The 72,089-nt window shown below is 39.0% G+C and overlaps 3 protein-coding genes and 1 pseudogene across 3 annotated transcripts; 1 reads left to right on the plus strand and 3 right to left on the minus strand.

Annotated features, from left to right (window-relative positions):
• Window positions 1–333: 333 nt before the first annotated feature.
• LOC118806729 lies at window positions 334–4,815 on the minus strand (annotated as a pseudogene).
• A 5,496-nt stretch (window positions 4,816–10,311) lies between these two features.
• LOC118806728 (carboxypeptidase A1-like) lies at window positions 10,312–14,973 on the minus strand. Its single transcript, XM_036568258.1, has 11 exons — window positions 14,845–14,973; window positions 13,792–13,873; window positions 13,477–13,611; window positions 13,258–13,359; window positions 12,952–13,053; window positions 12,738–12,836; window positions 12,510–12,620; window positions 12,293–12,383; window positions 11,976–12,175; window positions 11,781–11,865; window positions 10,312–10,683 (listed from the first exon to the last, which is right to left on the minus strand). Exons 1-11 carry the CDS (start codon window positions 14,907–14,909, stop codon window positions 10,496–10,498), a joined length of 1,260 nt encoding a protein of 419 aa, XP_036424151.1. The 5' UTR covers window positions 14,910–14,973; the 3' UTR covers window positions 10,312–10,495.
• Window positions 14,974–18,829: 3,856 nt separating this feature from the next.
• On the minus strand, window positions 18,830–25,555 carry LOC118806730 (carboxypeptidase A1-like). The gene is made up of 11 exons (XM_036568259.1): window positions 25,408–25,555; window positions 24,546–24,627; window positions 24,292–24,426; window positions 24,046–24,147; window positions 22,676–22,777; window positions 22,440–22,538; window positions 22,218–22,328; window positions 21,019–21,109; window positions 20,721–20,920; window positions 20,525–20,609; window positions 18,830–19,130 (listed from the first exon to the last, which is right to left on the minus strand). Exons 1-11 carry the CDS (start codon window positions 25,470–25,472, stop codon window positions 18,943–18,945), a joined length of 1,260 nt encoding a protein of 419 aa, XP_036424152.1. The 5' UTR covers window positions 25,473–25,555; the 3' UTR covers window positions 18,830–18,942.
• A 4,601-nt stretch (window positions 25,556–30,156) lies between these two features.
• Window positions 30,157–44,582, plus strand: tes (testis derived transcript (3 LIM domains)). Its single transcript, XM_036568261.1, is given in 8 exon segments — window positions 30,157–30,363; window positions 33,606–33,691; window positions 35,766–36,104; window positions 36,106–36,244; window positions 38,020–38,412; window positions 40,635–40,850; window positions 41,841–41,999; window positions 43,714–44,582. Coding segments are annotated over 8 exon segments (1,551 nt in total). The 5' UTR covers window positions 30,157–30,336; the 3' UTR covers window positions 43,906–44,582.
• The last annotated feature ends 27,507 nt before the right edge of the window (window positions 44,583–72,089 follow it).

Raw genomic sequence — 72,089 nt, forward strand, 5'->3', positions numbered from 1 at the left:
ACTTATTTAAAATGTAATACTTTACATTACATTCTTCCTTTTTACAGCTGGGGCCACAAAAAAACTGACATTGCGTTGACACAAGGTGTAGTAATGTTTAAGTGTAATTCAAGCATAAGACATAGATATGCTGGACAAGATCAGTAAAGTTGTACCACCACTGACAAAATTTACGTCCTCAGTTAATGTCCTCTTGAGAAACAACAGAGAATCTTATTGTCTCAATATTGCTTACTTTGCTTGTTTATTTATTTATTTTTATTTATTCATTCATTCATTTGAAGATTCATCAGAAGATTGATTCCTGAAGCATCATTTAACCCAACTGTTGGTTCAGTAGGGGTGGTTCTTGGTGTGCTCCATGATGACTATGAGGGCCAGCCACGTCTCTTTCAGCAGTGGGGACAATCTGATCAGGAGGCAGAAAGAATTTGTAGGGACTGGACTGCAAAGGTCTCAGCTCAAAGGTGTAGGAGTACTTGATGCCCTGGTCATAGCTCCAGTCAATGGAGCCACCACTAGCTTGGTCTGAGAGATAGAAATGAGAATTTGATTAGAGGGAAAATTTTAGTATTGGTAGAACAGAATCAGCTGGTAATCAACATGAAACAGGTTGATTTCATTAGTGACATAATTATCTTCATATGTTTGGCAGCTGTATTGTTTGGATTTCCTGCTCTGCTAAAATGAAATCAACCCTGATATTTGGGGTTTGGAGAGTTTATTCCAGAATTATTTTAAGGGACCTGCAGCTGCTACTCAAATATGATAAACCCTAAAAACAATAAATAGGGTGCATCGAACACTTCCAAATTTTGATATTTGCACTTTGTAGGTGTACAGAGTGAGAACTTCTATATGTTATGCTATACAGACTGTACATGTTTTCGTTTATCAATATTCTCACAATACCCAGCTTGCATTGTACAAATACATCACATAACCATTGGGAATCCCTACCTGTCCTGACTGTTAGCCTAGCCACTAAGCTATAGGCTAACAAAACAAACATGCTAGCATTAGTGTACGTCAATCTTCAAACAAAATTGTGAAGAAGTCAGCAATTCTATCTTTATTCGGTGGAAAATGAGTGCCAGAGATGTTTTTACCCTTAAAGTCAGAGACTGAGGTAAGTTATTTCGATAACCTCATAGCTACCTTATTAACTCTAGCTTTTAGCTTGTTGTTTCATCTTGGGAGTAGATGGATTAAGTTCTAGCTCTGTTCTACTTACAAGCGACGTTGATGATGCTGCCATATGTGTACTTCGTGCCATACAGACTCTTCAAGGCAGCAACAGCCTCCCCTGCAAGTTTATGCTGCAAGAACATAAAAGGAAAGTTTATCATGTAACACAAAGCACTGAAAGACCTGAACTACTAAGTGTCAGGTGTAGATAGGAAAGGAAATTCTATTTTTCAGGTCTCACCAGTTCTGCCTGGTCCCTGCAAGGAGTCTTGGTGTAGCCATAGGGGTACAGCAAAAACTGAGAGTAGCTGTGGATGGACACAAAGGCTTTGATCTTGCCATGAGACTTAACAAAGTCCACAATGGCCTTTACCTCAGATTCTGAATGGGCATAGGCTCCACGGTAGGTAGCATCACATGGGTCTTTACTGGAACCAGGGCCTGGAGATCAAAGTGCTTCGATCTTTAGCTTGATGTATTATTGTACATAAACTACAGAAAAGTCAGTATAACTTTGTATACAGTACCTCCAAAGTTAGCATCCCAGTTCCTGTTGGGGTCAACTCCAACACACCTGGATCCAGGATTGGGCTTCCTTGTCTTTGCGCCACATGCGGTCCTAAACACATGGCAGATTAGAAGAACCATCATTTATTTGGTTACTGTGATGGACTGTAACCGTGTAACAGATCTTACACGTAGGTTAATGTTTTTCTGAACATGTGAGGGCTCACAGTGGTGTGGGTGAACTGGAATCCATCAGGGTTGGCGACGATCTCCAGGAAAATGTCAAACTTATTAAGGATGGCAGTGAGAGCAGCATCACGGTTATAGGAAGCCGCAATCTGCACAATGAGACAGACATGTGTTACAGCTAAATGATACACATACTTTCAAATGAGTTTTGATTCACCTCAGGATCTTATTTATATGAGTTAAAACCTTCTTGGCAAACCAGGTTCCACAGGCCTGGGTGACCCATTCTCTGGAGTGGATGCCAGTGTCAATCCAGATACCAGGGCGGTTAGGACCAGTGCTAAACTATGTGAGAGAGCAAACAAAACATAACTTAGAAGAAATGGATAAATTTGCTAACAACAAAAGTAGTTCCTTGTTGTACACCTCATTCTTTCCCCATCTGTTCACTGTGTCGTCTAAAATTATTTATTTTAATGAAACATTATAAACAGTTATTAGCAGTAGTGACTTACCTTCAGAACATTCAAGGGACGGCGCTCGTAGCTTCGACCAATCACAATTTTGCTAACTAATTTAGGGTTCTCCTTCACCAGCATGTCGATGAAGCTGTTAATCTGAAAGTTAGAGCTCCGTGGTTAAAGATGCAAATCTGATGGCCAGTCAGAGGTCAAACATCAGTGAACGTGAATTTACATAAAACATGTTCATGGATCAATATCCCTTTCCTGTTCCTGCAACACTTCTGATCATGTCATCAGTGTGTGCTAGATACTCCTCCCTGAGCCACTTGAAAATTAATAAAATCAAGTAAAATTGTTCACTAAGTCTATCCAGGATCAACATGAAGATAAAAGTCCTGTAATATGAAAATCTAGTCTGGATCATCATGAATATGATTCACCTGAATCAACATAAATCAACATAAGTAAATCTATTCAGGGTCAACATGAAGATAATGGTCCTGAATAGATTTACTAATGTTGATTCAGGACCATTATCTTCATGTAGATCATAAATTATTAGTAAATCTATTCAAAATCAACAGGAAGATGGTGGTCCTGCATCAACATTAGTAAATTATTAAAAATCAACAGGAAGTTGATGGTTCTGGGTCACAATGTGCCAATCTATTCAGGATTATTGTGAAAATGAGGGTCCTGGATCAACATTGGTAACTCTATCTAGGGTCAATATAGACATGATGATCCTAGATCAACGTTTATAAATCTATCCAGGATCAATATAAAGACAAAGGTCCCCAGCCAGCATTGCCAAATCTGTTCAGAATTAATGGTTCTAGATAAACATTAATACATCTGTCCAGGATCAACAATGTAGATGATAGTCTTGAAACATTAGTAGGTCTATTCCGGATCAACATGAAGATGATGTAGATCAACATTAGTAAATTTGTCCTGGATCAACATGAAGATGAAGATATTAGAATGGATATTAGAAAATCTCTTCAGAGTCAATATCATGATGATAGTTCTGGATCAAAATTTACAGAGCACTTAAGGATGAGGGTCTACTCTGACTACTTTAATGATGACCCTTAACACTGCTACTCCTAAGACTATTCATAGTCGTTATTGAATTGATGACATCACATGGTTTTGACTGATTAAAAGAAATCTTATTCCAGGAACAGTTAGGGGAATATTGACCAGGAGCAGGTCTGATCTGAAGAAATCACAGTCATCATCTACAAGTTGTTTAAGCCATACCACATGAGAAAACCTATGCATTTTTGGACTGTGATCACATTAAATTGTCATCACATGACTTTAAAATCTCTTGAAATAATTAAGCTGATGGAGACAAATATAGGCTATAAACACACCCCTGTGTAACAAAGGCCAGGACATTAAAGAAGAATAGTTCTGACCTCATCCAGGGTGTGGTAGTTGGCGTAGTCAAAGTCATCAGTGGATTTGGGCTTATGAGCACGAGAGCGCATCATCTCCTGCTGTTCCTTATCCACAAGGTCCTGGTGGAAAAAACTATTTTATTAGCAAATTTAAAGTTACTAGAAGTTTAAATTGACTTCTACTCTATATGTTAACGCATTTAGGCATTTAGAAATCATAAACTTTATAATTTGTGACTTTTCAAAATTTGAACTTTTTTTCAAATGATTACCAGAAACTACAACAACAAAAATAATAATAACAACAATGATAATAATAATAATAATAATAATAATAATAATAAAACACAAAACTTCCCAACCTGATTTCATAATGGATCTTGTTGTTCTTCAGGAAGCTCTTGACCTTGTGAAGACTGGTTGAGGGAACATGAACATCAACAGGCAGAGACTCGTGAACGGGCTCCCTCCAGAAGTCCAGCTGCACACAGGTGGACAGACACATGCAGCACATTGATATTTTACATGCAAACGCTAATGATATATAAACTACCTACAACATTCAGGAAGAATTTTACCTCAAGATATTCATGATCAGTCAGGTTCTTCAGCAGAGAGATCTGAACATCATTGACTGCAGTGATCCGCAGGACCTGGTGTCTATTAATGTCAAGTTCAGTAATTCATGAACTTTCCTTACCGGTGATTAAAACACATAATGTTTATCATCACTGATCAAGAATAATTTTACAGAAGAAGCAAAAATGTTCTTAAATTTGATTGTATCTTTTATTCTATTATACTAAGAATTTATTCTTTGACTATTTCTATTAATCCATTAATCACAAAGTTTTGACATGGTGTAAACAGCAGCTGGAACATTCAAACTCTATAAACAAAAAAAGGTTTGGTTCCAACAATGATGAAATATATATAAGCTTATTTTGAACACATACCCTTCAAAAGTCTTCCTGCCAAAGACGGCCGAAAACAGAGATGCCAAAACCAACAGCTTTCTCATTTTGCCTCCAGTAGCAGAGCTGCTCTGTGACTTTGGCCTTAGATACTGTTTCTACACTGATGGGGTCGTCTGAGTTGCTGCACAGAACTGACAACAGAACAGTTCCTACTTTTCTTCATGAAACAACTGACAAACAAACACAGTTACACTATAACAGTCCCCTAAACACACAAAAAAGACGAAGTTTGTTACATTCAAGAGCTGCACAGATTACTTTTCTGCAGTACTTTCACATACTTATTATAAATGTTTAATATTTAATATGTTAGCTCTATTTAATCTTCAAAACTTTTATATATCAAATTACAGCACATGCATAACAGAGCAAATATCATTGTGTAACTATTAATGTTTCATCAGCTTACATACAGTGCTCTAAAGAAGTCTTTTGACACTCTCTGAATACCACTAATGTCTTGTTTATGTATTTTGTACCAAAATTAATGTGTCATTTATTCATTCATATTCATCAAAGAGGTCATAACAACCAGCCATGAGAACCGAATCTCTGAAACTTCAGAAGATCCTATAATTAACTGAAAGCTAAGACAAGTAAAAGTACTGAAACATTAGTGTCTCTTTCCTTTATGCAGATCAGTATTTAATATTTTGTTTAGGTCAACATTTTGTTGCATGTCTTTTCTTTTTGATAACAGCTTCAAATCTTCTAGGAATGGAGTGAATGAGGTTGGACGTCTGACGCTCCGTCAGGCTTGCTGGATGTTGCTTTTGGATGGTCAGAGTGAGGCAGGTTTTGAGCACGTCCTGTCTCTCTCTACCACGTCAGCACATTTCTATTTTTGATTTTGGAGTTTTCAGCATATCTTTAATATTTCTTAGTGACAATTTTTACAATTGTTTTTGTCAGATTAATACAACACAATATTCACATTTTCTTAGTTTTCTAACTTTCTCTGTTTTTCAGTGTTAATGAAGTTTAGAGTCAGGATGGTGCGTCAGAGAGCTCTGGTTTGAACGGGTGCCTGTGGATTAGTGTTCCAGCATTTGTTTTAAAGTAAAATAGGGGGTTTAGGTGAATGATTTCTAGCTCACTATTGCTCAGTCAGACTGAAAGTATTGATTGATAAGTCATGGTAAATAATATAAAACAAATAAAAGAGTTTTATCATCCCAAAAAACAAATGATGATAGATGGGTCCAACTTTTTGAGCGCAGTAGATCCATATTATAATGCAAAAGCTATTGTTTTTGATCATATGATTTGTTTTTGTTTTATAAATTTAATTTACAAATATCCCAAGTGATGTAACTGTATTCTTGTGTTTGTTTTTTTATTATTTTTATAGACATCATGAATACATGAAATACATGTGTGATCATTATTGTAATTATCAGTGACCTTACTGATAAAGTCTGAGGTGCATTGAAGTAAACACCTAATACTGCCTTGAGAACAATTAACATTGAGAACATTAATACAAGATACTCATATTTGTCTGTCACAGGTAACAGAAGAAGTCTACTACACCACTACACTGAAATAAAGGTTCTGTTCAGGTACATTTTTTGTTCATCAAGGTACAAACAATGTAAATGTCCCCTCAAAGGTACCACAGTGGTTTTAAGGTGTAGTTGTGTACATTAAATATGTTTTTCCCAGGTGAAAAGTACGGATTTATACCTTTTCATAACCTAATGTTTTAAAACAGAACAATAAAATAAAACGTCTGGAGACGAGACGGGGTGTGTGGAGTCAGTACAACTTAGAAAATATAATTATAATGGATTATGGTACAGTTATGTTCCCTGACCAAAGGTACTGAGATGTACCCCTGTGGCTTCCACCCCAGTGACAAGAGGAGTTCTGCCCCAGTGACTGTTTTGTACTTTTATTTATGAGAAGTGTTCCATTGTTAGAACCTGCCCCACTGTCTGTATGGGATATGACAGTAAGTGGGACAGACTGTGATAGTAAAAGAAAATAAGAGCGTAGACTAATTGGGAGAATAATTTATTTAGGCACATTTGTCATTTTTAATATTAGCAGCCTTATTGTTTATTCTTTGTTAAATCTCTCTGCATTATCAATCCTCTCTTTCCTCATCAGTCATGATGCCAGTTTTTTTAGTGTGTACATTTAAAATATGCATACATTTTGCATTTCAAATGGAGATTTATTAAGTACGGGGAGATTCACTTGAAAGAGGCCCCGAATATTCTGTCGTAACTCCCGTTAGGATGAAGCAATCTGAACCAAAAAAATACTCTACAAACCTTGACGTTTGTGTAATCGATTGCATTACATATGATGCTGGAAGTGATCGTTTTTTGCCAGACACATGAAGGGGTACGGGGGGTATGCACCCAGAAGTTGCAAACAGAGGTTAAACGTTGCGACGGCTGTACAACACCTACCTTATCGCTCTAACTCAGGGGCGTCCCAGCTTGTTCAAAGCTTCATATACTGAGGGGCACATTGCACATTGTTTCATTCAGATTGCTTCGTCCTAGCGAGAGTTATTACAGAAATTAGCTGATCCAGCTCAGCACAAGTGGAGAAGCAGGAGTAGCTGATTGGCCTTATTTTTCCTCTCATTTTCACACAGAGAGTGGAGCATTTTGTGTAATTGTTTCACTTTGTTTTGCCATTGTCCATTTTTTTTAACACTTGTGTGTGATATCTTGTGGTATCTGGCTAAACCCAGTCAATGCACGTGTTTTTTGTGTTCAGTAGCTTTAGTCACATTAGACTTTAAAGAGATTTAGTTTGAAAAGCTTCAGTCACTGTTAACTGTGAACATACTCTGAACATTTTATTTCATAATAACTGTACTGATATAACAAGGTTGACTGAAGGTGTCCTGAAACAAATATGATCATATGTTTTGAAAAAAGCCAATCTATTGATGTAACATGGTGTGATGTAAGATCCCTTGTTGAATAACAATTGTTGCTGTAGTTAAAGAAGATATACTGCTGAAGCAAAATGAGGATCTCAAAACCACCACAGTTCGCTGGAACACTGTAGCAATCGTTTGTCATTTAACAAATCATGACAGGCATTTATGCAACCATATGTGATAGTTCTTCACAATTGATTTCATTTGTCTCGAAGAACTGGCAGGACCCTGCTGCCTGATGCACTGTAAATAAACCTGATCAAAAGACTATCAGTGCACTCATATTAGTTGTCGTGTAATCAGAGTACTTTCATTTCATTGAGAGAGCTCCACAAAGATTACCCAGGCTTTGTGAGACTTGCAAAATGTAGAGGTTACATTTCATAACCCACTGCAGTACATGAGAACACCTCAACAGAGCATAAACAACATTCTATTGTGGAGGTTGACTCAAAGATCAGTGTGAAGCAAGGCACTTGCTAGTCCAGCAACTGATTATTTCAGAATACCTCTATGGCTGCCTGTGTGCACTTTAACACTCTAAAATCCACTGATCACGCAGTGATCTACAACCCTACCAGTCTGTCAGCTACAATCGCAACTCAATAACTTGCTCACTGATGAAGTTCTCAGTGCAGTAAAATGCCTGAAACAGCAGTGCAGGCTCAGCTGGGATTCCTACTTAGACTCTGAAAAATCATGTTGCGAAAAGATTTCCACCAAATTATTTGGACTTTCTGGTACAGATAACTGTTTGCTCAGAAGGTTCTCACAAGATTAGAAAGGTTCTTATATATCACTATCTATAAGATAAAAGGGAGAAGAAGTCTACTTTGGTGAGCCCAATGAAATTTTGCTGTTTGAAAAGTCATCGTCTAAGCCAACACATCATGCCCCCCTTGAGACGCAATGTAGGTTTGTCATGAACAGTGACATTTCCAGCAGGATCTTAGCATAAAACTGGGGAAGTCCAGAGAGTGAAATAAAGATCTTTGTTGTTCTTACCAAGGCCTGGCAAAAAATGTACACAACTTTAATGTGATTTAAGTGAATTGGAAGAAGTTCTGGGGATGTATTTATGGAAAAGATTTGGGTGACTATTGACTTCTAGTGTTTGTTAGCTACACTGATAAACTCACAGCTCCAGTTTAAAACTAAAGAAGAAAAATATGGACATCAAACATGTCGTGGCTGATCAACTTTGTCTTTGGTAACTAGACAGGTGTGTAAATTTGATTTATTGGCAAGCTATAACTTTAAAAAGTGTTATCAAAATATACCAGTGTGGTTCTTCAGTCTGATTACACTGCATCTTGACCATATACAGGCGCATGTACTCGTTGATGTCTTACAATCTCTCTCAGCTTCTCCCTGTGCAAGTCAGGATGTTTACAGGGTTGTGTATAGGCTCCGATTAATCTTAACATAGCCTGGCAGAAAGTATGCTACTTTCTTAGCAGTCCCTCGGCAATGCAGGTGGGCTCTAACTTCTATTCTGACTTGATGGCAGTCTGTTTAATTTTCCTACTAATGTTCCAACATGCTTGGAAAACAAGCATTTAAAACCTTTACAAAACTTTACAAAAGCAGTCTGCAAGGCAGTTTCTTGTCTCCACTTTATGGTGCTGAAGCATAAACTCCAAACCACAGGCACCTCCATTAGCCATCACATGTGTCCAGGGCTTCAACAGTGTCATACAGGTGGACAAAACAGACACAAAAATAGTCAGCAATTAGGTAACTTTTGTGTTGGGTTACCCATGTTTATCCCTTCCTCCTAATCAGGTCCTTTATGGCAGCGGTTCTCAATTCTGGACCTGGAGGCCCACTGCTCTGTAGATGTTAGTGCTTTCTCTACCTTAACACACCCACTTTAACACAATAATGGGATATTAATGAATTGATTAGATGGATCAGGTGTGTTGGGGGCTGGGAAAACACTAAAAACTGCAGGGCAGTGGGCCTCCAGGACCAGGGTTAAGAAACACTGCTTCATGGGTAACTCTAATAGAGACCTAGAGGGGAAAATTAATAAAAGGCCCTAAAGCTTAGGTACCTTGAGTATAGTGCTACAGACGGCTTTAGAGCTCACTGTGTGACTCAGGTGCTAAGCCAGTGCATGCATCAATGCATCATCTCCTTCCACAGACTAAGCCTTTACCATGACTACACTATGATAGATCATGTGAAACAGGCTTTACAACTACACATAATCGACTAAAGCAGTGGTCACCATCCCTGGAGATCTACCTTCTACGGAGTACAACAATCTGCCATTCATGCTCCAGATGATTAACTGTATAAGTCATTGATTGGATGGATCACATGCATTAGTGTAGGTGGAACAGGATTGGGAACCATTGCTATATAGCACTGGTTTCCAATCCTCCCCCCACCTACAGCAGTGATCACCAACGCTGTTCCTGGAGATACCTTCCTAGGGTAGTAACAATGACAATCTACCACACTTGCTACAGCTAATTAACATCTTCAGAAGTCCTTGATTGGCTGGATTCAGAAAAAACAGAGAACAGAAAAAGTGTTCCTGGACCAGGGTTGTGCACCTGTGATAGCCATTTTGCGCCCCCCCCCAACCCCCCACCCCCACTCTTCAAAACTGCCACCATCAAGTGTCTTGGATTACATCTGTGCAACATAAAATATAAGGCAAGATTGTTTCAGCAGTTTATTTTTCTCTTTTTACAAGATTAGATGGATTATGGCTCTTGTGTGGGCCCAAAGCTATTATATTTGCAAAAGTCTGATTAGTTGACCCTGGCTGCTGGACTACTTTAAGAAAGAGATGTCCCCGTTTCCTTGTTAAATGACCCATCAACCGTCAACCGAACTGTTGGTTCAGTAGGAGTTGTTCTTGGTATGGTCCATGATGACCATGAGGGACAGCCACGTCTCCTGAGCAGTGGGGATGATCTGATTGGCAGGCAGGAGGAAACCGTAGCGACCGGTATCTCTCAGCTCAAAGGTGAAGGAGTACTTGACGCCCTGGTTATAAGTCCAGTCAATGGTGCCGCCACTAGCTTGGTCTGAGAGATATAATTGACAATTTAATTAGAGGGGGAATTCTGGCATTGGTAGAACAGAATCAGCTGAAAGTCGAGACAGAACAAGTTGCTTTCATTAGTGACATAATTATCTTTGTATGCTTGGCAGCTGAATTGTTGGACATGCTGTACTGTTAAAATGAAATCAACCCTAATATTTCGGGGTTATAGGGGGACCTGCAGATGCTACCCAGATATGATAAGCCTAACACAATAAATATGTTGTGTCAAACAGTTTTAAGATATAGACTGACAATTTTGATATTTGCACTCTGTAGATGTTGTGTACAGAGTGAGAAGTCTGTAAAGCAGGCCTGGATCCCAGATCAACCAGATCCATTTCCATTAAGTAACACTGTGAGTTTTCGGTCTTTTAAGGAATTACTGATCTGTATTGAACCGATTGGCATTTAAAGTGGCTTTTGTGTTATTCAGTATGCTGTAGTGCAGGAATAGATCCTCAGTATCACTGGTTTTACAGAATTCATTGTTTTATTTGATGCTTTACAGACTGTACATGTTTTTCGTTCATCAACCGTCTCTCACTACTCAGCTTGCATTGTGCAAATACATCATACAACCATTGAGAATCCTTACCAGCCCTGACTGTTAGCCTAGCCACTGAGCCATAGGCTAATAAAACAAGCTAGCATTAGCATAACTCTCATTTCAGTCTTTGTAAAGAAATCAGCAATTCTACCTTTAGTCAGCAGAAAAAGGATAAAAATTATTTTTTCACCCTTTAAAGCCAGAGACAAGACGGCAAACTAAGGTAAGGTACTTCGACAACTAGGTAGCTACCTTAAGCTAACTCTAGCTTTAACTTGTCCTCCGCATGTGATGAGTCATTTCTGTTGTTTAAATAATCTATTCTCTTCATTGTAATGATGACCTAAAGACTACAGTTCTATGGCTGCAATACAAGATTAGACTTTGTATGAGTAACTCCCTTCCGTCTGCATCCCCCAGCTTAAAAAATAAAACATAAAAACAGCCCACCCCTCAAAAATCCACCTCAAAGTAATTGTAGTTTCTTACATGAGATCAGATGGATTAAGCTCTAGCTTTGTTGTACTTACAAATGACGTTGATGATGCTGCCATATTCGTACTTAGTGCCATACAGACTCGTCAAGGCAGCAACTGCCCTCTGTGCAACTTCATGCTGCAAGAACATAAAAGGAAGGTTTATCATGTAATATAAAGCACTGAACGGCCTGAGCTACTAAGTGTCACGCGTGGAGAAGAAAGGGGGTTCTATTTTTCAGGTCTCACCAGCTCTGCCTGGTCCTTGCAAGGAGTCTTGGTGTAGCCATAGGGGTAGAGCAACATCTGAGAGTAGCTGTGGATGGACACAAAGGCTTTCAGGTTGCCATGAGACTTAACAAAGTCCACAATGGCCTTGACTTCAGGCTCTGAGTGAGCATAAGGTCCACGGTAGGTCTCAGAGCAAGGGCTGCTACTGGAGCCAGCACCTGGAGGTGATAGATGGCAATGCCTCTTTGTGATGACCTTCTGCTGGATCTCTTTGATGCATATGGCAACATTTCAAAGCAACAAGTTAGCTTCATGCGCAAGTATATATACTGTACCTCCAAAGCCAGCATCCCAGTTTCTGTTGGGGTCAACTCCTACACAAAGGGATCCAGAGATGGGCTTTCTTGTCTTGCGCCACATGCGGTTCTAAACACATGACAAATTCTAATCATACAGCAGTCATTGGTTTACTGGGAAGTGATTCATTATAACCATATAAATTATTGTAGATATACATGGTTTCACATGTTTCTAAATGGTTGGAGGGCTCACAGAGGTGTGGGTGAACTGAAATCCATCGGGGTTGGTGACAATCTCCAGGAAAATGTCAAAACTGTCAAGGATGGCGGTAAGAGCAGCATCACGTCCATAGTCAGTTACAATCTACACATAGAAACAATAAATGTATGTTAGAGCCAAATGGTACATGCATGGGTTTCACTTCTGTTCAGGATCGCATTAGTACAAGTTTGTTCTGTCAAGGAAGGAGGAAAATTTAACCTTCTTGGCAAACCAGGTTCCACTGGCCTGGGTGACCCATTCTCTGGAGTGGATGCCAGTGTCGATCCAGATACCAGGGCGGTTAGCACCAGTGCTAAACTGTGAGAGAGCAAACAAAGAGTAGTTCAGCCAAAATTGCGGATTAATTCCACCTCTTTCTGTTTTCCGTTGGTTTCAGTGTACAGTCTAAAATCATTTATGAAATGCACCTTACCTTCAGAACGTTTAGGGGACGGCCCTCATAGCTCTGGCCAATCACAATTTTGCTAACCAAATTAGGGTTCTCCTGCACGAGCGCATCAATGAAGCTGTTGATCTGAAAATCAGGGCAGTAAAGGTCAGGCAAAAGTCAAACTATGACTCATATATATTGTCTTGCATGAGAAGACATTTTTAGGTGTATTGCAATGATCCTACCTCCATCACTGTCATATGACCTTAAAATAGCTTAAAATAAGATTTGAACTAACCACACCCATGTGCAACCAAAGCCCAGACACCAAAATAATGCAGTTCTAACCTCACTCAGGGTGTGGTAGCTGGCGTAGTTGAAGTCATCAGTGGATCTGGGCTGAAGAGCACGAGAGCTCATCATCTCCTGCTGTTCTGTATCCAGAAGATCCTTGGTGTACAAGGAAGCGATTGTCAAGCAAAGTGAAAACAGCATTGACAACAATAAACCACACTCAAACAGTTTATTTAGATTCATTTCCAGGTAAAGTCTTGTAATAGTATCTACCTGAAGATCCTCAATCATGATATCATAGTGGATCTCATTATATGCCAGGAAGGACCTGACAGGCTGCAGACTGTGGAATGGAACACGAACATCTACAGGCAGAGACTCATCAATGGGCTCCCTCCAGAAGTCCAGCTGCAAACACAAGAGGACAAATACACAAAGGACATTGTAATCTTTGGTATTCATATGGAAACGTGGTTCTGTATATGCAAGGAAGTTCCATGTATCAGCTGACTAGTATACAATCAGGCTTATCAAATGCACCATGTTTAATTGAATTTGTAAAGTTCATGCCATATGATTCAGTATTACCTCAAGGTGCTCCAGCTGTGAGAGTTCCTTTAGGAGAACAATCTCAGCCTCATTTTTTGCAGTGATTCGAAGGACCTGGTGTCTGTCAGAGCATAACATCAGTCATAGGTATTATAAATCAATCAAGCAATGTTTTATCTGTATTTGTTTTTATTGTTCAGCTTACTTTCACAGAGAATCCCTAGTATTTTTAGATTACCAAATTTGTTATAACTTTAGGATAGTGGTCTAAGAGATATCGCAATGATTATTGTGTCAATGATTTATATAATAAATGATCACAAAACTCTCTTTAAACTTGTTTTAAGGACAGTGTTATATGTAAAATTATCATGATCACTACTGAAAATGAGCAAACACCAGTTTAACATGGACTAATATTTTACGTTTTTGTGGATACCCATTTGTTCTCCTCCAGCTTCTTCATTGCCAATTCCCACCTGCTTGGTCTCCCCCATCATGCAATGCTAGCTGGGAAGTTGAGGGCTAGCACATTTCCTCTGAGATACTTCAAGCGCCAATGAAAAGATTCAGTGGCGCTCAACACGCTTGGAGGAGAACATTAACTGCTAATTCTGTTATGTCAGCTAACATATGCCTGTGTTGGCTAGCATTGGGGTGAGTGATGGTGTAAAAGAAGGTCTATCCTGCCCACCCAGAGAGAGCAAGGACAATTATGCTCTGTTGGACTCCCAGTCACGGATGGCTGTTGAATCACTGTGGATGGACCTCACAATCCTCTGACAATAAAGCCGATGCTAGAGGGTTGCACCACTCACAAGCCCAATTTCATGCTTTTAATGACACATTTGTGTAGATTCCACTTTTACATGAGGAATCTCCTGTGAGAATCTGCCCAGTGTACGTTGAGAAGTTAAGTTCTTCAAAGACCTTATCAAAACACTGAAACATCATAACCATATCACATCAAAACTCTAAAACCATAGTAAAGCCCTGAAGTATTAAAACTCCAACTCACTCTTTGAGCTCACAGAAAGTACTGACCTCAAAGTGCCTCAAAGACTGAAATGTACTATGTGTGTGGAAGCTTACCCTACAAAGGTTTCCTTGGCAAAAACAGCCACAGACAGAGCGAGCAAGACCAAAAGACGCTTCATCTTTGCTTCCTGCAGTAGAACCGTTCAAAGTGACCATGGCCTTTTATAATTCAGCACAAGGTTATGTGACCTTGAGGCCGCCACATGATACTGCTGCTTCGTTTCCCATACCTTGAGTCATATTTACCAAAAGTTTCAGAGTAAGAATACTGATCCAGGATCAGGTCCCTCTTATCTGTGTGATTGTATTGATTAGGATTTTAAAGGGCAAAAACTGGTCCTAGATCATTCGTTCTTCTAGGATAAGCCCTTGTGTCTATAACTGGAACAAGACTGGAATGGGAACACAGCAGCTGCATCCCCTGACTTGACCGTTTATCCTAATGACTTATTATGTATTTTATAGTCCTCTACTGCACAAATTCAAAGTCTGATCCAGTTATGTTTTGAAAAGCAGTCCTTTCTTATAGGTCACTCTAAATCAGAGGTGGGGAACAGTGGGTCAGATGAAAAGGCCTTGCAGAGTTTGGTGTTTTTCCTGCTGTAAAATACTAAATATAGTTGCCTTCACGTCTTCCTCAGAAGCTCCTACTTATGGTTTCAGTGGTTTTAAGTACGACATGATGTGCGTTTAAGCGCTTTTGGTCAGAAACAAAATGGAGAAACTGGAGAAAAAAGAGAGGAAGTTATCTTGCAATATAGGAACTAAATGAAAGCGTGGCACACTCAATGCATTTTTATCCAGTAAAAAGCATTAAAGCACATAGCATATGCTTATATCCCAGTCATTTTACGTGTGAAAGAGACTAAAATGACTTTATTCTATATTTGATTTGAAAGTTGAGTGCACATGAAAGCTACCACAATTTCATAATTGCTAGAGGGAAACTCATATTTTTCAATGAGTCATGACTTTCTAAGTCAACAAAAAAGTAACGGTAGCTGCCGATCATTGTATTGTAAACTGTGTAGTTTAGTTATTCAGCAGCCAAACATGAGCACCGTATGCTAAAATCTTATTATCTACACTCAAAAAAAAAAGATATCTTTTGCTCTAACTTGGATCTAATTTTGTATTTCTGCCTAATTTATTTGATCAATAAAATTTTATCTATCTATCTATCTATCTATATATATATATATATATATATATATATATATATATATATATATATATGTATATATATACATATATATATATATATATATATGTGTGTGTGTTGCCTTCCGTCCAATGACAGCTGGGATAGGCTCCAGCACCCCGCCGCGACCCAGAAGGATAAGCGGTTTAGATGATGTATGTATGTATGCATGTATGTATGTGTGTGTGAATGTGTGTTTGTGTGTGTGTGTGTGTGTGTGTGTGTGTGTGCGTGTGTGTGTGTGTGTGTGTGTGTGTATCTATGAGCATATGAAATGCTTCTAACTGGATAAAAACATTAATCATCTAATGTTCAACCTCTGCTCTTTATTTTGTTGCAGTAATGCAAAAGAAACTTACTTGCTTTGATGACAGAAAAACGAATGTAAACAAAAAAGCATCATTCCAGCACTTTCTGACCAAAACCACTTGAAATCATCTCATACTTATGACCTGAAGTCATAAGCAGGAACTTCTGAGGAGGGCTTAAAGGCAACCTTACCTGGTGTATTAGAGGGAAAACACCAACTTGTGCAACACTCTGACCCTCCATTACCCACCCCTGACTTAGAAGTTACTGATAAAAATGAGTAAACTCATCGACCACGTGGGAACTGGAAAGCGTGGAAAGAAACTCTGACTTCTCATGTTGTTCTTTCATGGCATTGTTGCAACATGGCAGCCAGTAAAACAAGAAATACTTGCAAGTTTTAAGCCCTTGAGCTTATTCTATTTGTATATGATGTTGATACACTTTCATGCCTACATTTACATTTTTAAGCAAATGTAAATGCTTTTACAAACTTTTTCATTCGCACACAGCAGCCTAACAGATGTTAGCTTAGTGTGAGAGGCCATTTGCTTTTAACCCTTAAAATCCCAGGCTTGTTATATAATAAGACTTATTATTCAGTAATTACAGGGACTTCAGTCCAAACTGGCTGAGCTATTCTTAGGTTATAGTAGTGTGTAATAAAACTTACCAAATTGGCCATGTAAGGGGTTAAATGGAAAGTACAAGATTTAAGTTAAGTACATTTCAAGCTCCTAGTTGGGAAGCAGCATTAAAGAATGTGAGTTTCCTACTAGTAAATGCAAAATATTGCAAGATTTCTGACAGGACGTGAAGGCAGCATAAATCCAGCAATTAACTGATCAGTTGAATCAGGTGTGTTTGAGCAGGAAAATCATCAAACTGTGCAGAAATTTGATAATCCAGGACCAGAGTTCCCCACCCTGGTTCTAGATTGTTTTATTGGCTGTTCCCTGAAGCTGGAGCAGACTGACCCTTAGTGCTGTCTGAATACACAGATAACAGAGAGGACACCTGAGGGCAGTTAGCACTATAAGTGTGTTACAGGACAAAGCTCAATAGATCGGAAACTGAAGGAATGTTCATGGAAACAGAGACTGTAAAAACAAGAAAATGACTGAATTTATAAAAAAACGAGGAAAAACTAGAAAAGCTCAGCTAAAAGGAAAAACAGCTCAAGGCTTTCTAGATAAATTGTAAAAACCATAGGAAATAAAGGATGGATCCTCTTTTTTTAACCTTTTAATGGCAACCTTAAGTTGATTTCATTAACTCTTATTTTACTAAAGCGTTTCATCAAAGGATTTATCATGTTTCTACAAAGGAAATGAATATTTATGTTAAAGGAAATCTCTCATGTGGAAGGAGCTCTTTTTGGCTGAGAGTTTCCTCTGCGTGTGTATGTATGTAGGAACATGTGTTGAGACTGAAACCAGTGAAAGTGGTTTAGTGCTGTGAGAACAAAAAACAAGCTAAAAATGATATGAAACTCATTTTTTTGTGGACTTCATGCCACAGATGGTGACCTGTGTTTTATTAGAAGTGTGGGCCAAAGTCAAGGTTGTCCATATTCTCCAGTATTTATTTTTTTAGTTATAGCAAATTAATGGTGACTTTCACTGAACACAGACTTCACTGACAGCTATTCCAATCTGCTTGTGCCACCTCCTGGATACAAAAGGGAGTGCAGGCAGAAGATAAAGGCCCTTCTACACTTTTTCAGAAAGAGAGTCAGTAAAGACAAACATGAGGTCAGAGGCAGGTTGCAGGTCATGACATCTATTTGTAGCTCATTTGTTTAAAAAATGAATACAAAATAAGTGTAAACAATATAGATTAGTGTTTAGGTGTGCATAATTATTGTAGGGTGTCATTATATGGGCTAAATGAAGAGTCTGTTTCTTTTTCTTAAGTACTTTCCCCATTTTTCTTTCAATATATGTAACCTTTAAAGTTTTTGTTCTGTTTGATGTAGGTCATTAACCCCTTACAGTGCACATTTCTGTAACCTAACAATATCTTTGCCAGTTTGCATTGAAGTCCCTGTTACTGAATAATAATCCTTATTATGTAATAAGCCTGAGATTTTAAGGGGTTAACCAGGTCTACAAAACAGACCTATGGTGGTGGTGGTGGTGGGGGGGGGGTTCTCTTTCAAATATAGGCACCACTTTTGCTGAGCTATATAGATTGTATGCTTCAATGTATAAAGAAGTAAAAGCAATCTTTAATACAAAACTCAAGGCTTTTGAAATAACTGACCTACTACTTTCACTGAATATCATTTAAAGTGTGGTACTAATGGCATTAAATCCTTCCTTTTACTGGCTGAGACCGTTTGAAAATATATACTATGTCACTGTAATATTGCAGTGGCAAAATGGGTGCTAATGTTTAAGTGTAATTCAAGCATAAAACAACAGTAATACTTAACAAGATCAGTAAAGTTGTAATACCACTAACTGTAACACCACTGACAACGTTTATGCCCTCAGTGAATGTCCTCTTGAGAAACAACAGAGAATCTCATTGTCTCAACATTGTTTACTTTGCTTATTTGTTTATTAATTAATTTATTTATTAGAAGATTAATTGGAAGATCAGCTTCTGAAGCATCACCATTTGCCCCAACTGTTGGTTCAGTAGGGGTTGTTCTTGGTATGCTCCATGATGGTCATGAGGGCCAACCACGTCTCCTCAGCGGTGGGGACGATCTGATCAGCAGGCAGGATGAAGCCATAGTAACCAGTATCTCTCAGCTCAAAGGTGTAGGAGTACTTGATGCCCTGGTCATAGGTCCAGTCAATGGTGATTCCACTGGCTTGATCTGAGGGACACAAGGGTAACAGTATGTTTAGTATTAAGGCCTAATCTGCCACAGTCGACCCTGCTACATTACACTGCCATAACCCTGCCACAAACATGTCATTGCAGATGCCATAAACAGGCAGCTGTCATATGCTGTCATGAGTTATAAAATCATTTCAAAATCTGTCATGACAATTATGGATAATGGTCACACAGCACTGGTATGTTACTGGAACAAAATCTGTCATGACAACGCATGACAGCATATGACATCTTGGCATCTTATGGCATAGTCATAGCAACGTTATGTAGCATTACTGAAATGTAGCGTTACTGAAAATCAGTGAATAAAAAAGAGAATGTAATCAGCTTTTTTATGCACTATTGCTACGTGCAAAAATGTTCTCTCAAGGAATCCCACTCCACGTACTAGCTTCTAAAATTAACTGAAATGTTTACATTAGACTAACTATCTGGACGGCCGTATATGTATACGGTCATATGCAAAAGTTTAAACGCTCCTGGTGTAATTACATGTTTTGTTGATTTTCTAAGTGAAAATAAGTTAACACAGTCTCTACAGAGAACACACCTAAATATGACATTGTTCTGCAAATTTTAGTGCACAATTTCTATTTATTTGCTGAGTTTATCATATTAGAAAAGAGAAAACGTTTGCACAGGCATGTTTTATATATTTTTCAACATGCTTAATTCAGCAAATAAACCGCATTAAAACAAGCAGAAGTGTGTTTGAAATCATTTTGTTTCATTTTGGAATGAAACAATTGTATTTTGCACATAAACAATTACATGTCCATGTTTTTGTCTAAGCTTGCTTACATGTTAGATAAAATACAATTGGTTATATATTATTTGAATGAAATTATTTTGAACATTTTAAGATTTTAGAGTTATAAATAATAAATATATCATGTTTCAAGTTGTGAAAGATCTGTTTGAAAGTGGTTATCCTGACAACTTAGACCAAAAAACTTGCTTGCCCAACTGGAGAAGAGCTAAGAGACATTCCTACTGGACAATCCTCAGCTTTTGGCTTAAGTTATTTAGCTTCCCAAGAAATCCTGCTTTGTGCAATACCACCCCGCCCGCCACCCCAGTGTCAATGAGTGAGGCTAAACCATATATATTGCACATTTGTGTATATGTAAATGGACTGTTTTTGTGGCATTATAAAAACAGTGCATTCAAAACAGGCAGTTTTTGCAGCTTCTATACATGGACCGTATGGACTGTGGAGTTAAAGGTACATTTTGAAACTTTGACAGTGCTCACATACTACAACTCTTATATTGAAAAAAATGGCAAAAATGAGATTTTCCATTTTTTATGGTTACTTAAGTGGTAGGGCCTTATATGACACTGGCCAAACAACTGTATTATTGTACTTACAGATGGTTTCATAGGTGCTGCCATATGTGTAGCTAGTGCCATAAAGATTCTCCAAGTCAGTGATGGCCTTCCTTGCAAGTTCATTCTGTGAAAACATAGTAAGAAGAATTTTCAAGGAGCATAAAGGACTGATAGACCTGAAGAAAGTACACAAAATACAACACATGGAGGAGAAATTGCATTTTTTCTGTCTCACCAGCTCCTCATAGTCTGGACAGGGAATGCTGGTGTCTCCATAGGGGAACAGCAACATCTGAGAGTAGCTGTGGATGGAGATAAAGGCCTTGAGGTTACCATGGGACTTCACAAAGTCCACAATGGCCTTGACCTCAGACTCTGAGTTAACATATGGTCCACGGTAGGTCTCAGAGCAAGGGTCACTACTGGAGCCATCACCTAGGAAACATATCAAAGCATTTAGCCATGATTTACTACATCGTTACCATGTAGATTCAGGAGACTTCATTTTAAAAGTTATTGAGAATATATCGTACCTCCGAAGCCAGTGCCCCAGTTTCTGTTGGGGTCAACTCCAACACAGTCAGAATCAGAATTAGGCTTCCTAGTCTTGCGCCACATGCGGTTCTAAACACATGAATGAATAAAAAATCATACATACAGTTTTATGCAAAAAAAATAGCTAAAATTTTACTTTTTGCTGATTTTTGAGTGAAAAGAATAAAATAATTCTTCGAAGCTTGTCTTAAAAGCACATGAACACACAAGCAGCTGGGTGATCTGAAAATGAAGCTAGTCAATGCCTACAAATTTTACTAAGAAATGATCTGCAAGATAAAAAAAACTTTCAAATAGAACTGCTTGTATGCTGTGCTGAAAGGCCATATGACAGCAAAGGACCTGCAGGAAGGTTCAGCTGAGACAGGAGTCGTGGTGAACCATTCTACTGTGCAGCATTGCTGATCAGAAAAAAAAAACAAAACAAAACAAAAAAAAACTTTCATTTAAAGTCAACGTCTGAAGTATTCAAAACTGATGAAAGACTGATGAAGTAAAAATCGAACATTTGACCAAAGGTATGTTTAGAGTTAAAAAAGGAGCAGCATTTGATGAAAAGAACACCTTGCCAACTGTTAAGTTTGAGGATGTATCTATTGTGCTTTGGGGTTGTGTGACAGCCAGTGGCACAAGAAACATTGCACTAGTAGATAGAAGAATTGATTCTACTAAATATCAGCAAATTATAGAAGCAAATGTGAGGCTGAGGCTTTTGCAATACATCTCACAGCTCCCTGACTTGCACATCATTGAAAATCTGTTGGTAGATCATGCTGTGCATGCAAGACGGACCAAGAATATTGCAGAACTGAAAGCGTTCTACAAGAGTGAGTGAGTGAAAATTCCTAAAACAGGAAAAGAAAAACTCCTAGCTACTAAAAAGGGTGTTACTAAGTGCTAACTTAATGGGGCTGCCCAAACAATTACTACTTTTTCTTTTTTTTTCAAGTTAATCAAATGTAAAGTAACTATGTGTTAACAGGAAGAAAAAATGGTTTTCTTGTTTTTTTTTTTCTTTTCCCATCAAAAATCACAAAATGTGTAACTTGGCAATAGGTGTCCGAACTTTGGCACAGAACTGTATATATCAAGCATATCACGACATTTACTATAAACAGTTGCCGTACAGTTGCACAAATGTTCTAAAGATGTGGTTTTAAAGTGTTTCAAGACTCACAGTTGTGTGTGTGTAATCATATCCATCGGGGTTGGTGACAATCTCCAGGAAAATGTCATACTTGTCCAGGATGGCGGTAAGAGCATCATCACGTCCATAGTCAGTTGCAATCTACACAAAGGAAACACAGTTATACTGTTAGAGTTGTTATGAAACTTGCAACTGTGTGTATTTAAGGCTTTCTCAAGATACAAGATGGTGTATTAAAGTTCTGAACTGAACCTTCTTGGCAAACCAGGTTCCGCTGGCCTGAGTGATCCATTCTCTGGAGTGGATGCCAGTGTCAATCCAGATACCAGGGCGGTTAGGACCAGTGCTAAACTATGTGAGAGAAAAAGAAAACTAATGGATAAATATGTTCATTCTCAGTGGTAGTGGTACAGTGTGAAACATGATGTATCCACATCTACTTTTTAAAAAAAAATATTATTTAAAGTTTGTTGACAACTGCGACTTACATGCAGAACATTCAGGAGACGTTTCTCGTAGCTGTGGCCAATCTCAATTTTGCGAATTAGTTTAGGGTTCTCCTTTACCAGCATGTCAATGAAGCTGTTGATCTAAAAATCAGAGCAGTGAAGGTCAAGCAATGGTCGAATGACTGTGACTCATATACTTTGTCTTACAGGAATAAACTCAGACAATTTTAGGTGGAATGCCAGGGTGTAGCTAGAACGTTTATAGTGGGGTGCCCCGGATAGAGGGGTGGCAAACTGCTTGGAAGAAATGAAATGAAAATTATTTAATAACTTTCTTTTGCACCTCATAGAGCATAACATATAACAAAAGTACTGTGCTATATTGATGTAGAAGTGCATTTAGGTGCACTTAACTGTGTTAAGTCCAATCTTAATTGTTTCTTTAAGCAAAATGAATGAATGAGGGTTAATGCATTAACTCATTTGTTTGCTTAACGAAGTAACCTGTCAGAGGTACCACCTATCAGAGCACTGACAAGCAGATTTTTGCATGTATCATTACCTGAGTCTTGTAACTTTTCGGTAACTGCCCTGATGGCAGATTTTCACTGTAAAGTGTAAACATTCACAAAGGGTAGGTAGGAGAACATTCCTCTGGTGAGTGCTTAATTGATAATAGCTGACTGTCTGGCCATATTTTAAGCTAGGGTGGCACTGGCCACTCAAGCCACCCCTTGGCTATGTCCTTCGTGGACTGCAATCATGCAATCACTGTCTTATGACCTTAAAATATTTCAATGAGATAAGATTTGTACTAAGCACAAAACCTCATACTACACTGTTAGAAATAAAGGTACAGATACATTTTTCATTCATCAAGGTACAAACAATGTAAATGTACTTCAAAGGTACAGCAGTGGTTTTACGGTCCAGTTATGTACCTTACGTATGTTTTTCCAGGTGAAAAGTACGTATTTGTACCTTTTCATAATCTAATGTTTTAAAACAGAACAATAAAATAAAAAGCCTGGAGATGAGACGGGGTGTGTGGAGCCAGTACAACTTAGAAAATATGTTTTTAATGGATTATGGTACAGTTATGTTCCCTGACTAAAGGTACTGAGATATACCCTTGAGGGTACCACCCCAGTGACACGAGGGGTACTGCCCAAGTGACAGTTCAGTACCTTTATTTCTGTGAGTGTAGGACAAAAACTAAGACGAAACCCTCACATCTCCAAAATTATAACAGGGTACAAGGTTTTTGTCTAACAGCAATGAAATAAATGTATCTCACCACATGTACGTTATCATTTTACTGTTACATCATGCTTATACTTTTGCAATGTCTATGCAGAGTTATTTTAAACGCAGTTATGGTCAGCACATTAAACAACTGCTGTGCTGACCTCGTCCAGGGTGTGGTAATTGGTGTAGTCGTAGTCATCGGTGGATCTGGGCTGAAAAGCACGAGCTCTCATCATCTCACGCTGTTCCGCATCCAGAAGATCCTGGTGGTAAAGACAAGCAAGGAGTTTTAGAGAACTGGAGAGAATTATTGTCTTCTCTGGAGTTTGATGAAATGTGGCAATGTAGAACCACTCCCAGACAACTGAGGAATATCTGAAATCTCTTTTTCATGTAGACAGTCCTACCTGCAGATCCTCGATCATGACATCGTAGTGAATCTCGTTATACGCCAGGAAGGACCTGACAGGCTGCAGACTGTGGAATGGAACACGAACATCTACAGGCAGAGACTCACGAATGGGTTCCCTCCAGAAGTCCAGCTGCAAATGCAGGAGAACAAATACACATTTATTTATGGTAATGCAAGTACATCTGTCATTGTAACGATATCCACATTCTTGATGTCCTCATATAAATAGCTGTTTGTATGAAGTGTTACCCGAAGGTGCTCCAGCTCGGACAGTTCCTTCAGGAGGTTGATCTGCAACTCATTTGTTGCAGTGATGCGTAGAACCTGGTGACTGTGAAATACATCAGGGCCATCAATCATATTTAGTGGATGTTAAAAATGTTTTCGAATAATTTCTACTTGCTAATCCATATCATGTGCTAATGGCTATGAATGTTAAAGTGAGGAGTTGGAGTCATAATCAATGTCCAGTATATTGTCCAGTGCTCTTGAAGAAGAATTTTTTCAATCTTTAAGATGTAAACAAAGTCATTTAGATTAGACTCAAAATCTGCTGTGCGAGAGAGGTGGTCATAGTGGTGGACATAATGAAATGTTTAATGCCCCTGAAAGTTCCCTCACAGAAAGTTATAACACAAAATGCTTAAAAATAAGTTGTGTGATGCCTGAGAAGCTGTTTTATGATAGTTTTACAGTAAGGTTGTGGCCTAAAACATATTTTTGAAAACGAAACATCTTTGGCGGAGAGATTGACGCAGGGCGTTGTGAGGCAAAATAGTTCCATAAGAAAACGTATTTTCTTCAGATTTACCATTATTTTATTATCATCAACAATGTAAACATTATACAGAGATCATTTTAGATAATAACTAAAATTGTATATTTGTTTTATAGACATCACAGCCACTTGAATTGAATGGCTTTGTTTGAACCTCAAAGATTGAATGGAATTCCTCTTTAATCCGCCAGTATATCTTCATTTACCATGATGTTCATCTTTCTGTGACACAGTGAGATTTTTAAGATTATGAACTTACAGTGCATTTCTATTTCTTGAGCTTATAATTATACAGCTCTAAAAATGGGCGAAAGAAAAGATGAAAATTCCTACCCCTCAAAGGTCTCCTTGCCGAAAACGGCCACAAACACAGTCGCCAAAACCAACAGCCCTCTCATGTTGATGGAATAGAGCGTTTTAGTGTAGCACTAGACTTTTATATTTCAGCTATGTCATTGTGACCTTGGGCCTGAGGTACCAGACTGGCCCTTCTGCTGCTTTTCCCACACTTAGTATCTAAATCTGGTATAAAACTGGAATGAGTTAGATGCAAACTCATGGTTACAGAGTGATAAACTGGAAATATGCCTCTGTTTCACAATGTATCTCAAAAGTGTGCATTCTCTTAGACATTCCCTAAATAATTCATTTGAAACTAAGGTGATTAATGACCCTTTTTCAGAAAAAGAACAAGCTAAAATTTCACTAAATAAGCTAACTATCAAATACTTTGTGTGAGCAGCTACAAATTAAAATGGGATCAGAAAAGTAGCTTTCAGAAGATCTAAAACATAAGAGTTGATAAAGAGTTAAGCTGTAATCAAAACTAGAAGAAATGCAGACACAGGGATGCTACCAAGGAGTGGAAGAAATATAAAAGAAAAAAGTGCCGAACTGCTGTTTTTTTGCCGACCTGAACAACTGCCCATCCTGTGTGGTCTGATACTGTTGCTTCATCTGCCCACTGCTCACCAGCCTTTTGGACCAGTTTGACCACCATGGAGCTTCCTGCTGTACAACGCTATGCAAACCTCACCTGTACGCCTCTGACCCTCCTGATGATACTGCTGCAGTTTGTAATCATAGACATTGCTACTCCTGCTTTTCCCTTTTCCATATCTTGTACTTGTACTAATGGTCAACTGTTTGCTATCCATTGTCAACCAGAGGAGGATGGGTTCCCCTTTTGAGTCTGGGTTCCTCTCAAGGTTTCCTTCTCTTGCTCTTAGAGAGTTTTTCCTTGCCACTGTCACCACTAGGTTGCTCATGGGGGCTCAGACCCAGATTTTGCTGTGAAGCTGCTTTGTAACAACACCTGTTGTAAAAAGCTCTACATAAATAATCTTTGAGTTGACTTGCCAGAAAAATTGTTAGAGACATGTGCAGGAATCAGACACAAACCACATCTCTCCAAACTCCACATCTCCAAGTACACACTCTACAGGTCTGACATATTTGGGAGAAACATTTGCAGATTGGGGGTCTTCACTGGACTGGTCTGCACTGGAGCTCTGAAGAAAGTGCACACTTAAAAAAGATGGTTCCTCAAGGGTTCTTTAGTAAAGAAAATGATTCTATACAGAACCATAAACACTCAAAGAACCCTTGCATGGTGAAATGGTTCTTCAGATTGATGGAGAATGTGCTATAGATGGTTCTACACAGAATCTTATAGTACCAAAAAGGGTTCTTCTATTGTTACATACTTGACATTGTAACAGTAGCAGAACCCTTTTGGTGCTATATAGAACCATTTTCAAAAAGGTTCTATATAGAACCATCTACAGCATTTTGCAATCTGCAATCTGAGGGACGCTTTCATGATGCAAAGAACCCTTTAATCATGCAAAGTGTTCTTTGAGTGTTTATGGTTCTATATATAGAACATTTTCTTTACTAAAGAACTCTGGAAGAACCATCTGTTTTAAGAGTGTAGATGAAAATTAATGCAGTTTAATACCAGAAGATTCTAAAGTAGAGCTTTTACCATCCTGCAACACGACAATGATCCCAAACATAACACAAAGCCAACTGAGAAACAGTTGTAAACATCAAAAAATCACACTGAAAGAAAGGGTCATTTGGTATATCTCACAAATATCCGTTCAAGGGCCTATTTAAAGACCTATTAAGACCCATCATTTTTTGTGGTATATATTGTTGTATTAGTCTCTCTTCCTTTTACATGCTCTAGTTGATCATAGAGATCTATTGGGTATTTTTGTTCATAAGTATATAAGTAGTTCAGAAGTCCAGCAAGAATCATCTTCTACCTGTCTTCTACCCTTCAAGTTTCTGATGCATTGTATTTATGCTGGTTCTATACAGACATTGTATGAACATAGGAGTTTGTTTGTGTCATCATTAATGTGTGAACATTCATTTTTATAACTTTGCTTTTCACTGTTGTGATTTTTGAACATTTTTTTAAGAAATAACTGGTGGTTAACATCATTCCCTTGCTGTATTTTTATGATTTCAAAGCAGAGATGCAAACTTTCGCCCTCAACTGTATGGACACAACTGTAGAAAAACATTGATTGTATCATATTATACTGTTAAATGTACATCATGTTCGATTCACTTCCCAGCCTTCACAGCCATATATAAAACACTAAGCTACAAAAACAGCCTGTTTAGAAAACATCATGGTAGTGATGTCACAAACATGAATAGATTTACATACGACAGTTCATTCAGTCCACAGCAGTTTAGCCTGCCTGTTTTGTTGGTGGCTGATATTGTTAACATCACCCTACAGAGAGAACTGGATAAATAAATAGCTTAATCGATTCAGACAGCAGCAGGACAGCTCATGCACAGATAAGGCTGGAAAAACACACCCAGCGTTCAAAGCACCTGTATTTGGCCTTGTATGAGTCACAGCTGTCTAGAGTGTACGAAGTTCAGACAAGGATTTTAACCTTTATTCAGACTTTATATTGTAGACCAGAACGTGCATATTCTAATTTCTTTTATAGAACAATTCATATCCACAATGCTTATATTTCAAAAATTGAGATCAAATCTTCAGGCACATAACCTCACAATATTTGCAATACTCTCACTGTCAGATCAAGAAAATCTTTAAAAGAGAAGGAAAAAACACTTTTAGCATTTTTTATCTTTTTAGTTTTAAGCTAACTTTAAGTCATTTTGAACCATTTTTGTTTGTTCGTGATATTTTGACATGGTGTGAGGGGCAACTGGTGTTTTCGGGCTATTTAAAAATAAATAAATAAATAAATAAAATTGACAAAAATGGAGATGCAAGGTTTTGTTCAGACAAAGTATATGTCTAATAACTGTAAATGGATCATTACAGTATAATATGTATGATTTGATAACTTCTTGGTGTTCCCAAAATACTTGAAATTTTCAAAAAAACATCTACAAAGACATTTTAGTCTACTTTGGGATACTTACCTCTACACTGTATAAGATATTACTGTAAATAACTAACATAACTTATTAAAGTACATGATTTGTCCTAATGTTCAGTGTTCAGCTGTACACTTTGAGACTAACAGACTATGCTGTACACTTATGTATGTGAATAATGACAAACTGAAGAATTCTATAGATTTTTCAAAAGGTCTACATAATTCAGTCAAATGTAAACATTTGTCATTCAGAGCGGTTTGATGTGAAATGGTTCACTGTAGAGAAACAACACTGATATAGCCATTTTATTTACTATCCAAAACCACCAGTGAAGCTACGTCTTCCGAGTTTTTTATGTGTGATGTTAATGAGGGTAAAATAGTAGAACATCAATTTTTAGTAATGCATTCACTATGAACAGATTTTAAAAATGTATTTAAAACCTCAAAACCGCTCAAAACTATCATAAAACAGTGTCACAGACTTACTGTGAGGGAGCTGTAAGAGTATTAAATTCTTCAGATGTCTGGTTCCTATCACCACCACTGTGAACAATTCTGACTGGGTAAGTTTCTCTAGAACGGAGCGTTTCACACCAAACCACTCTGAATGACTTGATCACATCTAAACCATTTAATTATGCAGATATTTTGGAAAATGATTGGACTTTCCCTTTAACTGATGAATACACCCATTAAAACACCTCAAATTCTGTTTTATTTGAGAGTGAAGAAAAAGACATGCCTCTGAAGAAGGCAGACTACACTCTGTTTCTTTAATGGTTCTTTAGTAAAGAAAATGGTTCTATATAGGACCATGAACACTCGAAGAACCCTTTGCATGATTAAAGGGTTCTTCAGAATTTGCTGTAGATGGTTCTATACAGAATCTTTTTAAAAGTGTTCTACATTACACCCAAAATGTTTCTTTTATTGCAATGATGTCAAGATTGTAACAATAGAAGAACCCTTTTGAAAAAAATGGGTTCAAAAAGGTTTTATATAGAATCATCTACAGCACATTCTCCATCTGAAGAACGCTTTCAAGATGCGAAGAACTCTTTAATCATGCAAAGGTTCTTTGAGTGTTCACGGTTCTGTGTAGAACCATTTTCTTTACAAAAGAACCCTTAAAGAACCGTCTTTTTAGGAGTGTAGATAAGATAGTGCTGGCACACACTTATACAGATACAGAGAGAGAGAGAGAGAGAGAGAGAGAGAGAGAGAGAGAGAGAGAGAGAGAGAGAGAGAGAGAGAGCGGGAGAGAGGGAGAATGTGTAATAGAGTTCTGTACTGTGAACTCTCCACGCCCAGTTGGCTAAACCACAGCTTCCTTTGTCGGATCATGGCGGAAGTCATGTAGTAAAGTGCCAAAGGCTACATTAAGTTTACTGCGTGAGTAGACATAAATGGCAGTATCACTGTATCTTTTGTACTACAAAACATGTACAGAGAAAGAATTTACAACCCACATTTTGATCGCTGTTCATCTTTGTATAATATTACAACTAAAGATTTTTACAATATAACTATTAATAAAGTATATAAACTGAAATAACTGCATTAACATAGAATCAAAAATGTACATACAATTCATTTAAACATGAACATCTGAACACGTTACAGTTGTTTCGGTGGAGGACTCCCTTCCTTGGTTCTGATTGGTCGTCGCAATCCCGTGGTGGGATTCTATTGGTTGAGAGCCGCACGTTGGAGGACAGAGGAAGAGTGAACAATGAGCCGAAAGTGAAGGAGAGGGCGCGGTGAGGAATTCAGCTAAGCGGCCACAAAACCTCAGCCTTCAGCTACATTCAGCCGTGGAAGCGGGATTATCAGCAGAAAACCTGTTTATTTAACCAGCTTTACGAAAAAGTTCACAATGGAAATCGAAAAGGAGGTGAAGAAGGTAAGTTTTTTTGGTGTCTTCTTCGTGAGGGTCCCATTAGAGTTCCTCTTAAAGGTGACCTGCTCTGTGGAAACGCCCAGAAAGGTAAAGCTCTCCGTGCTAGTAACGTAGCTGAGGTTACAAATGAATGAAAAGCAGTCCAGACACACAAGACAGCAGTTCAGTCTCACTTTCGGTTAGTGCTGAAACCTGAAGACAGGCCGCTAAAGTTTTTCTCTTTTTTCCTCTTTTGTACAATGGCACACTTGTTCTTGCGGGTTTATTGGTGCTTTAATATCTGTCAGTGTAGTTTCAGTGTCGGTCTCTAGGAAGTGACTTTCATTCAGTACATCTGGGGCGCTGTGCTTTGCTCCTGGGATGGTCCGAGATGAGGATGATGGGGGTCAAAGACAAGGGCTTGTCTACAGACAGTAGACAATGGCATGATTACTCATAAAAGAGCATTTTCTGCTGACAGTAGGCTTGGTCAGACACTATATAACAAAGAGACTGGTCCTTTTTGTCTTCATTAGGGTCTGTTATTGTGTTATCCATCTGTAGGCAACAGACAATGATATGATTATGCAGCAGCCACATAATCTAATAGAATAGATCTAGAGCTTGTTTTGGCACTACGCTCTTTAAAAGGAGTTTCTCAATGGTCATTTGGTAAAAGCAATGGCTATAGAACTATGCCAACTTATGGTTGTGACCCTGTTGTATATGGTTCTTTAAGAACCTTTTGAGTCATTGTTCTGTTGCACCAGAAAGTGTCCCAATACTGTTTCAAGTAAAGAACCTTTGGTGCTATATAGCCTTAGTCATTAAGAACTACATTACATAGCTGTTATTTGGTTTAACTACCACTAGTAACTTCATCTTTTTATTCTTTTTAGTCAGCTGTTTTGTGTTGTCCATCATTTTGGCTGTGGGTCAAGTGTCATTAGGCTACTTACTGCATATTGAGTGCCTTTCATTTGTTCTCTTGTCAACTCCATTGAATCCACAACCTCATTACTGACAACCCAACGCCTAAGAAAGAGAATTCAAAGTAATTTGGCTGAGTTTCATCTTCACCCCGCCAGCTTGTTTCTAAATGGCTGTGCTTCATTTCATAACCCTCTGTAATGATCTACGACGTACAATGACATATTTGTGAAAGGAATTTCTGGCTGGGCCTAGTCTAGTTCTGTATTTTTGCTTGAATCAGCTCACTGGCTTGCTGGACTGTTTTCCAAATTGCTGGCAAAATGAATCCCATTGTGTGGATTAATAGCAGTTGACACCAGTTTTAATGGCCCAGTAATCTCTATTTACCATGTAATTCCTTACAGACTCGTCGTTTACCTGTCAGCGTGTTAAACTGGACTGAACATCAGGGCACTGTAGGCTGTTCTGAGTTTACATTTGTGGAGCACGATGATGTCATCGGTACTTGGACTTAGAAAATGGAAAGGCTCAAGCAAGTGAAGAAGTGAATTTGCAAACATTTACTTTAAGAGACTCTGATTAATGTGAAAGCGTATTGGACGGTCCAGAGTGTTGACACGCTGCCATCAAGCGCACAGTAGCATAGACAAAACACAGAAACCATGTGAGTCAGACTAAACCTTTTAGTCACAGAGGTACAGTCTGTCATTTTAAGCATTACACTTCAGTTGGGAGTTGCAACATAGGTCCCCAGGGCCTGACATGGCCCTCCAGACAACTCCAGCTGGTCATTAAGTAAAGCAGTGGCCTATAGCCAACTCAAACACATGCTGTATATGAGTATGAAGTAGATTCAGAGCTGGAGGGTGGGGAGTTGGGGGTGGGGAGCACAGATGCTTTGTCACCCTCTGTCTGATGGCTTTGCTATAGGACAGCTGCAGTATTAATATTACAGAAGACTGCAATGTGCACATATTTATATATGTTTCTATATATATTTACAGTGTTTTTACTGTTTTGAGCATCCTGAACAATCACAGTTCCAGATGAGTGTTTCTGTGGGTGTTTTGATTAATCAAGGTATTCTTGTGATCGAACAAAATTCAATTATTTTGGTCAGAATAATGCAGGCCAATGTCACATTATTGGTTACCTTTTGTTTTTTCCCAGTGAGGTTTGTTTGGTTGCTTTATGAGGTTATCCAGTGCATTTTACCCATATTTCAAGGCGAATTGCAATTGCAAAATAATCACAATACTAATATTTTTATCCATATCGTCCAGCTGTACTTTGCAAGATATGGTCCCTTAATTTAAGAGTAAATATGATTGATGAAGTTTGGGGTGGGCCATATGGCAAAAATGTAATATCACTTTACTTCTGACAAATGATAAATTGGAAAAGACAACGTTTGTCTCATTTAAACAAATGCTGTCAAAAACTATGAATGATTTATATGATTTATGATTTATATTCAACATATCTTGTACTGTGCTGCACTAAATCCAATGAAATTAACTTGTGCTCTCTTTGTGATCAAACATGCTGTTGGGAAGTGTTTTTGAAGTACTAACGATATCCATGATATGCTCAGAAAAGCATATTGTGACAAATTGTGGCCTAATTCATCACAGTAATGATGAGGGTTGTCGTATTGCCCAGCCCTAGATTTGTGTAAATATTAGCTACAGAATCAGTGTAGGTAATATTTACATTAGTGTGAAAATTGTGGTCCTGAAAGCCTGAGCGGGCCTCACATAACTCTGAAGCAGGCATTTCCCACCAGAGGTGGGGCTACTTGGTTATTTTAGCCCCCTCTATGAGCAAATGAAAAGAAGAAAAGGGTTCAGCTCTAAAAACAGGAGAAGAGTGTTGGAGCCCTCCAGGCTTTCCTCACATTCTCAAATACTTAGCCTTATATAGCCATCCACATGCTGGAACTGGGTGGAAAGGAAGAGTGATAATGTGGGAAGATTTTGGGAGTGCTCTGCTGTTTTGACAGCGAAAGCAAACCAAATGATTGAAATGCCATGCAGCCTGAGCAGAAAAAACGTGAATGCAAATAAAGTATGTAAATAAAGTTTTTTTGTTTTTGTTTTTTTGGTGTAGAGAACTAGACACAGTGACAGTATTATTTGAAAGTTTTTCTATTAAGTACTGTCTACTCTCTGTCAATTTTTCTTTTTTCTTAAACAGATTGGCCTGAATCCCAGTGCGATTAACTCTACTTTCACAATGAAACTGGGCTCAAATAGAAAAAAATGCTGCTTTTAAGGGATTTAAGGCTACTAAGACTTGTGTTTATAACAGTCGTTCCTGTGCTGTGTTGGCAGATGACCCTGGGCCACGAGATAGGAGCCGGCGCACCCTGTCTGAAATGCAAGGACAAGTGTGAGGGCTTTGAGCTCCACTTCTGGAGGTTTGTACAGAGCTCCAAACTGATTAATTCACAATCGTCATTAGCATCCTTCTGTCTTAAGGTGGATTATGTTTTGTTTTATTCTGTTTCATTACAAAAGGAGAAGGTGCTTCACATCCATTGACTGCTCATATGAGCAACCTATATCGTCACGGTCCCGTTAAAATCTCACAATTTTATTTTTTAAGGGGTTTTATTAAATTAGCTTGCCAACATACTGTTCTTCATTTTTTTCTTATTATTATGATTCTACCCTTTTTTAACCATTTTCACAGTTTTAAAGCTAGCAGCCCCCTAGCACATGGGTTAACTTAGCAACCACCTGGAATATCATTGCACCAGCCTAGCAACACCTTAGCAACCATCTGGGATACCATAGCAACAGACTAACAATACTTTAACAACCACTTGGGATTCCACAGCAATGGGTTTGTCAAGCCAACTTAAAGTTTGTTCACGGATTTACACTGTTTACACCACTTTAAAACATCAGTTACTCTTTACATTGTGTGCAAATGGATTAATATAAATGGTCCAGAATAATTACAATAACATATTGTTAAATTAGCTCTCATTTAAGATTGTTTTCCTCTCCTTTAAAGTTACCATTTTGGAAATATGAGGTTTCGATACAAAAGCAACACTATATACTGCAGTTCCATCACATTCAGACACCTATAGTGTTTGCTTTTTATGTATCCTCTATTGTTATTTATGTAATTTTCACAACTTCTCACAATTCACGCTTTATTTGAGCAAAATCCCTGAAGGAAGATGCTGTCACACAGTGCTCAGTGGGAATGTTCATCCCATTAGCTGCGCTTGGTTGGTTTTCCTGAAGGAGACTCTACAGGTGCTGTGGTACCAGCTGTGCCCTTACTCCGTCGCCACAGTAGCGCCACACTCAGCTCTAGACATGCACTGTGGGGAGGGGGGTGTTTTGGGATTCCTTTAGTTGAGAAGCAGACACGCACTGCGTTTGAATGGTTTGCTCGTTAACTCATTCACTATTCACTACATAGTGTCTGATAGATGGTGAACTGACTGGGGAACGACCGGAAGATTCAGTGCTGAGAATTCGAACACTACACACTGACACACTGTAGGGTTCACTTTTTCTGCAAAAGTAAGTAAAGTGAGAGTATGTTACAAAGAGTCACACAGGAAATTACTTCACATTTCGTCTTGTTTTTCCGGAGCAGCAGTGTGAATATCCTGCTGACTTCAATAATGACAGAACCAACATTTGCTAAAGCTTTGCTTGGTGGCTTGTTCTCTCAATGAAATTATGCTTTCTCTGCCAGACTGAAAGCAACCACCCCCGCCCCCGCAGTATTAAGAGTAATGGTCCATGTTTCTGAGTCAGAATGTCTCATGCTAGCACTCTCAAACTCACCATTAAAATGTAAAAATATGCACTGTGGTGCAGTTGTCTGCGTAATTGAACCTTCTGCATTGTGCTTTTTGTGTACCTTTATGTTTAGCTAGTTTAAGCCCCAGTAGGGACACCAAAATATATGGCCAGAAAAAATGTCAGTATACAGGGCTCCATTTCAAAGGCCTGCAATGGCACATTAACCCAACCACATAAAAGAGCCCTGAGCAGTTTAAGTCATGATGAGTATGCACAGTATGCAGTATTCCTTGACCTTAAGCAGAGTTGAAAAATAAATGTGTAGTTAATGTGTTTAGTTTATTTAAGTAGTGAAATATTCTTTCCTTCGCAACATTCATCCCCATGTCGGTTGTGTTTCATGTTATTACATGCATAGCAGTCCAAGCCACTGATGTAATGTATACCAGAGAAGCCTCAGAGTCAGGTTTCACTCTGTCATGAAGTGGAGCTTTTGAATACAGTCATTCAGGATATGAACTGTTTATTTCCTTCAGTATGATTATGGTGGTTGGAAGCTTATATTTAGTCAGTTTACGGTGCAGTTTCCATCTTGGCCCTCTAATCAGTCAGAGTTTATAGAATTCCTCTGAAATTGCTCTTAATTATGCCATGATATTTGAATTCCTGCAGGATAAACTGACTTAATCTGTAAATCTTTTGTTTATTTCACCTTAACAGAAAGATCTGTCGGAACTGTAAGTGTGGGATTGAAGACCACGATGTGCAACTGCAGACTGAGGAGAACCAGAAGGTGGGCCGGCTGTTCGAGGACACCAAGTACACAGGGCTCATAGCCAAGCTGAAGAAAGATGGAGTGCCCTCCTACAGAGGCAGTCAGGTTACCATATCCATCACTACCCCGGCTATTGGCACTGCGGTGCCCGTCCCGACAGTTGCTACTGCAGCCACAGTCGGCCCCGCCATCACCTCTACACCGGCAGCCCCCTCTGGCCCATCTGCCCCCACCCCTGTGGCCCCTGTTGCCCCTTCTGCCTCTTCTGCCCCCACCCCTGGCGCCCCCCTATGCACCCACCCCTGCACACCCCGCTGCTGCCTCTGTGGCAGCCACTGTGGCTCCTGCTGCAATCCCAGCCAAAACGAATGTGGTAAAAGCCGTTACCTACGAGTGGGCTCCTCCTGGGGTTAACCAGAGTCTGGTAAGTGTCTCAACATTAAAACCTTTGGAGGACCATCTTAAGTGGTTCATTTATATGTAAACTGAATGTAATGTATACTAGTGATATGTACTTCACAACAGTGATTGCAATAAGTAATGTATCCTCTAGAGGGCACTGTTTTACAGGAATTAGAGAAATATTTATTTGAGTTCTGGACCAGTTGTGCTCACTTACAGTCCTGGGGAACCCCTGCTCTGTTTAATATATGCTTTCAAGTATCCTTTCCCTGCGATCCCGTTTCTCATTGGAGTGTCACTGCATATTTTAGAGTTCTCTCTGCTCCCAACACACCTGATGCAATTAAAGGACTAATTAACAAGCCCTTCCTGAGGTGAGCTGGGTGTGTTAGAGCAAGAAAAGGCTAATATGCAGGGCAGTACTGGACACTGTGAGAGTAGGTCCCCAGGTCCCCAGGGCTGGAGCTGAGACCACTATTCCAGGTTTCATTCTCCCAGGTAGGAAGTTTACAATACAGAACTGAAGTGAGGCCAATCCAGTTTTTTGCCTAAATGTGCTAAAGGACTGATTTTTTTCCGAGCTGTGTGAACACCAAACTCATATAATTTCAGATCAGATTTGAGCCGTTTTCATTTGTTTTATGTGTTCACATTTCATATTTACTTTTGAATGTCACATATCACTGTTGTCATCATCCAGTGTACATGCACACGAGGATTGTTTCAGTGCTGAGATGTGTTCACACTAATGCTGAATACAGTACTGTGTAAAAGTTTTAGGCACCTGAGAAAAGCTGTTTAATTAAAAAAAGCACCAAAATTATAATGATTACAAATAATATTAATACATTAAGAAGTGATTTTATGTCTGTTAATGCATTCACTAAACTGAATTTCCAGATGTCTCCTCCAGGAAGACAGTATTAATCATAGTTAACATTCAGTATCTGATTTGGCTAATCAGTGGTTCATTAAGGTAAAGGGCTCATAGTGTACATTTTCCTTGTATTGTATTTTTTTTCCCCTTGAGGTCCCATTATAACATTTGTGTGAATATATACGATAAACTCATTAAGCAGAACTTGTGAGTAGGCAGGGCTAAACTGCTGTAGGTGGAATTGGTGAATATATGTAAATTAGTTTGTTTTCATGACATCACAGAAACAGTTCATTTAAAATGGGTGGTTTTTGCAACATGGTTCAGTATATGAACTGTAGGGATTGGGTAGTGAATGAGATTGAAACTTGCAACAACGTTAACATATTACTTAAAGCTCCTTTAACTTCATGAATGTGATTTGTTTTTCCATGATGTAGGCCATTTAAATGAAGTGTGGAATTTAACAGAATTAGGTGATGGCTCTTGGGCATTGAGAAGAAATTGGGAACCAAAGCTGTGTTCTTTTAGCTAGCTTACAAGATCAACTACTTTTTTTTTAAAAAGAAGAAAACGGTCTTTTTACTGCATTAATGTTTGTTTGACTGTATTCTAATGTTATGTGGTGTTTTTACAAGCAAAAACAAACTTACTGCCCAGATAAATGGTTTTAAGCAATTTGTTTAGGTGTCTAAGACTTTTGCACAGTACAGTATGGGTCATTTACATTTAGGCAAATGTGGCAAATGTGGCAGAAAGATCTGATCTTGGCAAAACGTTGGAATCGAACAGTAAGGCTTGTATGTGATTGTAGCCTAACACTGTCACTTCTCTGGCCCTTTTTGCCTCTCTGCTCCATCTGTCCTCCTCTTGCTCTTTATCTTTACACCTCTCTTTCTCTCTCTCTGTACTTTCTTCAGGCTCTGCGATACATGGAGCTGCTCCCTCCAGAACGGAGGCCCATTGCAGGCACTCAGGGGGCAGACTACCGTAAGAAACAAATGGCCAAACAGCTTCCAGAGCATGACCAGGACCCGGCCCGATGCCACGAGCTCACGCCAGCTGAGGTCAAACAGATGGAGCAATACGTTCGCAAGTACAAAGACGAGGCTCTGGGGATGGGAGACCTCACTCTGCCGGAGGAGATGGGCACCCCTGCCGGCCCTGCTGGAGCAAGGGGCCCTCAGGGCCTGGGGCCTGGAGCTGCTGGAGCTCCAGGGGCTGGGTCGGCACCAGGAGACAAGGCTGCTGTAGGCAAGGCTGGCGTACCGGCAGGCCCGGGAGCTGTAGGCAGCGGCCTTCCTGGCAATTATGTAAGTTCATTACTCATAAACTACAGCAAGAGCAGCAAGCAGAGGCTGTTTTAGAGTGCTGTGATTAAATGAATGGAATTTCAGACGACATCTGCACAAAAGTTTATCCATCGCAGGAAAAAGTGCAGACTCTGAAACTGTTTTTGCAGCTTTCCGCAAAGCACTATACCCTGCATAAAACCATTTAAACATTATAAAGCCTTAACAATGCTTGTGGGTTAAAAGTACAAAGTCAGAAATAGTAATGGTAAAGAAACTGACTTGCAAAAGTGTTACTGAGAGTAAGGAAACTTAAAGAGGAATTTTTCAAAATTGCTCTGTAATTCAGTCATTAAGGTGTAAAGAAAGTCATTCATTGTTTTGATGAGATAAGGTTAATTATTGAGAACCTTGCAGACACGAAAGCTACATGTTTTCTGAGCTTTTAAGTGTAATTTTTAAAATGGTATAACATTGGTTAATTTAAAAAGAAATTGGGTACTGTTTTGCCTTACAACATCTGTTAGGTACCTCTCCACCCATATGTGTTACACATACATTTTAGGCAAAAAAACTATCATAAGACTGTGACTCATTTTGTGCAATGAACATTATGTGATGTAGCTTTGCGAGTCATTAATTGCATTGGATGTCTGGTTCCTATCGCAACAATTCTGATTCTTTAAGTTGTTTTAGAATAATGTGTCAGTGTGGTATCAAATCAATTTTGAATGACTTTGTTTACATCTTAACCCTAAGATTATGCAGATAATTTAAAAAATGTAGAATTTCCCTTTAATGTAATCATACTTGCTTGAAAATATTGGTCGTTTCAACTTCAAGTTTGTCTCTTAGGGACGGAGAGGACAAAAATAATGCTCTCAATTCCATTAATTTGCCTTTAGGGTCATGTTTAAGTTGGCAATACCTGATTCTCACCACCAGATGGCGCCATTTAATGAGCTATACTAGATAGCATGATGCTCATGTTCTGCTGAAATGCTTCTGCTCTCAGTTCCCGCAGAGCTCCAGATGAACTATGGCTGTGTTCAGACTGCAGGCAAATCGGATGTTTCTCAGATCAGATCTTTTGAGATGATTGTCCACAGTTATTTGCCAGCCTATATTCATGGGTTGCTGTGGTAACGACGTAGGTGTCAGAGACTACATAGCAACGCTGGTGATGCAGATTTCAACCGTGGATGCAGGAGAGATGGAGGTGCATCATCTTGCCCTGCAAACTTCTCAGAATTCTCTGGCATAAACATGAATCTTTGGTGATCTTCTTATATCTTACGTCACTCTGGATTTGACATTGTCATTGTTTGTTGCCTTGCAAATGATGCAAAAATCTGATTTGAGCAGACTGAGATGCATCTGTAGAAATCAGATTGAAATCGCATTTCAAACCACCTCCAAATGTGGTTTGGATCATGTGGTTTTCTGCTGTCCAGACTACCAAAAATGTAATCTGAATACAGTCTGGAAATGCCAAAAATTGGGTTTGGGCTGGCAGTCTGAACATGGCCTAAATGTGTGATTGTTGCCTAGAACGAGTCAGCTCCTCTGTGGCCCATAACTGGAATGAACGCAAGTCCTTTAAGCATAGATACTCTTAAATTACTACTCAGAGCTCCACATCGAGGCTCCATCTTTTGTGTTCTGTTAGAGACACTGACAGTTATACTCATTTGACAGACATATTGTGATAAGCTTTATGTCAACAGAACACAGTATATGACATTATATTTAGTTTTTCCTGAAGTTTGTGAGAAAGTTGGAAAGTTCTTCAGCAAAAGAGTAGCCACATTTAACAGCACAATGAGTACAATGAGTTTTTTTTTTTTTAATTTGCAAAAATTAATCCAAAACGAGAGCATAAAATCACGGCCTGTTACTATACAGTTGGTTGTTTTTGTTGTTTACAGGTTTTCTATCATTTAAAAATTTTAAAACGAGGTCTTTTTTATAAGACATGCAGTTGTTCAGTGTTCAAGTACTGATCATACCCATAAGAGCATACTGACATTTATTTTCATGTTCAGGATAAGTGTAATTCGCTTCTCTGGGGCCATGACTGCTCATCTAAGATCAGCTTTTTTTGTACATCCCTTTAAACATAGAGGAGCTGCTGCTGTATCTCTGCTCTTGCTCTGAAACGCTGGATAAATGAGTCCTGGTCCTTTTCTAGTTTCTGTGCCTGTGTCTTTGCTTGGCTGAGCTGATGGCTCTTGTTTCTGCAGTCCTGCCACCACTGTCAGAAGGTGATGCTGCAGGGTGACCCGGCGGTGTACGCAGAGCGCGCCGGATACGACAAGCTGTGGCACCCGGCCTGCTTCGTCTGCTGCACCTGCAAAGAGCTGCTAGTGGACATGATCTACTTCTGGAAGAAGGGCCAGCTGTACTGCGGCCGTCACTATGGCGACAGCGAGAAGCCACGGTGTGGAGGGTGTGATGAGGTGAGAGGGAGGAGTGTGGGGAGGAGAAAGGGAGGGGATCTGAAGTGGGTTTGTGAAGATGTTGCAATCAAGTCGTTTGGAAGAGCTTCTCAGTTTCTTTTATACAGTGTCTGTGTAAGTGAGCTTTATTTATATATTTGTGCCAGGTGTGTAAATCTCTGACCTCACAACGAGGGAAGCACTGATGATGAATTTTTATGGCTGTTTGGTTGTCTGGTTTCTTTACAGCCAAACTGGCACATGGTAGATTTTTTTTTTTTTGGCAGTTTTTAATAGCCTTTTATTTTTTAACCCGAAGTTCACACTGGGGTCTAAATGAACACATGAAGCACATTTCCAGTACTTTCTATTAGCCAAAGTCACATTATAAATAACATTTATTTGCTCTTTATTGGGTGAAACTGGAGTTTTAAATTCTTAGATGAAAAATCAAATTAAATAAATTGCTGCAGTAAGTAAGAGGTGACTGGCTGTTTATCACAATTAGTCTAGTGTAATTCTGCCACAGCATTTTGGTACAGATTTACGCCATAAATAGGTTAAGATAAAAATAATTGTGAGTTTGAAAAAAAATCTGGAAATTCCAATAATGCATCCCTTATCACAACAATACGATTCAATTTGATTATGATTTATGAAATCTCAATTTTTTATTTAAAATAGAAATATTTAGAAAAATAGAAATAATTATTATAAAATATAAAATATTATTTTGATTCAGTTATTTTGATTGGTTCTTTATTTTGTTATCCGTAAAATTAAATTAGATTAAATTAGAATAATTTTAAGTGAAGGTCACTACAGGAGTGACAGTAAGTGGAATAGACAATAAAAGCAATAGATTTCTGGTAGGTTTTATATGTTTAAAAATAGCCCAGTAATTTTATTTTGGCTATAAAAAAAGAGTTACATAATATTGAATATTATTATACATTTTCAGTTTTTATTTCAAATTCTGTGTCTTATTTTGTGTCTGTCTGTGTTTTTCAGCTGATCTTCAGTAACGAGTACACTCAGGCTGAGGGACAGAACTGGCACCTGAAGCACTTCTGCTGTTTTGACTGCGACTGTGTTCTGGCCGGAGAAACCTACGTCATGGAGAACGACAAACCTGTCTGCAAACCTTGCTACATGAAGAACCACGCTGTGGTAATCACTCTCTCTCTCTTTCTCTCTCTTGCTTTTGCACACTTTCTTGGTTCTTTCTTTTTTCCAGTTACTTCACTATTTTACAGTTTTACTATTTCACTCTCTGCCACTCATGTGTGAGCATAATAAAACAGTGAAAAGAATCATTTCACAAGCTGAAAGTCTTGTCAGTGACTATGTGCTGTATCAGCCTAGTGGGCATGAACTGTGCATTATCATCTCCTTAAGGCTCTGTAAACTACATGAATCATTAGCAAGTAGTTTCATAGTTTTCCACCACATGTGCATATATTACGCTGTCATTGCTCTCAGTGTTCAGTAGAGGTCCATTACTGTTAAAGGGCTTTCAGCACATGTGAAGCCAGCAGGCAGAGCAAGTGTTGAGCAGTGATGTTGGCTCTGGAGCAGGTGATGGGGATTAAGTAAGCGCTAGTAACATGATAATGACATTGTAATGACTAGAGGGAATGCAGTTAATGTGATACTGGCCACTTCGCCACTCATTGGCCCATCTGTTTGATGGGTTTGTTTAAGTAGGGCTTAAAGAAAAGAAATTTTCCCTCAGAGATCTTAATCATTTGTATCTCCTGTGTTTGCCCTGATGACAGGTGATATGACTCAAAATGTGATAGCAAAGAAGTTTTCCTAGTTTGGTTTCACTCATTTCAATAATGTAAACCCATTTTTTTCCGAAACAGGACTGTACAAAAGAGACCACCCTTCATTTATTTAAATTTCCCGTCAAAGCGACCATTAAGTACAAGTCATTCATTTTTCAGTGTCAGGGGAAAAAAGCAGCAAGCATACATTTTACAGAAAAGTACACAGAAGCCTCAAATAGAAAATAAAATCTAATTTTTTTTTAATTTACTGTGTCCAGTCTTTACCCTTTACAGCTTCCATTCTTTTTAATAGACATGCTTTGAGTTTTTCTAAGAAATCTGCACTGTAGAAATATCTTTCCACACCTCCAAAGTTCAGTCTTAGAAGTTGGTTGCATTTTCTGCTTCTCACAGTTCAAATAATCCCAAACACATTCAGTGATGTTGAGATCTGGACTGGGGTGGCCACTACATTGTTCTGGGAACACCAGCACCTTTTTTGGTTGATTGGCAAAGCTTGGTTTTCTCCTGTCTCACAAGATGAAAGCTTTAAGTGCTGTTTATGTGATGGTGAAAGTTTTGGTGTCTACCAGGTCCTGCATGGTTGTTGGGAGTCCCATTTACTCTAGATCTTGATCTTTTCTCCTTTCTTATGCAAGTGGTTTATCTTTTATATAATCTTCTCAGATATATCTTCTCAAAAATGAATAATTTGTATTAATTGGCTGTTTTGACTGTAAATCACTCTGACTTTTGTATAAAATGATTGTAATATGATGGTCCAACTACCCACTTTCGTAGGTTTAAAATCAGAAAGCTGTATAAAATTATATAGCATAATATCAAGAATAAAGTTGAATAAAATTAGTATCTGAAATGTGTTGTATTTGCTCAAATTGTGAGGCAGAAGAAATCACTGTAAATAGACAGTTACAGTGCAAAAACACAAATTGAAAATACTAAATGAAAAAAAAGCTTCTATATTCAATCAGTATACATTACTATAGAAAAAACAGCAATTTAGACGCCGAGTGATTTTAAACGTTTGAACGGTACTGTATTTGGAATTAGATGTATGATTTTTAATGCATTGTGTTTGTATGTTTCCACAGCACTGCGTGGCGTGTCAGAAGCCGATTGAGCCTGAGGCCCAGCGTGTGTCGTACGGGGAACACCACTGGCATGCTGAGCCTGAGTGTTTCCTCTGCGCTGGCTGCTCCAAGTGCCTGATGGGTCAGCGCTTCATGGCCCTGCAGGGCAAACTACTCTGCTCTGTCGAGTGCAAGAAGAAGGTCATGGCTTAGATAACTCTTACCAATTAATAGAGCAGTGCTGGTCCAGGAAGGCAAATGTGACAGCACTTCCTGGTGCGAACACTCCTGATTTAACTGATCTGTAATTGCCAAGTTTAGTAGGTTTGTTTGAGCAGAGAAACCACTGCAGTGTGTTGGACCACAAACTCCACTAGCTTTTTTCAGGGTCTTTTTTAACCACTATCTCTGCTTCAGAGCAGATGCTGAAGCACTGTCCTCCTTTTTGAGCTGATTTCAGCATGCACTGTGTTCTTTTCCTTTTTTCCTTTTTTTAACTTTAGATAATTTTTTTATGTGGACCTAACCTCCTCACACGCTCCTCCAAGGCATAGTTTTGCATATGGTGGCCTGGAGGTAATGAGCAATAAAGTAGATGGAAATTAACCAAAGCCCTGCCTGTACACTGTACATTTAGGATGTGCCAATAGGACAGGTTGGTTTCTCTGTCCTGCAGTGTTGTAGCCAAGTCCAGTATTATCTCAAACAGGACATAGGCTGTGCTCCAAGTGTTCAGCTCAGTCATTTTGTATTTTTCTTTATTTTCCAAGTGCCATTATCGTTTCTTTCTCACCACTGGTGTTGCACTTTACTTAGGGTTTTTTTTGCTTCTATTGCTTTGTAATCAAATAAATAATTTGCAAGTAAAGTTTGTAATTTTTCTCTCGTCACATTATACAGTATCATTATCACACTGCCAAAAGCAAATATTGAGGTATACAAATGATTCTACAAAAACAAGTTTCACTAGGGCTTTTAAAAACAATGACACAATAAATGTATTATTAATGATGTTAACACATTTTCCTAGTTTGAGCCTTCTAACCATTTGTAGTACTGCAGGCTGAACCCCAGCTGCTCTTGCACTGTATGCTGCTATGACAAAACCCACAATTGTTGCCCTCTATTCATTCAAATACAGCTTTTGAGTGGCTTCAATGCTGGACAGTGCTTGTAGCAGGAGACCTGTGGATAAATCAAAGAACAGCAAACTCACAAAAGCAACAGCATAGTGTAAATCTTCAGTTCCATTCAAGAGCCTTCACTGTAACAAGAATCCAGACGTTATATGAGTGAGAGGATATAGTCATTGTATATATAAATATGTGTGTGTGTGTGTGTGTGTGTCTGTCTGTGTGTGTGTGTGTGTACATATATATATTTACTAAAGAACCCTTGAAGAACCATCTTTTGAGAATAACTCAATCAGTTTGCATTGTAGTCCATGTAGTTGCTGAATAATAAGCCTTAGTATGTAATACGCCTGAGATTTTGAGGGGTTAAGTGGAACCTTTTTATCTGCTCAAAGGTACACTTCGCAGTGACCACAGGTGGCACCATCATTACACTGGGATGGTTTGTGCATATCGTGGTGTCTCAGCAGTGTGTGCAGGCTGCAGGTCTCTGAGCAATGCGCTGTGCTGTAGGTGATCCCTTAGTTATTCCAGCACTGAGAAGTATGCGGCCTGTCTGGCACTGCTGGAAAAAGGCGGGTGCGTTTTTATGTTGTGTTTTCACGCAACTGTGGAAACCGACACAATTGAAGGAAGCCCGGTCCTTATGAGGGTCTATTGTTTTTAATGGTGGCCAGCTTAGGTGTGTGACGCCATTTCCTGACACCTTTACCTCCGTGCGCTGCTCCAAGAGGCTCACGCCAGCCCAGGCCCCCTCAGCTCACTCCACACTTGGGCGGAGTTTTCCAGAAGGGAATTCTTTCCCTCCGTGTCATACTTGCACCAATTTGCATGGCGCTTTCAATGCCCAACAGGACGAGCGTGCGCCCTAACCTGAAGTTTCCTTTAGAATCCAGCTTTAGAGATGGTCTGCTGATTTGCCTGTGGTCTCCTAAAGTGACGAGAGCCAGATGCAAAGTGTTTCTGGCATTTAGTGAAGCAGTAGCGCTGCAGAAAGGCCTGCCAAACCTCACACACACACATGGAGCTGGGACACACTCCAGCCCCGGAGGAAAGTGCTCCCACCATTAGCAACCGGGACTGCAAAGACTTTCCTGGAACTGTTCAGCTCCACATCATTGTTCCACTCATTAGACCATGATAAATGCAGCAGATATATTACATTCTAATGTGTGGCAGTCATAGAAGGCATGAAGTAAATAGGCAGATTATGTGAATGAATCACTAGCTTCAGTTTGAAATGACTTGCATTATCGCTGTGGTGTTCTTGGCCAACTGGAAGAAGCAAAAGAGAAATAAGTGTGTCAGTGTGAATTCCACCAATTCTTCAAAATTTCTTTCCTTTATACTGAGTGGACTGTTAGAAATAAAGGTACTGTGCAGGAAAATTTTTCGTTCATCAAGGTACAAACAATGTAAATGTTCCCTCAAAGGTACAACAGTGGTTTTAAGGTCCAACTGTGTACCTTAAATAAGTTTTTTCTAGTGGAAAAGTACATATTTGTACCTTTTCATAATATAATGTTTTAAAACAACAATAAAATAAAGAGCCTAGATATGAGACGGGGTGTGTGGAGTCAATACAACAGTTATGTTCCCTGACTAAAGGTACTGTAATGGTAAAATAGTGGAAAGTCTATTTTTTTTTTGTGGTGGTGGTGGGGGGGCGAGGGGTATTTGCCTTAGAGTGCTCTTCCATGTTCCATAAGCCTCCATGGGGCACAGAACAAGACAGCAAAATGACGCTTAGAGACTGTAATACTGTAATACTACACCACTAATACAGTGACACATTATTCTATAACAGTTACTGTTATTTCCTTCTCTGATAAGACCTGATTAAGAATAAACACATTCAATCTTAGAACTTATTTTTACTTCAGTGCAGTTTGAATGTTGTAGCCAGTGACGTGTTTCTGCACACCACTGCTTTCCAGTTTCCTCCCTTTGTAGTACACAAATACAGCTCACTGGAGCTGATATGCAGGAACACTTCAGCGAATACATTAAAATACTAATTTATGACTCAGTAAGATTATGTTATTAAACTATTTTTAATTTGTGCGGTCTTTGGAACCTGAAACTGGATGTAGTTTTATGCCCCATAGAATACAGGTTTGTAAGTGGTTCTAGAAAAAATTACACTTTACACTAAAAGTTATTCACTCATCTCATTTACAAAAATTGTTCTTTATAAAGTTAAGAAGTGTTTTGGTTACCTGAACAACCTTGCTTTTGTTTACCCGAAGAACCTTATAATGTATGGTCCTATATGACCATATAACTATATAACCGCCACATTCACATCTTGACAGACCTACTCTGATCTTACTGCACCTTCAATCTAGCAAATGTATACTTACACATATAGATTGACATCTTGTACATCTTCTATCCACATCTTGTATAATCTGGAAGATTTCTATGTTAATATTCTATCCCCTGTTTACCCTGCATCTCATTTCTTTATCTACCTCAGACTCACTAACTACACATATGGAATGTGTACAACGGTACATATCATAGTTTTATTTCATTCAATAAGTTATATTTTCACTTTTTTGACATAATTTGAAAATGCCTGTTGCCCTTTACATTGTGTGTAAATTTCATGAGGAACAGACCAAAAGAAATGGCACAAAATGACTGGTTCCACTGACTAACATTGAAAGTAAAGTAGGTATTTCCCTCTCCTCTAGAGTTATTATTTTGAGATATGAGGTTTTCTTCCGAAAACAGCGATATATTTTTATTCATATTTAAACTCCACAAGGGGGCTATGCGCCTAAGATTTTCACTCACATCTGCATCTGTGTAAGTGTGATGTGACAATAAATGTGGTTTGATTTGATTTGATAAAAACATCCATTATAAGGTTCTTCAGGGAACCAAAACCTGTTCTGTGGTATTGCTCTGAAGAACCCTTTTAGCACCCTTTATTTTTAACAATATTTCACAAAAACAACAAAAGCATTTAAAATGTAGTGAGTAATGTATTTTTTAAGTGAAGAAAATGTTCCATTACCTGCTTCTGAACAGGGACTACTTCACCCTCATCAGCACTTGACCTACAACTAAATGATTCCTGCACACGAGCTGAAACAAAGACGGGAAGGTAAACGGCAGCCCTGTACCTCCTCTCCTGTTTCAGTCGCATACTTTTCCATTATTAAACATTGGCATGCATGTGTGAGAGGAAAAGACATCATACTGGCAGTTAGTATTCAACTGAAATCAGCCACTGTAACTGAAACAGAGGCCTTGGTTCTGCTAAGTGTGCCCAAGTCTCCAGCTAGGACTTCAAACAGGCTGCTCCAAGACTGTTTACAAGTATATAAAAGCTTCTCTTAAGCTCTCCCAGCTGTGTTCACTCCATGTGCTGTGGTCAAGCCAAGAGGCCAACCATGAACCAGGCCTACTATTCAACTCCTCTTAGTGCTCTTGTCATTTAAGACTGAGTGAAATGGCTCTGGAGTAGTAATGGAAATGGTATGCATTTGTTCTGCCACTGACTGCTGTGTTGAGCCGTGATTTTTCCTCATGCAGCGTTATGATGCAGCGTTATGATGCAGTTTACTGAGTGATTTTCATAACAGAAATAGGAAGAAAGCAGGTTTCTGCTGTTCTGCTCAGTTCAGTCAGTGATATGGTTTAAAAGCTTGTTATCATTGTTCCAATTAGACTCAGCGTTTGCTGAAATGGAGACTAGTCTGTTCTTCTGAACACCTTTACCTGTCCATTACTTCTGCAACATCCCTGCAGGGGGCGCTCTCACACACTCATCTATGAATTCTCACAAATTAACTGCACATTTGTCCAGTTTTGGTTTGTGAAGTTTCCTGTTTAGTTTTGCACTTTACAACATTAAAGTCTCGCTCTAACAAGCTAATCATCAAGCTAACAGCAACAACATATTTACAACATTAATGTCTCTCTCTAGCAACCCAGATAGCAAACATATATCAGTTCACCGGCTTGATAAGGTCAGCAACCGTTTGCCACTTCTGGTCCACCCTTGGACCACCCAGATTATTGTCCTCCATACAAGCTCTACCTAGTTTTTAGTCTCCTCAAATAGATTTTAATGCACGCAGACTTTTATTTTCGAAAATAAACTAAGACAAACAGTACAAACAACCGAGAGAAATAAAAGGCCTAATATAAAAAGATTTTATAGAAAATGTTGTTTTGCTGTGGTAGATTAAAATTATTTACTAAACTAATTTACAAAGTAGAACTAAAGAAAAAGTCTCTCCTTCCAGGAACCAGTGTCTCCCAAGAGCTTCTGCACGTGGCCACTCTGCATGGTCACGCCTCCCATGGTTACACGGCAGCGCAACCAGTAGCAGGACGCTGCATAGCCCTCTCTTCAAAAGTCTGCCTTCCCAGTGACCTCACAGAGTTCACACAGGAACATTTACTTTACTTTATTACTAAATTTACTTTATTGGTACAAAAAGGGTGAATCTTAGGAAATATCTATCTGATTGCTGTGAAAATGTGCAGATGATGTTGCCATGGGAATATGAGAAGATGAGAAGCATGTTCTAATTATCTTACAATTCATTTTTTGTTGAGCTATAGCTTTAAGAAAGAGAGGTGTGGTGTTAGCTGAGAAACAAATGTCAGTCTGCTCAACCTCAGGTGGAATTCATTCTTTTGCAGAGAGAGAGAGAGAGAGAGAGAGAGAGAGAGAGAGATAAAGGGATGGATATCACATGAATGACACAAAGAGAAGTAGTGTAGTATTCTCCAGGGAGCGCACTGCCAGAACAGTCCGCTCTTTCACCACAGACTCTCAAAGGGAATAGCCTTTTGGTCACGTTTGGTAGAATATTTACTCTGTTCAATGGGTGACCTTGAAACATCGCTCTTGTAAATATTGTAACTTGGTCGGGAATCTGTTGGAACGCTCTCATTCCTCCTCTCAGCCTCCTTTCATCTTTGCACGCACCCTCAGCTCAGCTGTCCCCGGGCTGAAAAACTATCCTCTCTCCTGGGGTTAGCAGAACAGGTCTGTGGGGCTGTGATTATTCCGGGTTCACGGAAGCGACACTTGTTTACTGAATGTTTCTCATGGATGAGCTCCAGGTGAATAATAGCTTTTGCACATGATGTGATCCCTCGTTGGCAGCGTGTTCTCTGGGTTTGGACCCACGCCGGTCTTTGCCCGAGGCTTTTAGGGATAACTCACTCCCGCTCACTCTCTCCTCCGCCGCCTGGGCACGCTCACTGTCGATGTGGGCAGAGGCCTAAAGAAAGAGGCGCTACCCGGAATGCTCTGTAAATCACAGCTGCTGTCATCTGTATCTGCTCTCCTCTGAACGCTCACATACGAGTAATATATTGGACAGTACACTCACAGTATGTTCTGTTTATATTTTGGAATATGACAACATATAATTTTCATATGAGTCCATGAGTCTCTTCGTTCTACAATATACACCTTTTCCACTGTTTCATCACACTGACATCCCCCCACCTAAACTTTAAAGCAGAATGTCTCTCTCTCTCTCTCTCTCTCTCTCTCTCTCTCTCTCTCCCTCTTGCTCACTCTGTCGCCTTGTCCCCTACTCTCTCGCTCTTTCTTTTTCTGTTTCTCTTTATCTCTGTGTTTGTCTCTCACTCTTTCTGTCTCACTCACTCTCATGTTCTCTCTCTCTTTTTTCCATCTTTCTCTCTCTTTCTCTTTTTCTCTCTCTCTCCAATTGTCTCCCTCTCTGACTCACAGTGTCACTCTCTCACTCATACTCTCATATTCTGTTTTTCTCCCTTTCCCTCTCTCTCTCTGACTCACTCTGTGTCGCTCTCTCACTTACATTCTCATATTTTCTCCCTCTCTTTCTCCCTCTTTCTCTCTCTCCCTTTCTCTTTTTCTCTCTCATTCACTCACTCTGTCGTTCTCTGACTCACACTCTCATTTTCTCTCTCGTTCTCCCTCTTTCTTTCTCTCTTTCTCTCTCTCTCTCATATTGCCTCTCTCTCTGACTCACTCTGTGACACTCTCTCACTCACACGCTCTCTCTCACTCTGTGTTGTTCTCTCACACTCTCATATCCTCTCTCTCACTTTCTCCCTCTTTCTCTCTCTCTCACTCTTTTGCTTTTTCTGTCTCTCTCACACACTCTTTTTTCTCTCTTACTTTATTCTCATTTTCTTTCTCACTCAATCACTCGCTCACTCACTCCCTCACTCTCTCTCTCTTTTTATGTGTCTTTCTCTCTCACTCTCACTCTCTGACATTGTCTATCTCCCTTTCTCTCAGGCAGCTGTTGGACGAACCCACCCTGTTAGAGAGATACCTGTCTCAGTATGCGGTCAAGGAGGAATCAGAGCGCATGTGGTGTCCAGATTCCTCAAGAATGATTGGAAAAGGAGTGGGAGCTAAAAAAAAGACACTGAGCCAGTTTATCAGCAGCTGGGAGAGCAAAGATACTCTTCATATCATAAATCCTACTGTAAATTGGGAATGCAAGAATGGATTTAAAAGAGCTTTCCTTAGAAACTAGTCAATCAATTAAGATAAGCAGTCTTAGGAACCGATTAATAGTGTTTTTTTTCATGCATTCTGAGGTGTTTCAGAAAATGAATGTGTCCCACAACTCTGCGTATTACCAGCACTGCACAGAAACCGCATAACTCTGGTTCTGACAGTTGAGAATATTGAGTAAATTAGAGACTGACGCGCCCCTTTACGCCCCCCGGCATTTTAGGGATCTGGGAATCTGCTCAAACCCAAAATGTAGACATGTCTCTCCTGTCCTGAGGAGCTGCAGTTTTGAAGATATGTATTTCTCATGACAGTTGCGATATGATGATGAGAGGACACTGATTTATGAAGCCCTGAGGCCATGACAACATTCGCAGAAAGAACAGAAATAACAGTCGGCTTTACCTCCGTCCCACTGGCCTCAGCTGCTGAAGGGTCAGCCAGGGCGTCGGCCTTCTACTGACTGTAAGGTCATACATTACAACATGAAAAGTAATCATAGTTGTGCAAGAGAAAGAAACAGTGGCACACATACTTTAAAATAGACTTTTTAGCCATTTTAGCCAATTATTTAAATGTTAATATAGTTACATAATTGATTAAAGAGTTACTGAACGAATCTCTCCATGTTTTCTGTATTTTACAGAAGGTGTTTGCAGAAGGTCAGTATCTGCAGATCTGCAGATTCCATGTGTTGGAACCTAAACAGACAGACACTCTGTGATGTAGGCGGAGCTTTAAGGTCATTTAGAGCCTTAAAAAATAGCAGCAGAACTTTAAAATCTATTCTGAATGATACAGGCAGCCAGTGCAGTTCTTTCTAAATGGGAGTGACGTGATCCCTCTGTATGGTTTTGTTAGGATTCGTGCTGATGCATTTTGTATGAGTTGTAAAGAATGTCTTGTTTTCTTAGGAAGTCCAGTACGAAGAGCATTACAGCAATCAAGTCTGCTTGTAACAAATGCATGAACAAGTTTCTCTGCATTGTTCTGAGATAGAAAAGGCAGAGCTTTAGCAATATTTCTCAAATGATAAGAAGCTACTCTCGTGACTGTGTTTACATGCGGGATAAAACAGAGCTCAGAGTCTAAGATCACACCCAGGCTTCGTACTTTAGGTTTGGTTTATGAAGCTAAAGAACTAAGCTTCTCATACAGCAGCTTTCTTTGAGTTTTTGTACCAGCAATCAGTATTTCAGTTTTGTTTTTTTTTGTGATTTAATTGTAGAAAAGTTTGTGACATCCACTGAGAAATATCTCACACACAGCTTACAAATATCTCACACACAGTTACAAATGTGTAACTGGGTGTCATCAGCATAGCTATGAAAATTTATATTATGTTTCCTAATGACATCACCTAGAGGTAGCATGTACAGAGAGAAAAGCAAAGGCCCTAAAACTGAACCTTGAGGGACTTATATGCCAAATCTTTTTGATGAATGATTTCCCACTGAAACCATGAACTGCCTATTACCTAGTTATGCAATGCATTTTATTTATATTCGATTTCACTAATTTCAAATCAAAACAAAATATCTCCTGTTCTACTTACCAGCACAAATGTGGTACCGATTGAAAGTTTAAACTCTTTCTACAGAAATTCTCCATTTATTTCAATGAGCTGTGAGTCATCGATAATGAAACAGAACATAAGAAGTGGTGTTTCAAGATGTTACACCATGGAAGACTAGAAGACTGGGTTTAAAACTCCAGGTTGTAGTAAAAGAGATTTAACATGACAGATAACGCTAGGTGACCTTCAAAAGTGCCTGTATGTAAGATGTATACAGGCTTTCAGGAGTTTTACCTCGTTGGTCCTGGTGCACTTTAACCCCTGAAATGGCCAGGCCCCACCAGTGAGCACAGAGTTTCTTTACAAACTTCTATAACCTAACAATAGCCAATTTGCATCGAAGTCCCTGTAGTTACTGAATAATAAGCCTTAGCATGTAATAAGCCTGGGATTATAAAGGGGTTAATGAGATTGTGCCTGCATGTGGAGCAGTATGAGCTGTATATGCACTCATGAGGCTCTCTGCTCCTCGCTGCCCCAGTCACACTGCCCCGCTTGACTTGTCCCGTTACAGCTTCCGTTTCCTGCCATTGTACACAGTTTGTTCCCTCTGTCCACATTGGAACAAGTCGGTCACTTCCACAAGCGCTCTATGTGCCTGCGGGTAGCACTACAACATGGAAAATATGCACTCAACAGGCAAGCATGAAACTGCACGTTCATTATCATTTTGATGAATTACGTGCTGTGCTATGACCCATTTTAATTCTATACTAACTCCTAATGTAATATCATGTAATACACCTGACTGAGCTCATCAATCTGATTACAGCTGCAAGAAAACTCACCAGGAGCAGAATAAATATCGGACCGCACTGCTGCAGACATTTGATACAACTTTTTTTTGTGATGATGAAACGTTACTGTCTGTTATCTCCTGAAAAAATTAAAGAAGACAGCATTTTCAGCCTAATCTATATCTGCTGTATCTGTAGCATAATGTTGATTACCATAGACAATAATAGTAACCCAAAAGTGAGATATTACCCTTCCTTTAATTAATTTCCAGTCAAAATAGCCATTAAGTAAAAGTTTTTCTTTTTCTGGTGTTCTCAGAACAATGAACTGTCTACCCCAGAGATCTCAACATTACTGAATGTGTTTGGGATTAATTGGACTGCAAGAAGCAGAAAATGCAACCAACTTCTAAGACTGAACTTTTGGAGGTTTGGAAAAATATTTTGATATTCTATTTAGTTGCTGAGATTTCTGTGTAATTGTCTGTTAAATAGATGTTTTCAGTTTTTTTTTTCCTGACACTGAACAATGATCAACTCTGAGTACATTAAAGGTATTTAAAGAGATTTCTCTGATTTTTGCTCTACCTTTTGAAGTCAATGGGAAGGTGTTTCAGCTTCAAGAAATACCAACCAGATTCTATTGTGTGTTAGAAAGTTTTCTGTTTTTTTTTTCTTTTCTAAGTACAAAAAAAAAATACTTTCCATAATAATGGATTCTATGCTAAAGATACAGCTGACAGAGATTCAGCTGAAAAACACTGAAATATTTCTTTAATCTTTGGTTTATTTTTACAAAGTTAGAGCTGCTTCCAAACTTTTGGCCTGAAGTCTTTAATATTATTAGAGTGCTCAAGTTGCTCTGCAGCTGTTTGACCTGAATTAACCTGAATTAACCTGTCTCAGAGTTGAACCTGTGCAAAATGAAGAAAGTGTCAAAGGACACAGCACCTCTCTTTCTCTCTCTCTCTTTCTCTCTCTCTCTCTCTCTCTCTCTCTCTCTCTCTCTCTGTACCTATCTATCTATCCCACAGCCCTCAGAAAGTGACCAGCAGAGGGTAAGCAAACACACATCGAGCTGGACAGTGTTTCATGAATAAACAGATTCTCTCATTGAGCTCAGACCTCCCACCCCACCCCAACCCCCCCAAATCAACACCGTGTGCATGTGGATCGATGCCACTGCAGACGTTCTGGTAAAAGACACTGAGCCCCTTGCTGGAAGCAGATGCAAAAAATGTCTGAATTAAAAAAAACTCAAAAAAGAGAAAAAGAAAAAAAAGCTGGGAAGATACAGTACTTTGCAAAATTCAGAGACCACCCTTTATTTATTTCATTTCCAATTAAATCCTTCTTTTAGGATATTTCTGAGGAGATCAAAAATGTTTAAAAGATACAGAGAAAACTTCTAGACCCAGTAGATCACCAAAACCGCCCCATCAGATAAACAACACTGATAAAGCTTTCATCTTTGAGAGAGAGGAGAAAATCAAGCTGCTTCAGATCTGAAAACATCCACAGGTGTTTCTGTCCATCCTTCCACTGTGAGAAGACAACTCAGCGCTATGGGTCTGAAAGGATGTGTAGCTGTCACGAAGCCCTACTGAAAAAAGGAAAAAGACAAAAAATTGCAAATGCAACCAAGAAGCTTCTGGTGTTCTCAGAACAACGGACTGACCACCCCAGAGTCCAGACCTCAACATCACTGAATGTGGGATTACTTGGATTATGAGAGAAAGAAAATGCAACAAATTTCTAGGACTGAACTTTGGAGGTGTTGAAAAATATCCCTGCAGATTTCTCTTGAAAAACTGAAAGTGAGTCTCCTGAAAAGAGAGGAAGCTGAAAATGCAAAAAAATGTTGTTGTTATATTTAGTTAGTGAAGCTTCTGTTCTGTGTAACTGTCTGTTGAGTATATATTTCAGATTTTACATGCTTCTATAACCTAAGAACAGTTCAATCAGTTTGCATTAAAGTCCCTGTTGTTACTGAATAATAAGCCTTTGTATGTAATAAGCCTGGAATTTTTCTGACACAGACACATGAATACTTTGTACTTGATGGTAGTTTAACTGGAAATGAAATAAGAAATTGTGGTCTCTGGCTTTTGCACAGCGCTGTATGTCTCCTCATGCACACCATTTCATACCATTTCGAGTAAGAAAGCATCTATTGTGAACTTGACTGCAAAAACATGCAGCTTGTCTTACAGCACTGTGTAAACGGAGTTTCCTCTATTTTTTTTGACAAATCCATATTTGACTTTTATTAGTGTAAAGCATTGCAGCTGGGTGAGTCACTCACTGTGGTATGTTATTCATTATGATAACTAGATGTATGACTCCCTATGGGAGACTTTTAGCCACTTTACACTTTAGCCCCCCACAGTGGCACTGTTTTTATGGTACCTTTAACCAATTAACCTTTACATCAGTAAGATCTTAACCCCAACCCTGACTCTGCTGGAAATGCAAAATTGTGTTTGAAATATAAATACAGCAATAAGTTAAAAAAAATGTGTTAAGAAGTGTTATATTATGATACATTTTCAGAGTAATTTGCTGTTTGCGCAAAGAAATCCTCTGCAGCGTAGCCGGCAGGGCCTACACGGAAAGATTTACAGGCTAATAAACGTCCCTAGCAGGAATGTGTGGCTGCCTTCTATGGTCATAGACTTCTTCTCTCCCATCAGCTTTAAGTGGGGCTGAGATTCAAGCTCTACTAATGTTGTGTGACAAGAAGGAAGGGTTTTTTACACTGAATGGAGAGACGAATAGGGAACAGCGTAATTGTAGGGAGGTCAGTTAAAAAAAGTCTCGCAGAACTCCCACTGCACCTCATGTTCATTCTCACACAACAGTGTTTATATGACTGCAGGACAGACAAGACATAGTGTCTTTTAAAGGAACAGGTCAAATTTACACAAATTTCCCTTTACAAAACAATGTAGTGCATTAGCCAAGACATGTTTGGTGTCTGAGGTTTGCCTTTTTAGTTTTGTATTGGAGCTACAAGGCTAATGTAGCTAACAAATAATGGATTTATAATGCTGTACTCAGCTGTAGCTCGGAACTGGAGATTTCCCACCTCTGTCTAGGAAAAACCAAAGAAAACACCCCATCAACTGGGAATTCCAACTTGGAAAGTTTATACCGTGGTCTCAACTAAAGAGTTCCACATTAGACATCACATCAAAATGCTTACACTGCCAACTCTACTTTTAAAAGAGATTTTAGATTAATCAGCATTTGGTCATATAAGCTGGCTAAATCTCTAACAATAATCATAAAATTTTGCTGTTTTGAGAAGGTGGCCACATCATAGTTATCGCTCACGTCACTAACATTGTCTGGCTAGCTTGTTACTAACAATACTCACTTTCTTAGAGGTGTCCATGTTTTTTCCTCACTTTGTCTAATGAACATCTGGAGGTTGAAAATAGCAAATTTCCAAGCAAAGTCGAGTGCAGTATTATATTCTACTAGTTAGCACTAAGCAGACCTTCACACACTTGCTTTAACCCCTTAAATGGCCATTTTAAGAGGTTAAACTGCATAAATGGCCAATATCCTACATTTTTCTTGTATTTTACACCCTCCCCTTCCTCAAGGTCCACTTATAGCATTTGTGTGGTTTATGTACCAAAAACATACACTTTTACATCACCATTTTCCAACATCTCTTTATCCCTTAGAATTAAACAGGCTGTTTAGAGTTTGTTACTGTGCCTTTAAGACTGATATATATGTAAATGACGTCTCTTCTGACTGGCTGACCTGTATTGTGCCTCATTCAAAAAGCAGTAAGGGCTGGAACACTCCTTATGACTTGAATGACTCCTAATAGCACGAATGGATGGAGCTAAAGTGCTTTAGGCTGAATAGATGGATATATGTGCACATATTGATATTTGTGTTGGTTTTCTTGACATTACAAAAGGAGTCTGTTTCTGCAGCTCAGTTTCCATGTATGGACGGGGGAGTGAATGGTACATTTTGAAACCTTGACAGTGTAAACATGCTATCTTTTATTTTTAAAAAAGGGAGGTAATTTTCATCATATGCAGTGCTGGAGTGGATAAGCCTGAAAGTTGAGAGAATTTTGTAGTGTATTGGGTTAATGTGAGCTAATACTGACTGATACAGCAGACACTGCTCTACAGAGTTAATAACTTTTTATTTTTGCATTACCAGTGTAGCAATTTTCATAGGTGAATCATGTGAAGATGGACAGCTGCGGCAAAAACCCCAAAAAACAAGGTGACAGAGAGAAGACAAAAACTGTTAAGGAGGATGAGGATATATCCGAGCAGGTGGGCAGCGAGAAATGCTGACAGGACCTTAACTTCCTTAGCTAGCATTCATTTGTAGCAGATTGACTGTCATGATTTTGTTATATTTAAGATATTTTGCCAATTTTCATTTTATCATTAGCTTGCCACATTGGTTATCTCAGTATACCATTTACGTAATAGATATGATAGAAATCCTGGTCTGAAAACAAGTCCCACTCCAGCCCTGATCAGATGGGTCCTTTAAGTAATCTCAAATAGTCTTGCTTTTGTGGTTTCTGACACTGTATGATAAACTGCTCTCTAAAAAAATGGATAAAAAATATGTAGCAAAGACAGAAACAGTAGTAGAAGTCACTTTTTCTTAATTTTGTCCATGTCTTTGTTCATTTTTGTAGATAACAGTTTGTCATACAGCATCGGAAAACACATAAGCAAGTCTATTTGAGATTACTAAACAACTAGACATGGTTTGAGGGAAGTTTGTGATGATTTAGGCATGCAGTTTGCATAATGCTAATTGATGAGCTATAAACTTCCATTACTTGTTAGCTGCATTAGCCTTGCAGCTCCAGTGCAAAGTTATAGAAGCAAACTTTAAACGCCAAACATGTCTTGGCTGATTGATTGCATTTAGGGTATGTTTAGGGGAAACTGTACATATTTGTCTGAACTATCCCTTTAAGAGTTTAAGAGAAAGAGAAAACACAGATAATCTAGATGATGAGGTCTGCTGTTCACCCCAGTGTAGTAAATGGCCATTAGGGGAGCAGTGTTTAAATAAGATTCTGGCGCAGATAACCCCTCTCCCTGCCGCTCCTCTGCCCTGGCTTGTGGAGCTGTCTCTGTGTGGTGTGGGAGTAGTAGGCTACTGACATGAACCTGAGGAGTGCATAAGCCACAGTTCCTCTGGAATGCAGCGAGTGGGGATTCCGTTCAGGACGTCTCTTTTCCGTGCTGGTACTCCCTCTCTCCAACCCTGACGTCACCATGCTATCACCACTCTGTGAAGGAGCGAGAGGGTGGAGGTCAGGAGCTGCCTGCAGGCTCCCGCCTCTGTTCTGTACAGGATGCTGCACTTTTGCAGCCATTTCACACCTCCCTGCATTTTTTCCACTCATCCATCTCTTCGTCGTATGAAGAAAATTCTCACTTCACATAGGAAAGTGAGAGTATGAGTTGGAAAGTGTGTGCAAGACAGCTAGACATTCCCAGCCTCTTCTTCTAGGTTAATGTAGGAATGTTTTTATGCTCTTATAATGTTCTTATAATGGCAAACATTGATGTTAAACTGAATCCAACACACACTTGCTGGAAACCCTTGGCTTATTCACTTCATAGTAAGTAAAGTCCTTGGAAAAATGTATGATTTCATGTATGAAATCCAATGAATTTACATCTACTCACCCATTCATGCTGACATTATAATGAGTGTTTCAGCCTGGACTGCTTTTTGAATGAGCCACAACACAGGGCAGCCAATCAGAACTGATCTCATTTACATATACCAGTCAGGCACAGCAACAGAAATAGCCTGGGTCCAGTTTTCTCACAGCATCTTAGTGTTAAGATCATCTTAAATGGTAGAGAGAGTGTTCAGTGTGATGCTCGTTCTACCATTTAGAAATCTTCTTTGTACTAAAATGATTTTGAGAAACCCAGAGCTGTTCAGCTGTAAGAGATAAAGAGAGGCTATAAAATGGTCATGTGGAAATTAATCATTATTGGTACATAAAACCTCACAAATGTCATAAGTGGGGCTCAAAGGAAAAAAAAAAAGAAAAAGAAGAAAATGTGGGATGTGGGCCCTTAAAAAATAGGTCCCTACATGGTTACTGGCTGACATGTATAGTTCCAGGAAGAACCTTTACTTAATATAGACCTCTGAAGTTGTGCGTCAGTCTGTAGTCAGCATCGTACCCACATTAGGATCTTCAGATCTAAGCTGAATTTCTCTGTAACAGAAATGTATGCCATTTTCAAAAGTTATTGCACCCTGCAGTAAACAAAAAGGTTCCAAACCAGATACATTGTGTCCTATGTACACTGCTCCTTTGAAATACGAGGTTATTAAGGAGACAAAATATGAACATTGCTACATGCTAATAGTGAGTTACCACTCTTGTGCACTGAAATGAGCTTAAGTTAATGGTCCACTACTAAACTTCCTTTATATATCAACACCAGCTACTCAAACTGTACTCTATTACTGCCACGCTTGATAAAGCTTGTGTTGGATATTATGGTGATAATATGGTGAGGTTGTTGGTATTATGTTAGCTCACATGGAAAAATTCACATTTAGATTTCTTAACGATCTTGTAATTCACAGGATCCAGTGACATTCAGAGGAAAAATTAGACAGGAAAAAATGAATTGGGTTTGAAACTTTTTTTTAACCGCATGGCTCAATTTTGCTGATTTTTAAAAAACAACGAGGACAGGAGCAACAAAAGACTGATAAAGTTGTGTAATACTAAAAAAAACATCTCACAACTAATTAGGTTAATTGGCAACAGGTCAGTAGCATGATTGGGTATAAAAAGATCCCCCATTCCAGAGAGACTGAGTCTTTCATAAATAAAGATGTGGCGGGGTCCACCACTCTGTGAAAGACTGTGTGAGCAAATAGGGCAACAGTTCAACAAAAATGTTTCTCAACATAAAATAGCAAGAACTTGGGGATTTCATCATCTATGGTACATAATATCATTAAAAGATTTAGAGAATCTGGAGAAAACTCTGTATGCAAGTGATAAGCCTAAAACCAGTATTGGCTGCCCATGATTTTTGGGCACTACACTAAAAACAGACACAATTCTGTAGTAGAAACCACTGCATGAGCTCAGAAGCACTTATAAACACCATTGTCTGTGAGAGCAGTTTGTGGCTGCATCTACAAATTCAAATTAAAACTCTACCATGCAAAGAAGAAACCATATGTATTCAGGACTCAGAAACACTGCCACCTTCTCTGGGCCCAAGTTCATTTAAGATGGATGGTGAAGTGGAAAAGTGTCCTTTGTCAAAATTATGGATGCCGTGTCCTCCAGGCTAAAGACAAGAGGGACTTGCTGTGTCCTCCAGGCTAAAGAGGAGAGGGAATGTTATCAGCACACAGTTCAAAAGCCAGCATCCATGATGGTATAGTGGTGCATTAGTGCACATAGCATAGGTGTCTTGCACATCTGTGAAGGCACCATTAATGTTAAGTGATATATACAGGTTTTGAAGCAACATATGCTGCCATCTAGACAATGCTTTTTCCAGGAAAAGCCTTGTTTATCAAGGAAGACAATGTTAAGCCACATTCTGCATGTATTACAACAGTATGGCTCCATAGTAGAAGAGTCTGCAATCCAAACCTGTCACCCATTGAAAAGATTTGGCGCAATAAGAAATGAGAAATAGGACAAAGGAGACCCCAAACTGTTTGCAGCTGAAATCTTATATGAAGCAAGAATAGGAAAACATTTCACTTTCAAAACTACAGCAATTGGTCTGTTCAGTTTCCAAACACTTACAGATTGTTGTTAAAAACAAGAGGTTATGCAACACAGTGGTCCCAACTTTTTTGAAAAATGTTGCTGGCATCAAATTCAAAATGGGCATAGATTTTTCAGAAATCTATAAAATCAGTTTAAACACTGAGCATGTTGTCTTTTGGTTCATCTGACGCATCACAGTACAAATTTGAATGTCAAGAAAAGTATGAAAATTACATGTAATACAAAGGGTACTATTAGATGCTCATTCAAGGTAGACATAGTTTCATCACTTTAGGGCAATTCTGTTTTTGTGGTATTTCTTCTTATCACACTGAATGTGTTGTCAAACGTGAATGGTCTAAGAGAAGGTTGTGTTGCACTAAAGTGAACTTCACAAGTAGCCTTGAGTTGACCCCTGACCTTTGATCCCAGTCACATGATGAGGGTTCAGTCAGGTGCACAGTTGGATTCAGATCTCAGCAGTACCAAGCTGACCAAAAGTCTTTGGGAACACAACCGACTCTGCTCTTACTGGATCAGGGAGAATGGATTAGTTCCTCTCGCTCAAGCAACACAAAGCAATGGTTGGGAAACTGGTTCCCAGTCCTGCTATTTGAGTGGCACTGCTCTGCATATTGTAGTATTTTTCTGCTCTAATACAAACACTTCAACTCAGGAAGGGCTGGTCCATTAGCTGATTAGTTGGATCTCATGTGTTGGAGCAGGACAAACACTTACAGGAGAGGTTACTCCAGGAGCAGTGTTGGGAACCACTGATGTAGAGCAATACTAGCTAACCAAGGTCATTGATTGAAGTGACCCATTAAACTTAATTTAGTCAAACATTATTTGAAAAACTCACAGTACTGCAGTTGAGCTTACTCAAAAAAAGCTTGTTAGGCGGTAAGCTGAGTTTCAGGTATATTTATAGACTTAAGTTTGAATTAAAGACCTTAAAGATGAGTTAACTCCAAAACGCTGAGCAGTGAGTTGCCGTATAATTTTAAGTTGTGTGGTTGAGCATGATCATAGCTACCAAGTTTTATCTGCTTCTGCAATATATAGTCAACAAAGCCAATTTGGAAAACCACTTTCCAAGCAGTCAAGGCCAGCAGAGTGGGAATTCCACAGACAAACGTAATCTTCAGATTCCATATGAGTAAGCATATGCCTTTTAGAGCATGATGAATTATAAATTACAAACCTGTAGGCATCAGACATGCCAAGACAAACGTAAAAGTTGTTTACCCTGCAACAAAAGGCCGTCTGGGGATGATCACCTCAGCCTGTTTCTTGGAAAAGTTAATTAAATGGATGATTATCTCACTGCTAGTGCAGCTATTCAGGCTGTAATCTTTGAGCATTATCTTGTGATCATGGCTGGCTTGCTTCAGCACAGCACCAGAGAGCTGCTCTCTCTTCCACGGGACCTGACTCACTCCTCAGCTCCGCAGCGCTGGTCTCTGCTTGCTGAAGGAATGCATCTCCTGGAATCCAGCTCTGGTGTTTGTGCCGGATTCACTGCCCTCCAGCCTCAAGAACAATGAGATCCTCCGCACTGCTGTTGAACAGGTGTGTACGTTTGACTGTTAGATATCCGGACTGAGAGTTACACCCTGGTAACATCTTGTATTTTAAGGATTAGTACGACAAAAAAGTAATCTAATCAAATACAGTATTACCCCTTTCTCAAACGCAGTGGATCAACTGAAACATATGCGGTGTCTGAAGTTTGCTGCTTTAATTTTTCCCTGGAGATACTGGGCTAATGTAGCCAAGAGGTAATGGAAGCCTATACCCCATTGATTAGCACCGTGTAAGCTGTCTCAAACTGCATCTAGTGTACTAAAATTTGCTTGCTTATGTGAATTCTAGATTCTATAATCTTTAAAAATGTTCAAAAGTCTGTTACATTACTAAAGATAGTAGCAGCTATTTTGAAGCCTGAACTTTATCCATACTTTTGACCATTTTGTGGTTTGCATAACGCTAATAGTGCTAATTAGCTGCGTGAAAGCTTCCATTGTTAGCTACATTAGCCTCGTAGCTCCAGTGAAAAACTAAAGAAGCAACTTCAGACACCAAACATGTTGTGAATAATTAACTACATTTACTGTAAAACTGTAAATTTGATTCTTCACATTTTCCTTTAAGCAGCTTTAATGCTATTTTAATGACTGGTTTTAAACCAAATCCAAATGTGCTTGATGGATACTGCTAGCTTATCTATAGTAAAGGGATGCATGATGATATTTGAATCAAATCAGTCTTGGCCAGTGGGGTAACTAGGCTTGTGTGGGCCCCAGTGCAAAAAAATAAATAAATAACAAATAATGTGCTTTGCCCCCACATTAAAAATTAGTTTAAAAAAATGACAGTGTAACTGGTGAGATATGTTGTTAAGAAACTGGATCTTTCTATGAGTCATTGGTGTACAGTTATATTAGTGTTTACATGAGGGGCCTTGTAGGGGGTTGTGTTGTGGCAGGCCCTGGCCCTCAGCCCCCTGACACCCCTAGTAGTTATGCCACTGGTATTGGCAGATAGATGTTAAAAAATATCAGATCTAGGCTGATGTTTAGATTTGCCTGATATTTTAAAACGATATTTGATGATACATTTATTGTTCTCTGGAAGAGCAGAACGTTTAGGTGATGCTGGGTTATTGTGCTAAAATGTCTGCATTTTATTCACTTTATTGCATTTGTAACCCTCCATAAATAGATGATAGATTTATTTTTAATGCTAACCTATTTAGATTTAGTCCCAATTTCTCTGTTTTGAAGTGCATATATTCTTGGGACGTGGGTCTGGATCTAGCTGACATCAGATCACTGGTTAGCCAAGTTAGCGAGAAAGCTGCACCAGAGCAACATCCGCCATCCCCAACGCTGCCGTCTCAGCCACAACCTAAACAACTTTGACCTTTGCATTGCACTCCTGTTACATGCTAGTGAAGTATAATATACTTCCTCGCAAAACTGTCACATTTTACAGTCCTGTTAAAACATAAAGGTGTTTCTCTGAACTGTTAGCCTGTACATTTTCTCTGTCTTTCCTGTGATGAAGCATAACAAACACCCAAATTGAAATTTCAGCATTCAAATACTGGCACAAGTATATTCTGGCGTCAGATCAACAGATATGTACATCCCTAGTAAATAAAGTCCTTGGAAAAATTGTGTTTCTTTATTTTCTCAATATGTACGTCTGCCCGCTTGGATGACCAGTAGGGAAAATCATTATTGGTGAAATAATGCCGGCTTATCAGGTGGCTTTACAACGAGGTCCGGGATCTCCACCTTAAGCATACATAAGAGGCTGTTGATTATGCTGCTCTGACTGTGACTCCCTCTGTTTGCCGCTGCTCATGTGACGGCCTTTGGCTTCACTGTATTCATTGACCTGAAGCCATGTGTGTGGATTAATTGGATCAGTTAAGGCCTACACACCCCAGAACATATTATTGTGTATGGTTTCTCTGCCAAAAATGGGTATGAACATGTCGGCAGAACAGAATGCCATCTATTCCATGGAAAGATGTGCTAATAGTATTCTTTGTTATGTTTTCACAGAACATGAACCAGGCTGATAAGTCAGCTGCAGCAGATTCTTACAGTCTGAGGTAATGCTGTACAATGCACCAACGTATGGAGCAAACACTGAAGTCTCTCTCTAATAATTACTCCTCACCCTGCGGAAGCTAGAATTTTAATAACCGGCAGTGAGATCTGAATGATTCTTTACAAATTCGTTGTGATATTCAGTGTTGTTTAGGGCGTAGCATTAGAAACTCCTCCTCACCTTCAGGAAAGGCTGGAAAACCAGCCTGGGAACTTCGCAGAGCTGATTTGACTAGAGGTTTGACACAAAGAGCAAAGACAGGAGTCGGCTCCTTCATTTGCTTTAAGTACATCTCTCTCTAATACATTCCTCCTTAGAAAGCTCAGCTGGTGCCAGACATGCCACATGTGCGTTTGCATGAGTGAGAAAACCTGTTCAGCTTCATCTGTCAGAGAGCTTTCATTGCCCAGAGCTTTCCTACATTTCCGTCATACTAAAAGCATGAGCTAATATGAATAAACCACATAACAGAACGATTTCTGAATGAAGTTACACAATTAAAAAGCTCAAAGGCTCAATGTGGTAATAGGTTCAGTACTCTAAATACTGTCTGGTAACACTTTACTTGGAGTAGTCCTTTGTAGATGATTAATAAACTCTTTTTTATTAGTAACATATCAACAACATATCAGTGAAGCAGCAAAAGTGAAGCATCGCAATACATTGAAGTAAATATCTTGAAGATGTACTGTTGACACATTACTTACACTAACCTGTTTGTGCAGAGGTGCCCTCTAGTTCAGGCTGTCTAACATCAAGTATTTGATAGCAGCATAATCTTTTATGCTGCTATCAAAACAATCTCGTACATGCTTAATATATAGTGACAGACTTCTTTTTTGTATTTGGAGAGGTTGGAGAGGTTATGGACAATTTGAAGAGGCTGTGGACACTTAGGAGACAACTAGTAGACGCCTAGTGGAAAATGCTGTGTAGCTCAAATGGAAATAAAAGCCTGGAGGTGAATGACTGTCTTGGCCCAAGTGTCTACTTCAGTTTAAGCCCTGAATGATCATTGTGCTATTCATACAACTTAAGATAGATAGAAATAGTGTTATAGTGTAGTAGTACAAATCGTTTGACAATGAGCTTAAACTTGGATCTGCATAAAGGGGTTGAGCAGATGTATTGTTAATATGTTACTTCTATTATGCAAAACCTAACATTACCCGACCTTACCCAAAATCTAACCCTAACCCTGTCCCTAATCGTAACCCTGACCTTAACCTCAACCCAAAACCTAATCCTAACCCTGACCCTAACATTAACCTACACTCAAAACCTAACCCTAACCATAACCCTGGCCCTAATCCTAACCCTCATTTTTGACATGTTACTGAGAGTCTGTTGAGTGTCTGTTTCACCACTCAAAATAAAGTGTCACCTTTTATCTACTTAAGTTCCCGTCAAAGTGACCATTTAGTAGAAGTTAATCATTTAGTCAGAAAAAAAAACATATGTTTAACAGAAAATCACACAAACATCTTCAATACCAGGTATAATATCAAATCTATCAGTATTTAGTCTTCACTTGTTTGCATTCTACTGCCACTTTAACTCTTCCATCCTACCAACCTTAAAAACAGCAGGTTTTCAATGTTTTCAGTGTTGTTTTAGTTCTATGAGGACGATGTCTCATTCTGATTTCTGTCTAATGCTGGTTCCAGACCAGATCATCAATCAGATAATTGTTGGATCAACAGAAATGCAGCCCCCAGCACTCAGTCACCACCCCTTGGCACTGGCATGGTTTATGTACGTTGCCATGGCGACAGTTGGGTAAACTGCAGCAGTGTTGCAGCAGGACAACAGGCTGCTATGTGGAGCATGTTTCAGTGGGTGCAGGGTGAAATGGTGAAATGATTCCCCGACGGTATGGATTCCCAACGTCTGTCAGCACACACTGTTACACAAGGACAGAGGAATGATACAAGCCAGGATGGTTTGACTTTGCTAATTTAAAACCGCATAACTTTCACTGGAGCCACATGGTATTCATCACTATAATTAGCGTATTTACATACAGCAGTACTTACTGATTTGAAATGTTCCCTACTCCAGTGACTTCTTCCTGCAGATTAGATGATGAATTTGTGGTTAATGTGAACCAATTAGCCATCTTTGTTCTTGCTTGAGCAACTCCTGCAGTCTCCTCTGTCGCGTGTAAGGAGTTTCCCAACATCAGCCAGGCAGAGGCTTAATCCGGCCTTAATTGCTGCCCCATGGCTGTGTGGTGCAATGAACAACCTCCTCTTTGAGCAAGTGTAGCCTTGCACAATGTGTTTAGCTAAACAGAGAGCATCTGGGATGCAACAGAATATGAATACATCATGCAGTCATGAATACACATACAAATAGGTGCACTCTTTATTTTTTATCTTTTTAAGTGTGCATGTACTTCTGAAAGCTTTGCTCTGTATTATACATGTGCAAAAGCATTGACAAGTGGTCACACATGATGAGGATGATGACGAAAGAATTAATATTTTACAATGTTAGAAAGACAAACAAAGCAGCCCAGCTGCGAGTACCTGTAAGAGCAGCGCCCCCTAGCCCAGGGTTTCACAATGCCTGTCCTGGTGACCTCTTGCTCTGCACATTTTTGGGTTTTCCCAACTGTGCATGCCTGATCCAGCCATTAGGAGCTTACTACTTAGATAATGAGTGGAATCAGGTGTGCTAGATTAGGGCAAAGCACAAAATATGCGTAGTTTAGTGTCACTAGGACTCAGGGGCATGACTAGGTCTGGGCTATTGGGCTATAGCCTCAAATGTTTTTTCAATAGCCCTGGATCTTTTTCTGAGATTGAAAGAGAAAGCAAATATATAAACATAATAAAAGAGTTGACTTCAAGTATCTAGACTCTCAGAGTTATTGGCCAAGAGTCAACCCCGACTCCCAGTGGCTGAGTCAAAGAATCGGCACTCCATCACTGGCTGGGAGACGTTGTTGGAGCCAATAAGAGGCCTTAAATGTTTTACTTTTCTACTGTTTCACAGAATAACATCTCAAACAAGTTAATTGTAGAAATTATCACGATTTGTTTTTATAATCCATTTCAAACTGTGCTATAACGTTAGCTTCTTAGCTAGCTAGTGGCACTAGCGGCATGGTTGGGTTTAGCTTTGGGCTAGGTAATGTTAATGTTTGTTTATGCTTTATAAAAGCCCAAACAACATCAACGTTAATTATTTTTACCCATTGTGTCTTATACACTAATATCAATGCTCTGTTGTAACATGAGCCCATTAATTGTTGGCCATAAGATGGTGCATATTTTAGCTAGTTAGCTTATTCTGTCATGGCTGAAGTTGGCTGCTCTTTACCCAGCTTCTTATTCCAGTTGTCTTTTGCAACTAAAATAGTGCAGCAGAATGCAGGCCTGAATGTAACTGCTGTACCATTTAAGGTGGAAGGGAAATTTGGAATAAAAAGCTGGCAAAAGAGAACACAATGCAGCTTCATCTCATTTTGGCATTGGTAAGCCAGGCTAGCTATGTATCAATTTACTACTGTCTGCGTTTTCCTTTTGATTGAATTCTAAATCAGGCTTATATATGTACAGACATTATGCCAGAAAAAGAATAGCAAGATAAACAGGAGCACAAAAAGGTGAATATAGGAAATAACTTAAGAAGAGGTTGAAGACGAGCTTGACACAAGAACTGTTGAGAGAGGGCAGAAACTGACCATACAAACAACACAAACAGAAACCGGAGAGGAGGTGACAGACGGCAAATGTAATATGCAGGTTAGCTTTTTGATTATATGGGGTCAGCAGACACAGATATATTTATTTTTAATCACCTGGTAATTATACATGAAGTTCATTCTTTTTTAGATAGAAGTATCACCATTTTCTGTTTGAACTGACTATTTTTACAGTCTAGTGGAGGTGTGCTGGATTCTAGAGGACAGACTGTGTGTGACCATGTAAAATGGGCTGTGGCCACAGCCTCTGATGTCGGCACAGTCTAGTCACACCCCTGCCAGGGCTTGCATTGGGAAGCCTCGCCCTAGCCATCCTGATGACCATCAACAAAAATCAATTGAAGGTGATAAAAGTAGCTAGTAAGATTTTTGCTGAGCAGTCAAAACTTCCTGACATTTTAGCAAAAAAGTGGCTTCTTGTTAAGATTTGTGACTACAAGCTCATGCTGTTGTCATTTAAAGCCCTTAATGGCCTAGTTCCAGCATATTTCACCAATCTGATGAAGCGTTATAGCCTGTCCAGACCGCTTTACTCATCTAAGACTCCTAGGATCACTTACATTTCAGTTGATAGAAGATCATTTTCTTTCTCCAACAGAGGAACAAGTGAAATATTAATTTTCAGGACAGCAGCGCTGAAAATCATTCGCTTGGTCAGCTAGCTGACGTTTAGCCATGGGGTTCTTTTGAGAGTGAACCATCAAAGTTGATGCTGCCTTCATTTACATTCATATGCAAACACTCCCTTTTTGTGGAATAACTAGTAATCCAGTCGTGCATCAAGTTAAAACTAGCCAACTGAGTTGTTTGTTGGTCATAGAGCGAGACATGATTCCAATTATCAATGAAGCGGAATAATTCAACGAAACAAGTGAAAAACATTATTCGCTGGCATAGTTTTACCTTAAAACTGGATCATTCTTTTGCTCTCAGAAGTAAAAATGTATTAGAAACAGTGTAAACTTTGTGCAGGACAGGAGACTTTGGGTTCACTTGTTAATGCCTAACCCTGATATGCTGATGATGTTTTTAAATCCATATTAAAAATTGTTATTGATTAAGACAGATACTGATGTTGTATGCAAAAGTTTGAACACCCCCACTCAAATTACATGATTTTTAAGTGAAATGAAATGAACACATCCTCAACAGACAACTTATATGTGACATTTTTCTGCAAATATTAGTGCACAGTTGAACATAATGGGGAAAACATAACACATAATATCTAAAACTTTTACACAGGCCACACTTATTTTATTCTAATGTGTTAAATTCAGCAAATAACAGTAATTGTGCATCAAAATGTGCAGAGGTGTGTTCTCTGTAGAGGATGCATTCAATTATTTTCACTTAGAAAATCCACAAAATATGAAATTTGACCGGAGGCGCACAAACTTTTGCGTGTGAGTGTATATAGTGGTGTTGTATTACTCTATTCTGGACTGTCTCTTTCTGCTGCTGCTGTGGGTGCAGAGAGAAGCAGCCAGGCCTGCAGGCCACACTCAGCTCTTTCACTGCACACACTGGAAAATTCCTCTCTCCAACGCCTCTGTGTTTGAGAGGAGATGCTCGCTCAGGACCCGCAAACACACACACACACACGTGCTCTCATACACGTAGGCCATACACACTATGGGCAATGCTTGGATGTTTGCGGGGAGTACAGCAGGGCAACAACATTTTGAGGAAGTGTAGATGTCATTTATCTTTTCACTGAATATTTTTTGAGAACACAGAACTTAATATTCCGCTCTCGCAGACACATTCGTCATCATTCACCTTGTACACTTGTAATATTATTTAGTTGAGGGAAAGTGAAATATGTAATTTGAGACAGTAATGCTTTATTTGGACCTGATACATTCAACGTAAAACCTTGTAAGGGCCATGCTTTTCATTTTTTCTGTATCCCACCCTTCCCAACCAATGTTTGCTAACATTATTACCAATATTTCTAATAAAATGTTACATTTTCCAGACTCTCATTAATTCTTAGTCAAACAGGCTGTTTTTATTACTGTAAACAATCTCTGATCTGATTGGCTGCCCTCTGTTGTACCTCAAGTGCCTTGGAAGGCTGTCATAATACATTGCTTTTCAAAAGTCAGAAACAGCAGCACAACATTTAAATGTTTTCCTCATATCTTACACTCCAGTAACTCTGCTACAGAGTGTGACTTATTGCTTCAATGCTAATGGGTGGCGCTAAAGTGGTGTCAGCTGATTGCTGCATTCATATGTAAATAAGATCAATATGTAAATAAATTCAAAACAGGCTGTTTTGACAGTTTGGTTTGCATAAATATGGACTAGTTTTGGGAGATAATACACAGTTTAGGTCCCAGGAGGCACTGTGCATATTCAGTGTTCACTATAAATGAGAGAGTGAAATCACATGTACAATACAACCCAGAACACTCCTGCCTTAAACTTTTCCCACATATTTAACAGGCTTGGGATCTTTTTGTCTCTAAACTTTGGTCAGCATTGGCTATCTTTCATGGGGACACATCAATAGCCAAGGGCCCTCTCTCTTTGCTCTCCTTCAGTGTAATAAATTTCAGAAGCTCATCGTGAACTCCAAGGAGCAGGAGGAGGTACTGGATGGCATTTGGTGCTTCCTCACTGCTCTGTCCTTGGCATTTGCTGAGAGAGCTGCTACTGTGTGATACTGTGTGATCTAATCCTGTCAGTTAATGTAGGAAATGTCCAAAAATTTGGAAAACTGGAGATTATTCACACATATATATATATATATATATATATATATATATATATATATATATATATATACATATATTTATGCACACACACATATGTATATATAATTTTCTATACAGTAATATCTTACACAATGTGGATTTGAATGTTATAAGTTTTTGCCAAAGGACATTTTTAGATATTCTGTTCAATATTTAAATTCTGTGAACATTAAGTTATTAAATTATAAATTATATACTCTAATTATCTACCTAAAATTCATTTTTGGTCAAGTTACCTGCCTTGAGAATTCACCACTGCGTTTGAAATGTGACATTCTGGACATTAATCTTATTATAACCAATGTTTTGCAGGTTCCTCTGTCATTTTACAATATTCTACAATTTCTTAGTCTTTATTTACAGTTTCCTAGTTACTACTAATTATGTGAAATTGCAGAGAGTTAGGTTTACAGAGTTTGATACACTTGTCTGCATCCAGATGGATTTTCATGTCACTGAAAACACTGATTCCAAATTTCTGAACGTCAGTGTCTATATGACCCCACATTCTGACACTGTGTAAAAATAAACCTCCAAGAACGGACAAAAAAGGAAATACGGAGAAGCACTGCCACACCCA

The sequence above is a fragment of the Colossoma macropomum genome, unplaced genomic scaffold (assembly GCF_904425465.1).
Source record: "Colossoma macropomum unplaced genomic scaffold, Colossoma_macropomum, whole genome shotgun sequence".
NCBI lineage: Eukaryota > Metazoa > Chordata > Actinopteri > Characiformes > Serrasalmidae > Colossoma > Colossoma macropomum.

Bases quoted from the DNA above. Each gene is read 5' to 3' on its own strand.
- LOC118806730 (XM_036568259.1), bottom strand. From the start codon at position 25,472: ATGAGAGGGCTGTTGGTTTTGGCGACTGTGTTTGTGGCCGTTTTCGGC. The intron at 22,778-24,045 runs GTCAGCACAGCA...TCTGATTTTTAG, and splicing joins ATTACCACACCCTGGACGAG to ATCAACAGCTTCATTGACAT. The intron at 20,610-20,720 runs GTGAGACAGAAA...ATGTTTTCACAG, and splicing joins GTCCAGACTATGAGGAGCTG to AATGAACTTGCAAGGAAGGC.
- LOC118806728 (XM_036568258.1), bottom strand. From the start codon at position 14,909: ATGAAGCGTCTTTTGGTCTTGCTCGCTCTGTCTGTGGCTGTTTTTGCC. The intron at 13,360-13,476 runs GTAGATACTATT...TTGTACACCAAG, and splicing joins TCATGATTGAGGATCTTCAG to GATCTTCTGGATACAGAACA. The intron at 11,866-11,975 runs GTGAGACCTGAA...ATGTTCTTGCAG, and splicing joins GCAAGGACCAGGCAGAGCTG to CATGAAGTTGCACAGAGGGC.